This window comes from Mixophyes fleayi, chromosome 3, assembly GCF_038048845.1.
Source record: "Mixophyes fleayi isolate aMixFle1 chromosome 3, aMixFle1.hap1, whole genome shotgun sequence".
NCBI lineage: Eukaryota > Metazoa > Chordata > Amphibia > Anura > Limnodynastidae > Mixophyes > Mixophyes fleayi.
Window position 1 is genome coordinate 347,748,737 of NC_134404.1, and position 64,215 is coordinate 347,812,951.

A 64,215-nucleotide genomic window follows, 5' to 3' on the forward strand; every position below is an offset into this window, starting at 1 on the left:
GGGTACTGTCAAATCTCCAGACCAACCTTTAATCAATAACCTGAAGTGAGTTCTTTCTTACTAACAGACCAGCTGTTTATACCCCTCTACATCTGAAGCTGTTATTATTTCTATTCTTCACAACCTACTATGCTCCTTTAAATTAGACCTACTTATGAAGCATGAAATTGACTAGATATGAGATTCGGGTCCCCCCCCAGAAAACGATGAGACTGAGCCCTTGGTCAGTTCTATCTCCAGCCTTAGTAAAGAGCCAATGAAGTGACAATACATTCCGAAAGCATGATGGCTGCATTCTGGAAGCATCTCCCACTCAACATTCCTATATTAATATTGTTTTGGGAATACGCAAGGTTACCACTTAAGTCCATTATATATGAATGAAATTTCATAGTTTGTTTCTGATTTCTATTTGTCTTACTAGGAGTTAGTTACCTCAGCAGATCACTTATCACCCCTTCCCTAACTAACCCCCTAATATCCTGTTTAACCCCTTTGTGAGAGAACGGCGTCTACCAAGGCTGAACAGCCTACGGAGTTCCCCTGTATGTGGGTAAATACTTACACCCAGACAGATATCCAACTTAATCAATGGTAGCTTTTATTAATGGAACAAGCACAAACATAATCTATGTACAGGAGTACTAATTACATGTATGCACAGTGGACACAAGGGTAGTACATACAATACGATACCGGTCCTATTATGGCCACCTTGGGAAATCCGACTATAGGCTTCCGCTTTGTTACCAGCTCCTTAGCACCCTTCCTGGGAGAGCAAGCCCCAGTGACTGACAGCAGGGCAGTGGTCCGGCTGCACTGTCTCCTCGCTTTTGGCGAGCACACGGATTCACAAGACCTGGGGTAATGTATCTAAAGGAAGAGGAACAAAGGTCCTCAGTCCTTCACCCCATCTCCGTTCTCCGTCAGCTGGCAGGAACCATTACCTCCTACACCAGCCTGATCTTTGTTCATCCGTGCTTAACACGAAGCTGCTCCTTCTTATACCCACAGAATAGCCTCAGGCTGTAGGGGTGTGTTGGGCTGTCTGCAGTGTCTTAGGATATTAAGACATAGGAATACAACACACATTTCCTAATGAAGGTGATTAAATCAGACACAGAGAGCCACCCTGTCTGGCTTGTGAATACACTACTAAACATTATCTAATTTGCCTACAGATGTAGCTAAAAGCACAATCTTACAATTCCTCCATTTGCCAATAACATGCGTTTAAATAGCAATGTAAATAGCAGGACAATTACAATCTATATAAATGGTTACATCATAATGTAATTGTGACTATTCACTCCAATGTGTTTTAAACATAACACTTGCCTGGCTAGATTTGGGACAGAGGTGGGGACACTACCCCTAGCTAGATCTTCTGTTTAGGTACACAAAGATAGCTTCTGTTAAACAATAGTCTGGACTACCTGGTAATATAATTATTGATGTACTGTTTCTGCAGACCTAGAATACACATAGACTTACTCTGTTGGTAGAAGTAACATTAGGAAGCCCTAGGAATAGCATGAATACCTCACCTACAGTGTAATAGATAATATGACACAGTCTCATATATTAAGGCTGATATCCAGACAGTATGGGGTGAGCACAGACATGCTATGGGGAATAAAGACATAATGTGTGCCAGGGCAGACACTAGGGGGACATGAGGATATAAAGTACATGTTCAACAGTATGGGGTGAGCACAGACATACTATGGGGAATACAGACATAATGTGTGCTAGGGCAGACACTAGGGGGACATGAGGATATCAAGTACATGTTCAACAGTATCGTTACACCCTTCACCAGATTTTTCCTTTTAAATTCTAAAGAACTTAATCCAACAAACAACACTGGGGACGATTGAATATTGAAACTTGTAAATCTGTTTATATTGTTGTATTCAGTTTACACATGGACACACTGGTCATGTCTCTATTTTCATATCTTGGAAAAAAAAATATTGTTTAAAAAGAAAGAGGTGGGTATGTAATCAATTAGTGTCCATTTCATTTGTACTTAAGAAAAAGATTTAGACATTTGTGTTTGACATTGGAGTACATGGTACTGATCAGAGAATGACTGAATCAATTCATTTTGATTCCATGATGTAAGAAATTAAAGTTAGAGGGGGATGAATACTTAATGCCGATGTAGAACTTATGGCAACTGGAGTCAACATCAGTTTCTGTGCAAAAAAAAAATCTCTCAGAGAATGAGCAGAGATTCTGAGCATCATGTAAGGTTAGGAGAAAATCCAGCTGACCTAAAGAACAGGAGTGGTGAATGGAAGGATTCTCTACTGTAAGGGCGGTCACACATTCCTAACCAGGAGGATGATGGCAGATTCACTAACACAATGATTGGGGTCTTCCATACCAGAAATGTTATATGTAGATGTAATTAGTAGAGGACATTATGGATCTGACTGATATTTTCAGGGTCAGGAAGGAATGTCCCCCGTCACACTGGGGGTTTTATTTGGTCTCTCTCTGGCACAAGACATTTACTAATTATTAAAGGTTCAATTTGATGGTATTTGTTTTCCCACCTATAATATGTGACATATAATAAACAGGGCTCTGACGTCCACTCACTCCCATGATTAATTCAAAACATAATGAGGCTGGAAATAGCAGTTTTCTGTGGCAAAACCACACAAAATTAGCTTCATCTAATCATATGTGATGTCCTAAGGTACCAGCGGGCATTGAGGGGACCTTTATCTCTTTCCTCCCTGACTTGGGTACAGCCCCAATATCCAGATGCAATGCCCAAGTGCAGTGTGTAGGTATCCACCTTCCCCTGGCGGACGTGTCACTACTGAAAGCTGCGGCCCTGGTGATGGACACTAACACTGTCCTTATTCCTCTATGCCCTGTGCACCTGTTCTCAGCAGTCTGTATGTAACTGCACTGCCCTGTAGGCCGTGTTCTCTTCTGTGGTTCCACGCTCTATGTACGGCGCTGCGGAGCCCTTGTGGCACATTATAAATAAAAGATAATGATCTCGGGAGTATATATTATTATGTCCTCTGTGTCCTTATATTAGGCATTGTATCAATATACAATATATCTTACAGGCTGCAGTGATATATACAATATTTACTGTCTTGGTCGGTAACTTTGTGAACCAAACAATGTATATTTCATTAAAATTAAAAAAAAGAATAAGAAAAGAAACAAATCTTTAATGTGCATGGAATCATCCTGTTTTACAATAGTCACATGCGTATTAACTTGTAAAATCAAGTATTACATTGTTATATATCCACCTTTGTGTGCAGAATCTGCTGGATATAACCAAGCTCAGCCGCGGTCCGCGCTCTCCAGTCCTGGACACAAGGTCTCAGCAGGACCCAGCTACAAAGCGTAAGACGCTGTCTCTATCCGCAGAGTCCTTCTGCTCCAACCCCCTGGAGACGTTCTCATTGTGTGCTCAGAGCCTCAGTCCATCTGAGCTGCATCCAGTTCATCCAGGAAACGGCGACATTTCCCCATCAGGACCTTGATGGCCTCTTTGAGTAGAGTGTCCGGGGCCAGAATACCGGTGGATTCTATGGAAACTGAAAACATTTGTTTATTTGACAGGAGACCATTAAATATCATGAGTCGTCCATTCTAGAAGTTCCAGATCAAGCAGACCCATGATAACCTCTCAGTTCTCTGCCTGGGCTGACAATCATCATGGTCTGTAATAAATGTACTTTACAGGGCCCCCAACATGGTGGTCTGACCAATCAACAGCCAAGTAATCAACTTTGTGGCAACAGAGCTGGGCCTGTCAGTGGGATGGCCAAATGACCAGGACATTATACAACAGGGAACCTACCCAGAGTACTTTCCCCAGAGCTATAAATCTACAATATACAGAATGAGACCACATTGCCACATTCAGTGTGAAACGTGTTATCTGAGCGCGAGAGCATATACGGCTCGTTCCATAAATACTTACAGATAAAGTGATCTCGCACCCGTGCCATTTTGACCAAGTTCTTTAGCTCCTCATGTCGGAATATCTCTCGGCTGCATGTGTCTATTCGAGAGTTCTCCACCCGTGCCACCTTTATACCTGGGGACGACGTATGTGAGAAGACAGCACAAGAAACAAAATGAAACATTGGTGCCCCATATTCCAATCACAGGGCAACCTACCCGCTGCCAGCACACCGCTATACTCATTCCCAGGTACTTCTGTATGTAACGTATCTCAGTGACAGTAACTTCCAGTATAGAAGACTGGAGAGCAAGCAGCCGGCGTTATTGTACGACACAAGGACCCACTCACCGTTCCGTACGTCCACCGCAATAACTCCCGGAGAGAAACATTTCTGCAGCTTCTCTGCCAGATCTCCCTCTACGGGGTGTAAGAGCGTGATCTCTGGAAGCAGCCGGTAACTGGCTGTGGCCACAGGAGAGAACTTGGCATGGTCCTTTCCTGGTGAGTGAGAGAACAGAGTCCTACATTACCCATAGATCAGTACAAGTGTCCTGTAATATACAACGTTCTTCTCCTCACTCACCGACACCTTTGACACAATGCATAATGACGTGGATCTCCTGGCCGGGACGAAGCTGAGCGATCAGGATGTCATCGTGAACAGAACGAGGAGGGTCCGTCTCAGGGAACAGGTCGGATTGGTTACCTTGTGGGAGCCACTTCATGTGTCTTGTGTACACTGAGATGGTTATAAACAAAGAAACAACATTAGATATAGCTCAGGCGTATAATGCGGGTGAAACTCCCCTGAGAAACCCCCACTCACCTTTATGATCCAGGTAAAGCTCATTGGGGTCTGAGGACTCCTTAGATGCACGGGGGTTTCTTGTGCATTTCACGTTCAGCTCAAACTGGAGAGTGTCTATCTCTGTGCCCTCTGCGTCTTCTGCAAGACAGAGAGGAGACACGGAGTGAGCACGGTTACAGATGCTGTGATATAGGGATGTGCCCCCTGCTTATAATATAATGTGAGGTACAGACGGCACAGCGTCTGAGATATAGAGGGGTACAGACAGCCCAGTCCCCTGTATTATATAATGGGTCCAGGGGGTAAGTTTGCAGTGAAAATTAAAGGCGGCAATGGCTTTAAAGGAAAAACAATGCCTGTCCGTACCAGCTTTATATCTCAGACGCTGTGACGTCTGTATATTTACCCTCAGGTGTTCCTCCCCCGTGCAATATAAAGTGCGGTACAAACGTCCCAGCCACTAACAAAAGATGGTATATGGTTGAGACAAATACTTCCTTATAATGTAAAGATGATGTCGGTGTGGTGTAAAGAGGGGTATAAGTGTGTCCCCTGTATTATAAAGTGGGTGCGCACACAAGCTATTACAAAGTTGAGTACACAGAGATCTCTGCCATTACTTACCAGTGCTGCGATATTCGAAGAGTCGGGGATCAGCCCGAATGGGGATGAGGCCCAGGCGATGGGCGAGGATCTCGTCCTGTATGATGGAAGTGTTTTTATATACAAAGACTTTTTCTGTGGCCATCGTTGGGACCTGTGGAGGAAGCAGTTGTGTGTTCCTAGATTATCGCTGACCATGAGATAATACAGAGACTATCTCACTTGTCTGCACAAAGTATAAACACTGTTTTCATGATCTGCAGACGAGACGAGAGGCGCTCCCCCAGCAAGGTCCTATCCCAGCATAGTGAGGGGCTTCCGAGTTACAGAACATTACCAACATGTGGAGATGTGTGGGGTGAGAAGGGAGTTTTGCTCTTTTCAATAATATATCTCAAATTTTTTAAAAAGTGAGTACTCCCATCATGTGCAAACCTCAGCCAGCAGGATGCGCCTGAATGCGTTGGCAAAAGAAGCATCGATTCCAATCATGTCAAACTCCAGGAGGTCATCTTCCATCTTAATAACATCCAATCGGAAATTCTGCCCAAAGAGACAATAAGAAAATATTATGAAGACACGCAGAATATGGATATAAACCATACTTGCCAACTCTCCCGGAATGTCCGGGAGACTCCCGCATTTTGCGAGTCTCCCAGACTCCCGGGTGAGTGTGGCAATCTCCCGAATTCTGCCCACTTCACTAGGAAGTGCCACGGTGAATCGTGGCGTTTGGCCCCGCCCCCGCTGTCAAATGACGCTATTTGCGTCATGCCATCACAGGGGGCGGAGCCGAAATGACGCGATTTCGGGCGCCCTGCCCCCTCACGCCCACCTCCACTGACTGGCTCCCGGAAGGGACCTGAAGAAAGTAGGTAAGTATGATATAAACACACACACACACACACACACAGTGTATATAGATATATATCTATATACACACACCAATCAGCCACAACATTAAAACCACCTGCCTAATATTGTGTAGGTCCCCTCGTGCCACCAAAACAGCTCTGACCCCTCGAGGCCTGGACTCCATGTCCTCTGAAGGTGTCCTGTGGTATCTGGCACCAAGACGTTAGCAGCAGATCCTTTAAGTCCTGTAAGTTGTGAGGTGGGACCTCCATGGCTCGGACTTGTTTTTCCAGCACATCCCCCACAGATGCTGATCAAATTGAGATCTGGGAAATTTGGAGGTTACCTTGAACTCTGCGTCATGTTCCTCAGACCATTCCTGAACAATTTTTATAGTGTGGCAGGACGCATTATCCTGCTGAAAGGGGCAACTGCAAATCAGGGAATACGGTTACCCTGAAGGGGTGTACTTGGTTTGTAACAATGTTAGGTAGGGGGTACCTATCAAAGTAACATCCACCTGAATGCCAGGACCCAAGGTTTTCCAGCAGAACATTGCCCAGAGCATCACATTGCCTCCGCCAGCTGCCTTCTTCCCATAGTGCATCCTGGTGACATCTCTTCCCCAGGAAAACCACGCACCCGGCCGTCCACATGATGTAAAAGAAACGTGACTCATCAGACCAGGCCACCAACTTCCATTGCTCCATGGTCCAGTTCTGGCGCTCATGTGCCCATTGTAGGCTCTTTTGGTAGTGGACAGGAGTCAGCATGGGCACTCTGACCTGTCTGCGTCTACGCAGTAAACTGTGCACTGTGTGTTCTGACACCTTTCTTTTGGTATGTCCCTGTGTCCTGTGCTCATTCCACCTGTCATCTCTCTCTCTACTGGTATTTTTCCATCACTATTCAAGCACGCAGCGATTACTCCTATTTTGAAAAAACAAAATTATGACCCAAACTCTTTCAAATTACCGCCCCATCTCTCAGGTCCCGCGCCCCTCCAAGCTTCTAGAGAGAATTGCCTACACTTGCATCACACGCTTCCTTTCTACAAACAACCTATTGGATCCTCTTCAGTCAGGCTTTCGCTCTCAACACTCCACAGAGACTGCGCTGACCAAGGTTGCCAATGATCTGATCACTGCTAAAACTAAAAGGTGATTACTCTTCTAATTCTCCTGGATCTCTCTGCTGCATATGACACTGTTGACCACTCTCTCCTCATACAAACGCTACAATCCCTAGGTCTTGAAGGCACTGTCCTATCCTGGTTCTCATCCTACCTATCTAATCACTCTTTCAGTGTTAATTTCTCTGGATCCACCTCTGCTCCGCTTCCTTTATCAGTTGGAGACCACAAGGCTCAGTCCTAGGTACTCTGCTGTTCTCTATCTACACCACTTCTCTTGGAAAACTAATAAGCTCCTTTGGATTTTAGTATAATCTCTATGCGGATGATACACAAATTTATCTATCCTCTCCTGATCTCTCGACCTCTGTGTTGTCTCACGTTACTGACTGTCTTTCTGCCATTTCATCTTGGATGTCTTCTCGCCAACTCAAACTCAATCTTTCAAAAACTGAATTAATAATGTTTCCACCCAAAAACAGAAGCTTCCTGCCTGACATTTTTATTTCTGGCGATAACATGACCATAAATCCCACCCCGCAAGCTCGCTGCCTAGGTGTAATCCTTGATTCACAACTGTCGTTTATTTCCCACATCAACTCTATATCTAAATCATGTTACATACACCTAAAGAACATTTCCAGAATACACACATATCTCACACAAGACACAGCAAAAACATTAATTCATGCACTCATCATCTCCCACATCAACTATTGCAATTCCCTCCTTATTGGTCTTCCCAAAGTCAGACTTGAACCCCTACAATCTATTTTGTACGCAGCGGCTAGATTGCTTTTCCTTGCAAATCGTTTTACATCTGCCGAGTAACTCTGTCAGTCTCTACATTGGCTGCCTGTATTTCAACGAATCCAATATAAAATTCTACTAACATACAAGGCGTCAACAAACTTGCACCGACATACATCTCCTCACTTGTCTCAAAATATCTCCCAACTCAACACCTCCGTTCTGCACAAGATCTGCGTCTCTCATCCACTCCCATCACATCCCCCCATTCTCGGTTACAGGACTTTTTTCGGCTGCACCCACTTTATGGAATTCCCTCCCTCGCACAATAAGACTTTCCTCTGGTCTTCAAACGTTCTCTGAAAACCCACCTCTTCAGACAAGCTTATAATATTCCTCAACCACCATCTTAATCTCCCTATGTTACCCTATTACCACCCTCTACACCGCTAACACAAGACAACAACCCCCTGGTCAACATTGCTGTGTGATTGATCACACAGCCCACTCAATACGTTTTACCTTTGCATTCTAGCTGGTCCAATGTGCAATATGATGTAGCACATGCCCTTGTGTATCAAACTTCCATTGTCCTATAGACTGTAAGCTTGCGAGCAGGGTTCTCTTACCTCTCGTCTCTATTACCCAGTATTGTTTTATTAATGTTTGTTCCCAATTGTAAAGCGCTACGGAATTTGCTGGTGCTACATAAATGTTGTTGTCGATGATGATTACTGTTGCTCATGTGCCCATTGTAGGCGCTTTCGTCGGTGGACAGGGGTCAGCATGGGCACTGTGGCTGTAGGGCCCCATACACAGCAAGATGCAATACACTGTGTGATCTGACACCTTTCTATCATACCCAGCATTAACTATTTCACACAATTTGTGCTACAGTAGCTGTTCTGTGGGATTGGACCAGACGGACTAGCCTACACTCCCCACATACATCAGTGAGACTTGAGCACCCTTGACCCTGTCGCTGGTTCACCGGGTTGTCCGTCACCCCACAAAACCGGCTATTTTACCGATGCTCTGACCCAGATCCTTATGTTGCCCCTTTTCCTGCTTCCAACACATCAACTTCAAGAACTGACTGATCACTTACTGCCTAATATATCCCATCAGGTGTCATTGTAACCAGATAATCAGTGTTATTCCCTCCACCTGTCAGTGGTTACTGCTGTGGCTGATCAGTGTATATGTCTATAGATGTCAGCAGTCATGGAGCGCTCCCTCACATACAGTATAACAGACACAGCCCTCACCTGTCAGTGGTTACTGCTGGGGCTGATCGGTGTATATGTCCATAGATGTCAGCAGTCATGGAGCGCTCCCTCACATACAGTATAACAGGCACAGCCCTCACCTGTCAGTGGTTACTGCTGGGGCTGATCAGTGTATATGTCTATAGATGTCAGCAGTCATGGAGCGCTCCCTCACATACAGTATAACAGACATAGCCCTCACCTGTCAGTGGTTACTGCTGGGGCTGATCGGTGTATATGTCTATAGATGTCAGCAGTCATGGAGCGCTCCCCCACATACAGTATAACAGACACAGCCCTCACCTGTCAGTGGTTACTGCTGTGACTGATCGGTGTATATGTCTATAGATGTCAGCAGTCATGGAGCGCTCCCTCACATACAGTATAACAGACACAGCCCTCACCTGTCAGTGGTTACTGCTGTGGCTGATCGGTGTATATGTCTATAGATGTCAGCAGTCATGGAGCGCTCCCTCACATACAGTATAACAGACACAGCCCTCACCTGTCAGTGGTTACTGCTGGGGCTGATCGGTGTATATGTCTATAGATGTCAGCAGTCATGGAGCGCTCCCTCACATACAGTATAACAGACACAGCCCTCACCTGTCAGTGGTTACTGCTGTGGCTGATCGGTGTATATGTCTATAGATGTCAGCAGTCATGGAGCGCTCCCTCACATACAGTATAACAGACACAGCCCTCACCTGTCAGTGGTTACTGCTGGGGCTGATCGGTGTATATGTCTATAGATGTCAGCAGTCATGGAGCGCTCCCTCACATACAGTATAACAGACACAGCCCTCACCTGTCAGTGGTTACTGCTGGGGCTGATCGGTGTATATGTCTATAGATGTCAGCAGTCATGGAGCGCTCCCTCACATACAGTATAACAGACACAGCCCTCACCTGTCAGTGGTTACTGCTGGGGCTGATCGGTGTATATGTCTATAGATGTCAGCAGTCATGGAGCGCTCCCTCACATACAGTATAACAGACACAGCCCTCACCTGTCAGTGGTTACTGCTGGGGCTGATCGGTGTATATGTCTATAGATGTCAGCAGTCATGGAGCGCTCCCTCACATACAGTATAACAGACACAGCCCTCACCTGTCAGTGGTTACTGCTGGGGCTGATCGGTGTATATGTCTATAGATGTCAGCAGTCATGGAGCGCTCCCTCACATACAGTATAACAGACACAGCCCTCACCTGTCAGTGGTTACTGCTGGGGCTGATCGGTGTATATGTCTATAGATGTCAGCAGTCATGGAGCGCTCCCTCACATACAGTATAACAGACACAGCCCTCACCTGTCAGTGGTTACTGCTGTGGCTGATCGGTGTATATGTCTATAGATGTCAGCAGTCATGGAGCGCTCCCTCACATACAGTATAACATACACAGCCCTCACCTGTCAGTGGTTACTGCTGGGGCTGATCGGTGTATATGTCTATAGATGTCAGCAGTCATGGAGCGCTCCCCCACATACAGTATAACATACACAGCCCTCACCTGTCAGTGGTTACTGCTGGGGCTGATCGGTGTATATGTCTATAGATGTCAGCAGTCATGGAGCGCTCCCTCACATACAGTATAACAGACACAGCCCTCACCTGTCAGTGGTTACTGCTGGGGCTGATCAGTGTATATGTCTATAGATGTCAGCAGTCATGGAGCGCTCCCTCACATACAGTATAACAGACACAGCCCTCACCTGTCAGTGGTTACTGCTGTGACTGATCGGTGTATATGTCTATAGATGTCAGCAGTCATGGAGCGCTCCCTCACATACAGTATAACAGACACAGCCCTCACCTGTCAGTGGTTACTGCTGTGACTGATCAGTGTATATGTCTATAGATGTCAGCAGTCATGGAGCGCTCCCTCACATACAGTATAACAGACACAGCCCTCACCTGTCAGTGGTTACTGCTGTGGCTGATCAGTGTATATGTCTATAGATGTCAGCAGTCATGGAGCGCTCCCTCACATACAGTATAACAGGCACAGCCCTCACCTGTCAGTGGTTACTGCTGGGGCTGATCGGTGTATATGTCTATAGATGTCAGCAGTCATGGAGCGCTCCCTCACATACAGTATAACAGACACAGCCCTCACCTGTCAGTGGTTACTGCTGGGGCTGATCGGTGTATATGTCTATAGATGTCAGCAGTCATGGAGCGCTCCCTCACATACAGTATAACAGACACAGCCCTCACCTGTCAGTGGTTACTGCTGGGGCTGATCGGTGTATATGTCTATAGATGTCAGCAGTCATGGAGCGCTCCCTCACATACAGTATAACAGACACAGCTCTCACCTGCTCAAACTTCTCCTGATCCCAGGTGTCATCATAGTCGGGGTAATTCCCAGGGAAATCCGTGCTGCACACCTGTCAGAGGAGAGCACCAGATCACACACATTATATATATATTATGCTGACAGTGAGGGTGGTGTGAGTATGAGTGACAGAGATGCTGAGTGTGAGTGCAGGTGACAGATGCTGAGTGTGAGTGCAGGAGACAGGGATACAGATGGTGAGTGTGGTGTGTAGGAGTGACAGAGATACTGAGTGTGAGTGCAGGAGACTGGGATACAGATGGTGAGTGTGGTGTGTAGGAGTGACAGATACCGAGTGTGAGTGACTGAGATACTGAGTGTGAGTGCAGGAGACAGGGATACAGATGGTGAGTGTGGTGTGTAGGAGTGACAGATACCGAGTGTGAGTGACTGAGATGCTGAGTGTGAGTGTCAGAGATGCTGAGTGTGAGTGCAGGAGACAAGGATACAGAGGGTGAGTGTGGTGTGTAGGAGTGACAGAGATACTGAGTGTGAGTGACTGAGATACTGAGTGTGAGTGCAGGAGACAAGGATACAGATGGTGAGTGTGGTGTGTAGGAGTGACAGAGATACTGAGTGTGAGTGCAGGAGACTGGGATACAGATGGTGAGTGTGGTGTGTAGGAGTGACAGATACCGAGTGTGAGTGACTGAGATACTGAGTGTGAGTGCAGGAGACAGGGATACAGATGGTGAGTGTGGTGTGTAGGAGTGACAGATACCGAGTGTGAGTGACTGAGATACTGAGTGTGAGTGCAGGAGACAGGGATACAGATGGTGAGTGTGGTGTGTAGGAGTGACAGATACCGAGTGTGAGTGACTGAGATGCTGAGTGTGAGTGTCAGAGATGCTGAGTGTGAGTGCAGGAGACAAGGATACAGAGGGTGAGTGTGGTGTGTAGGAGTGACAGAGATACTGAGTGTGAGTGACTGAGATACTGAGTGTGAGTGCAGGAGACAAGGATACAGATGGTGAGTGTGGTGTGTAGGAGTGACAGAGATACTGAGTGTGAGTGCAAGAGACAAGGATACAGATGGTGAGTGTGGTGTGTAGGAGTGACAGAGATACTGAGTGTGAGTGCGCCCTCACGTTGCGGAGCCCGAACTCCCCCAGCACCACGCGGGTCCTCATCTCGCGCACGGTGTCCGCCATGTCTGAGGCTGCAGGTCAGGCGCATGCGCGGTCTGGCTCTTCAGGCCGGTGTTACCATGGAGACGTCCGCCATGTTGCTGGTGGAGTGAGAGATCTGCCACCAGTAACACGGCGGCTCCCGTTCTCGCGATATCTCCGCCTCTCCACGTCACCAGCCCGTGTTTACTTCCGGGTGTCTGCAGGGAACAGGGAGCCCCCACCTGGAGGAGTCTGGGGGAGACTGGAGCCGCCAGCGAGCTGCAGGGACAGGATACAGGGGGCAGTAGATAAAGCAGAGACAACATACAGGGGGCAGTAAATAAAGCAGGGACAACATACAGGGGGCAGTAAATAAAGCAGGGACAGGATACAGGGGGCAGTAAATAAAGCAGGGACAACATACAGGGGGCAGTAAATAAAGCAGGGACAACATACAGGGGGCAGTAAATAAAGCAGGGACAACATACAGGGGGCAGTAAATAAAGCAGGGACAACATACAGGGGGCAGTAAATAAAGCAGGGACAGGATACAGGGGGCAGTAGATAAAGCAGGGACAACATACAGGGGGCAGTAGATAAAGCAGGGACAACATACAGGGGGCAGTAGATAAAGCAGGGACAACATACAGGGGGCAGTAGATAAAGCAGGGACAACATACAAGGGGCAGTAGATAAAGCAGGGACAACATACAGGGGGCAGTAGATAAAGCAGGGACAACATACAGGGGCAGGATGGCCAGCTCAGGCGCAGGCAGCAGGAACCTGACAGCAGCAGATTGGGGCGGATTTGAAGACAACATTCAGGTAATTGGTGACCCGTCCTGCCACCCATGTCTCACCCTCATCTCACCCTCTTCCTGGACTCCTGATTGATGCATCTCTGTCTCGTAGACCGGGAGCGGAGCTGCTGTCATTGACATGGAGAATATGGACGACACCTCGGGGTCCAGCTTCGAGGATATGGGGGAGATTCACCAGAGAATGAAGGAAGATGAAGAGGAAGGAGAAGCCGACGCTGTCCCTGAGGAGGGGGAAGAGGATGGAACCTTTCTCGGCATGAAAGCGTTCAAGGGACAGTTAGGACGACAAGTAGCCGATGAGGTGAGACCGCGGTTACGCTGTGGACTCTCTGTCACTTCTCAGGTCACCTGGTGTCTATCTCTGTTATGTCATCTACCTTCCTTTTTAGATGTGGCAAGCAGGGAAGAGACAGGCTTCAAAGGCGTTCAACCTTTACGCCAACATAGACATCCTACGCCCGTACTTTGATGTGGAGCCTATACAGGTCCGGAATCGGTGAGTCCACAGTCTCCGACTCTCAAATACAAAGTTATAAACAAGAATTGCCCCATATATCAGTTATTGTGACATCTGTCCCGTTAACCTTATTTAGTAGAGTTTATTTTATTTTATATGTTTGGTTTTTAATGTCGAATAAGGGTAATACCTCAGAGCAGCTCTGGGTGGTTCCAATGTGCTGAGAAAGGAAGATTATTGTAATGCATGAAGGTTATCCGGGAAGCAGTGGTGCAAGCAAGAGACATACAGCAGCAATATCTCTTACTATATTCATGTCTGTGTTATAGGCTGCTGGAGTCCATGATCCCAGTGAAGATGATTAACTTCCCCCAGGTGTGTACATTACACAGGGTCTGCTCCGGTGCTATGCATCCATCTTGGTGAGACTGGAAATGTTATTACCTGGAGAGCGATGGACCAGACATTTCAAGGTTCCTTCTGCTTTTGTCTCTGCAGAAAATTGCGGGGGAGCTGTATGGACCTCTCATGTTGGTGTTCACCATGGTGGCTATTCTTCTGCATGGAATGAAATCATCAGGAACAGTGATTGTAAGAGGGGTATCACAGGTTATCGGGGAGTTGGAGGAAGATGTAGGCTGGCTGGAATCATGCTTTAAGTTGTGGTGGAACATGATGGAGCAAGTTAGACAAATAGTGGGAAGGCTGATGGGATAGGGAAGAATATGTGGAAGAATAGGAGAGAAAGGAAGAAAACCGATTTGGGAGAAGAGATAAAGTTAGTCCAATAAGACAGTAAGTAACGGGGAGTCCAGAGAGCAGGACACTCATAATTTGATGTTTCTTTGACAGATAGAGGGCACCCTAATGGGCACTGCCATCGGTACATGCTTCGGGTATTGGCTGGGAGTCTCCTCCTTCGTTTACTTTGTTGCCTATTTGTGCAACGCTCAGATCACCATGCTGCAGACCCTGTCGCTGTTGGTGAGTATACGCACTCCTGAACACTTACCTCCTCATCAAGCTGTGTTGTCCATTTGTGCTGAGAAGTGGTACTGCATGGCGGGATCCATGAGAAGGGACAGGGACAATGATCACCTGTAGCAGGCTCAGGGAGGCATCTCTAATACCCAGTGTACGGATACCACCCTTAGCTGGGATGGCAGTTACCCTCTGTGGGAATCAACTCACTCGGGTAGACCAGAATATATCCAAAATAAGACTTAATAAGACAGTACAACACCACAAGACGTTTACAAGATACAGGGTAAATGGTAGCATGTATCCTCCAGCAGCCTCTAGCAGTCAGCACTCCAAAGTAATAATCTCAGTCTCTTTCAGAGTTTTATCCTCCCGCAATATCACCACTACCGATTAGCTAGACAATTACGGTGTCGCCCAGCCTGGGTTACTGGCTCACACAGACCCTGTCCTGGTAGGGTTCCCTCCAGCGGCACCACGATGCTTGGCCCAGAGTCCTTTTCGCTGATGTCTTGTACACCAGGATCCTCCAAGCTAGAATAGCTCTCTTTGCATTCTGCTCTCCTTATATTCTTGGCTGTATACACAGGGAGTAGGGTCAAATGTCTCAATCCTCCCCCTTTCAGTAGGCCTCTATCAGTGGATACTTTAACTGTTAGACATACAGTCTCTGTTACCTTGATTATACAATGGAATGACTTGACTCAATTAGCTGTTTAGCTGGATACACTGAACAAGGGGTTACAATATTACATCAGGGAATGACACTTCACGTTTATATGAAACAATAAGACTTTTGACACATTGTATCAGCAGTATTACACAATCTAAGTCTGATACATTTTGATACAATAACATTTATATTGATACATATTAATATATTTCCCAATGCTATTTCACCCAGTATATTACTGTGGAGGCACATTGCATATCATCTAGAAGTTCTAACCTAATTACCTCTCAGATTACCTGTTGACCTAGATAATTATCATGGGCTGCCAGCTAGTTATCTCAGACATTGTTCTGATTACAAACCAAATTTAAAGTGCACCTCATAACAATGGACATTTGAGACAAATGGTAATTACTTTAGTTAACACAAGCAAAATGACTTCTGCTGTCCTGTTATTTTCACACAGTATGGCAATATTCTGTATATATCTAATACATACAATATTGCAGGTAATAGCAAGGGCAAAATGTACCTAATAACATGAAATAATAATACACTGATGCTCTGGTGTATATACTTAGACTGGGCCAAGGATTAAAAAGCTTATTGAAGCGGATGATGAATACAAAGTTCTCAGTCCAGTAGCACCCCGCTTTGTGACACCCAGGTCCCCCATTTCCCCTCTATAATCATTATACCACATAACATCCTCTTGTCACTGGGTGAGCATGGCTGGCTGACTCTGGGAACACACTGACACCTAAATGACTTAACAAGTAATAATTGAAGTAACAAATGGCTGCTGAAACATTAAGCTCATCTTCTTGGCCCACTGGTGGGATATGGTGGGGTAAGTCGTTTGGGGGTGCACCTGCAGAATTTCGGGGGTTACACCTGTGAGATGTAGTGGGGGTAAGCTGTTTGGAGATACACCAGAAGACTATGTGGGGCAGACCTGTGGATTGTGGTTGTGTTAGGTTGTTTCGGGGTACACCTGAAGGATGTGTGAGGTACAACTGGATTGTGGTCGGGTTAGGTTGTTTCGGGGTACACCTGCAGGATATGTGGGGTCCACCTGTGGATTGTGGTCAGGGTAGGTTGTTTCGGGGTACACCTGCAGGATGTCTGGGCTTGATGCTGTCTCTTGGTAATTATTGTCCGCTCTGTTTCAGGGTTATGGCCTTTTTGGACATTGCGTCGTTCTCTTCATCACCTATAACATCCATTTTCATTCGCTCTTCTACATCTTCTGGATGTGCATTGGGGGCCTGTCCACACTGCGCATGGTGAGGATTATTGTCACTGTTCTGCCTCCTTCTCCCAGGTCAGACTGACCTCTGAATGACTGTTCTGTATCACACTGTAGGTGGCGGTGTTGCTGTCTCGCACTGTAGGACACACACAGCGACTGATCCTTTGTGGCTCTATTACTGCTCTGCACATGTTGTTCCTGCTCTACCTGCATTTTGCATATCACAAGGTTGTAGAAGGTAAGAACATATTCAGACGGCTTGTGCACACATATGACCTGTGATTGGGACGCTTGTGCACACGTATGACCTGTGATTGGGACGCTTGTGCACATGTATGACCTGTGATTGGGACGCTTGTGCACACGTATGACCTGTGATTGGGACGCTTGTGCACATGTATGACCTGTGATTGGGAAGCTTGTGCACACGTATGACCTGTGATTGGGACGCTTGTGCACACGTATAACCTGTGATTGGGAAGCTTGGGCACACGTATGACCTGTGATTGGGACGCTTGTGCACACGTATGACCTGTGATTGGGACGCTTGTGCACACGTATGACCTGTGATTGGGACGCTTGTGCACACGTATGACCTGTGATTGGGACGCTTGTGCACACGTATGACCTGTGATTGGGACGCTTGTGCACACGTATGACCTGTGATTGGGACGCTTGTGCACACGTATGACCTGTGATTGGGACGCTTGTGCACACGTATGACCTGTGATTGGGATGCTTGTGCACACGTATGACCTGTGATTGGGACGCTTGTGCACACGTATGACCTCTGATTGGGACGCTTGTGCACACGTATGACCTGTGATTGGGACGCTTGTGCACACGTATGACCTGTGATTGGGACGCTTGTGCACACGTATGACCTGTGATTGGGACGCTTGTGCACACGTATGACCTGTGATTGGGACGCTTGTGCACACGTATGACCTGTGATTGGGACGCTTGTGCACACGTATGACCTGTGATTGGGACGCTTGTGCACACGTATGACCTCTGATTGGGACGCTTGTGCACACGTATGACCTGTGATTGGGACGCTTGTGCACACGTATGACCTGTGATTGGGACGCTTGTGCACACGTATGACCTGTGATTGGGACGCTTGTGCACACGTATGACCTGTGATTGGGACGCTTGTGCACACGTATGACCTGTGATTGGGACGCTTGTGCACACGTATGACCTCTGATTGGGACGCTTGTGCACACGTATGACCTGTGATTAGGACGCTTGTCTCCTCAGGAAGGATAATTATGTATTTTTTCCTGGAACCCATTATATAGAACGTTCTGAAAACCAGAAAGGAAAATGTAAATAATTGAAGCTATGTGATAATGATGCGCACACGCACACATACACCCACCACTGAACGCTTCCCCCTCCAGTTACTGTGAGGAGCACTGCTATATAGCACGAGGAAGGGAGTGTCACATACACTGACCAGATCCTCTCTCAGTTACTGTGAGGAGCACTGCTATATAGCACGAGGAAGGGAGTGTCACATACACATACACTGACCAGATCCTCTCTCAGTTACTGTGAGGAGCACTGCTATATAATGTTATGTAAAACACATTGATCGTGGGTGAGCAGAGACAGTGCAACCATTATAATTCTATCAGATGTCCCATGTGCATCAGGATATATGACACACATGTAGAGTGAATGTGATGCGCTCCACACCGTATAACCCACAGAGGGTTCATCTGCATCCAGAAAACCATGTTGCTGACTTTTGTTGAATTGGAACAAGTTCCTGCTTCCATGATGTTCATCTGTCGGTGTAGATTGATGGGGCCTCTGGACCTGCTCTCGGAGCGCTGGGAAGGAGACAAGTAGGTCCAGATAAGACAGGTAGCCAGGGCATGTTTTCCCTGGGAATAGAATATGTGGGAAGGAGATCTAGTTCTCTTATGCATCAGGACAATCCTGGGAAGGAGAAGACTCGCCCGGCCAATGTGACAGCCCAGCGTAGCCCAACAGGACGATCCTATGCAACTCTAGACCATACATGTTATAAGTGAAACTGTTAACATTGTGGGAAGCTCAAATCTGCTGTCAACCCTGGAGGTCCAGGAGTCTACCGATGTCTTAGTAGAGATTTCCCAGCAGGGAATGGTGGTCACTGAATAGCTTAAACTATGACACAGAACACAACTGGAAGGATTGCTGCAGGATGCACCAGGTGGACATAGGAACCGCCCTCCTGATTTAGGAATATCGGCAATATCGGGTAGAGAATCCTAGATGAGTAAAGACATTAAGGAAGCCTTAGAGCCTTCCTGCCCCTTACAGTGTGTACCTCAGTCAGAACTGATAGGTGATGGAATCTGGGAATAAACTCTGCAGCTTCTACAGTCTATATTATCACATAGATAGCCCTAATAGTTTATAATAATCCTTTATTTAGATTCCGCTTTTCACCCAATAGGACTCAATGCGCTTTACATTGTTGCAGAGGGTGAGGCAGAAATCTTGGTGCGCTCAGCTGCTATTCTGTGGACTCACTCACATCAGTCCCTGAACCATTGGAGCTTACACTCTAAATTCCCTACCACACACACAAACTAGGGTCCACGATCAAGTTCCTAATTCTTTCCCAATAAAATTTAATATTGTGGTATTTTCACCAAATATAGAGAAATGTACCATGTTGGCCGCAGTTTCTCCAACAGAAAGGAGGTGAGGTGGGAACATTTTGGTTGGTGCCTGCTGGCCACTAAATATTTCCTGAAATATAAAAATGAATCCATACCAGGGAGAGGGCCAAGATCTCTCTCCCAGTCTGGTTCCTGCTTGGGTTGGAGGTCATGTGCATATTATAGATGATTGATATAAAGCCGTCACATGACGGAGTGTATAAACAAAGAGGAGGGCGATCATTGGATTGTTTTTTAAGAATCTAGTAGAGATAACTGGAAGCGTTTTAGTTGAAGGAATTCATGTTATTGACAAACCACCTGCTAAAGGTGCTTGTGGACCAGTATAAATAACTGGGTTTGTTCCCACGTACTAATAATAGCCCTCTCGCAGTCCACGCCTCATGTAATTGATGATATCCTGAGCCTGGGAGAGTCTCGGTCAATCTGAGTCCAGCTCTTGGGGTCAGAACCATGGTATTGTAGAGCGTGAATGAGTTGCCATGTAGCATGCTGTGTTTGGAGGTCTCTTAGACCCTCAGTGGGCGTCTATTTGTATTAAGAGTGAAGAGATAGTAAGCCGAGTATAGATAATCATCCCTGTAATGTACACGCCCAAGTACTTCATTTTCTTCTTTTACCATCTTGAATAAGTTTGTCATGTCTCGGAATATGGATGGTAAATCTCCAGTTCTGGACAGATTAATATTAGATCCTGAAATTAGACCATAAACCTACAGTATTTTAAAGAGATTGAAAGGGGTGTCTGTGGCAGGTTAAGGTGAGGAGGATGTCATCTACAAATAGCCAAAGTTTATATTCTTTCGCAGCTATTGTTATGCCCTTAATATCAGATGAGGTCCTTGTCCTGGGAGTGAGGGCTTCTATCACGAGGACATAACTGGCGTTGTCCCATTATATATCAGAAAAGTTGATATGTGACCGTTAGTTAGTACCCTAGCTAAACTAGAGCTACTTCTAGTGATCAGACCTTACAATGTCTAATATTATACTATCATACTATTGAAGGTTAATATACAGAAAACCAAGCACCCTAACCATGGGCAATTGTCTAATAAAGCATTATAAGTTTATGGTCCTGTCTTCTAGTTTCTCTCACACTTGGATCATTTCCTCTTAGCTCGACTCTTACAATCAGGCGAGACAAAGAACGTTGACACAAATTAGGTGTAAGATACAGCTTTGTGTCCCTGCGTTTATATGGAATCTGCTAGGGACTTACAATTTGCAGCATCAGATGCGAATAATCATTATATATAATTGCACAAAAGAAGGGCAGAATCCATGATACCGAGACCCACCTCCCTTCCCTATCAAATGAGGTTTATCAGTCCATCAGTAATCTGGGGCTAATCATTTTATTAAAGATTATAATGTGATTGATTGTTCATGAGTACCATAGTATTAGGTCAGGAATATCACAGGTGCGTATTCTGCACCCTGTGTCTAAAATTCTGAGGGATCCTGCAGGGTTTCTAGTCGTGGCAAGTGAGTGAGGTCTCTGTCTTTGGACCATTGTGAAATCATATCTCAGGAGGTGGCAGCGGAGTGGAGGCATTGATGGCTAGGTATAGCAGTTCCAAGCTTGCGGAGTATGGCCGCTGCTTAGCCCATCAGCTTGCGGAGTGTGGCCGCTGCTTCGCCCATCAGCTTGCGGAGTGTGGCCGCCGCTTCGCCCATCAGCTTGCGGAGTGTGGCCGCCGCTTCGCCCATCAGCTTGCGGAGTGTGGCCGCCGCTTCGCCCATCAGCTTGCGGAGTGTGGCCGCTGCTTCGCCCATCAGCTTGCGGAGTGTGGCCGCCGCTTCGCCCATCAGCTTGCGGAGTGTGGCCGCCGCTTCGCCCATCAGCTTGCGGAGTGTGGCCGCCGCTTCGCCCATCAGCTTGCGGAGTGTGGCCGCTGCTTCGCCCATCAGCTTGCGGAGTGTGGCCGCTGCTTCGCCCATCAGCTTGCGGAGTTTGGCCGCTGCTTCGCCCATCAGCTTGCGGAGTGTGGCCGCTGCTTCGCCCATCAGCTTGCGGAGTGTGGCCGCTGCTTCGCCCATCAGCTTGCGGAGTGTGGCCGCTGCTTCGCCAATCAGCTTGCGGAGTGTGGCCGCTGCTTCGCCCATCAGCTTGCGGAGTATGGCTGCTGCTTCGCCCATCAGCTTGCGGAGTGTGGCCGCTGCTTCGCCCATCAGCTCGCGGAGTGTGGCCGCTGCTTCGCCCATCAGCTCGCGGAGTGTGGCCGCTGCTTCGCCCATCAGCTCGCGGAGTGTGGCCGCTGCTTCGCCCATCAGCTCGCGGAGTGTGGCCGCTGCTTCGCCCATCAGCTCGCGGAGTGTGGCCGCTGCTTCGCCCATCAGCTCGCGGAGTGTGGCCGCTGCTTCGCCCATCAGCTCGCGGAGTGTGGCCGCTGCTTCGCTCATCAGCTCGCGGAGTGTGGCCGCTGCTTCGCCCATCAGCTCGCGGAGTGTGGCCGCTGCTTCGCCCATCAGCTCGCGGAGTGTGGCCGCTGCTTCGCCCATCAGCTCGCGGAGTGTGGCCGCTGCTTCGCCCATCAGCTCGCGGAGTGTGGCCGATGCTTCGCCCATCAGCTCGCGGAGTGTGGCCGCTGCTTCGCCCATCAGCTCGCGGAGTGTGGCCGCTGCTTCGCCCATCAGCTCGCGGAGTGTGGCCGCTGCTTTGTCCATCAGCTTGCGGCGTATGGCCGCTGCTTCGCCCATCAGCTTGCGGAGTACGGCCGCTGCTTAGCCCATCAGCTCGCGGCGTACGGCCGCTGCTTTGTCCATCAGCTTGCGGCGTATGGCCGCTGCTTCGCCCATCAGTTTGTCTTGTGTTTGGATTAGTACAGTCCCCAACACTAAGCACGTTGTGATTGTGTGATATCCGTAATCTCTCTTCTGAGGGCTGCGGTCACTAGGGAGATATCCTGAAAAACAGTATATATGTCTGCTACCTCCAATTCAATAGATGTAAGTGTCTGCTTCTCACCGTAATCTTTTCTGGACCGAAAAAAGTATAGCCAAGTAGTATCTGTAGTTTCAGATTTCGGCTTAAAGGCCCTGGAGCCATATTCATAGCTTACCATCCTGGCTCCATTCCTGTCACTATGTGCTGAAATAAGTGGGAGATATTGAGACAAACATCTTTGGGCTCAATAACTTTTGAAATACCTTGTAATTTGAATTTTTTCCTCCAACTACAATTTTTAAAATCCTCCTGTTGTTCTCGGGGAACTCGAAAATCACCTTGAAGTTGGTGCACATTCTGGTCTGTCATCTGCTGGTAAGGCGTGAGCTCTTCCCTTATATTTTCCAACATGTTTCTGCGACATCCTTGACCGCCCAGTTCAGACTTTAACTGCCGGATTGCACTACTTCTTCTTGATGAATGGATGCCTGCAGCGGGTTCATTTAATAGTGTGGCAGTATCTTGCTTTGTGGTTGGGAAGTCCTTCTCCGAAACGACATCCGAAGTCTTTCTCAGGGCTCCACTTCGGATCAAGTCGAAACGCGTTGGGTTCACATCACTGGTGTCCATCACTGGTGTCCATCACTGGTGTCCATCACTGGTGCCCATCACTGGTGCCCAGCTGTTTTGGAACTTTGTGTGGTGATGGAAGATCGTTGCTGCAGCAGGACTGTCTCTTCTTTCCTACATGCTGTACATTGTACAAACTGGGTACGAGTCCAACCATGTGATCATTTTATTGAGTGTTTTAATGAATTTTGTACTTTTTTATTACATTTTAATAAACAAGATTTTTCCCTCCATGTGTTTGTTTACATTTCCCATGATCCACTGTTTGGTCGGTGAGTTGGAGAATGCAGATGTTAGAAAAGAATATAACAGAAGTCATTGAGCCTTTATACTCTTCAGTATTTGTAAGCCTATACCCTCAGGGGTTGGATGCCTGGGAAGCCCTGTGGAACGGTGGAATACATCCTTATCATGGTGGAGATATTAAGGACCGTTGCTTGGATTGGTTGTGGTCTTGTTTTAAATTTCAAATCAAAGTGACGTACTACACTATGTATATTTTTTGTGAGTTTCAATTGTAGGACATTTGATCCTGAATAGTGGTCAAATAGAAGATTAATCCAGGATTGGTCACTTCATCTGCTATTAACCCTATGTGCAGGAAGGGGAGCACAAGTGTATGTATTACATTTTGTTTGTGTCGTAGTATTTTAGAATATACAGTGTACAGCGCTGTACAGAGAACTCACATCAGTCCCTGACTCATTGGAGCTTACAAACTAAATCCCCTAACACACACACAGACCGAGAGACACTAAGGGCAATTTAATAGCAGCCAATTAACCTACCAGTATGTTTTTGGCGTGTGGGAGGAAACCGGAGCACCCAGAGGAAACCCATACAAACACTATATATATATATATATATATATAATTATATATATAATATATATATATAATTATATATATAATATATATATATATATATATATATTATACACAAACACGTTCTCATATATAAAGAAACCTGTGATGTATGTGCTTGTTTAGATCAAGGTAGCTAAGGGGACTTGGAGCTGCCTAATGAGGGCTTGAATCTCAAAGTCTGTGTTTTGTCCCTGTGGTGTAAGTGTTTTAAGGTGGTATATCCATTTTGCTTCTGCCGTATTGGTTTTCTTGATATAATTCCCTCCTCTCCAGTTTTTGTGGACTTTCTGAATCACCATAAATTTGCTTCCAGTTGGGTTGCAGTTATGGGTTTGTTTGTAGTGAGGAGACAAAAGGTGTAATGTTTCTGCTGTGTTCACTTATCCGTACTTTAAGGAGTCTTTTTGTTCTGCCCACGTATTGCTTATGACATGGGCTTTCCATGAAGTAGATCACATGAAATCGCATTTTCTTCGGTACAATAGATGAACATTGTAAGTTGGTTTGAATAATTACACTTAATGCGCAGTAAGACGCTGTCTGTACGCGTTTCTTTTATGCGGGTTCTCAGGACAGTCATGTTTGAGGCTCCAGCAGTCATCTGCCATGATGTGTCTATCCCATGTGACTTTATACCTGGCTACCAGCTACTTCTCCTGGCCACCAGCAAGGCAGAGGTCCTGAGTCGCTGTCACTCCGCTTTCGGCAGACACACAGCTCTCCAAGATCTGGAGAGGTAGATCAGGACAAAGGCAGTACTCCAGGGACCGATTGTCCCTTTCCTGTCAGGGCAGAGGCCGAGGCCTCAACACCAGCCTGACCTCAGCTATCACTCGGTAGTGAATTCCTCCTTGCTGTTCTCTGAAGCTCTTTTAAAGCCATAAATGACCTTCTCAGGAGTTTCAGGACCTGCCTGATTTGGTCCTTTCTGTGTTTACCTTTTCACAGGTCAATATACAGATAAAGGGATAGGAGATGAGACCATACAGTTGTCCTAATTTTGTAATTGTTAATCCCACATCCAAAATAATGCAAAATATTATGCACCTAATAGGCAATCTAGTGGTCTATCACCCGTCACATAGAACATATATTCCTCACCAAGGTATACACTGTTTGCTCTTCACAAAGTGCTAGAATAATTAAGAAAGAAATGTGAAAACAGATGGATTTCCCAATGCATACACTGCTTGTCCTGAGTAAGGCAGAACTCACCATCTGTTCACGTAGAAAATTAAAGAGATAAAGGAAAAAGAATTTTAGACACTTGTTCTGAGGAAGCTTTTATCTCCATAGAGCTCGCGACCAGTGACAGATGCCAGTCACCTTATAGGCCAGTTCACACAGGTAGAAAGATAAAGCATCTTCCATGGGTCACAGGGTAAAACAGGGACAAGCTCATATGTAGTCCAATACTCAGTCCCCACAGGGACTCCTTGATTCATACTATATACATTCATCATGGTTCATTCTTCAGCATAAATTACTATTAACTTCCTACCAATTCTGCATCCAGCTCAATGTGTTCTACGTTGCTGACTTCATATTTCAAAACGTCTTATACAACCTGAATAGAAGTTCCCATCTTGTTCAATAAATTACCACACTATATCATAGACCCACAAAATGGGTCTGTGGTTCCCGTCCCAAAGAAGGATGGCAGCACCTGGTTTTGTGTGGATTACTGCAGCCAAAATGAGTTTAGTATCTTGGACCTAGATGAGCTGCTGGACTGACTGGGGCATGTCATGTACATTACTAACGGGAATGTAGCTCCTGAAGACCCTGTATGGATTAAACCATGAGTGGCAAGACCTGGATGGTACCTGAAAATATTCTTAACCGGGTGGTTCCAGAGGATACAAAGGCGTGAAGATTGCGACCGCCATTTAATGATTGCTTTTGTTTCATTTAAGCATTAATAGTACAAGAATTATGGATAAGAGCTCCCATAACTGCAAAAGGGTCATCTGTCGACTAATAGGAATATTCATTTACTTACAAGAAAAATATGACCGACATTGTCATGGAATACATCATCCATAGAGTGATCCATATAAATGGAGGATGATTGGTTATCCCGATACCATGTTTCATGGTGCTTTGCATTAGACTGTACTACCCATATATGTAAATATTTGGCATGTGAGACTATTATTACACCTGTAAGGTATTTATCTATGTCGAGTTTTAGTTCTGCTGGTGTAACTTCCCCTGGTACACACTCACCCTCTCTTCTTTTTCCCTTGGGCAGGTATCTTGGACACGTTGGATGGACAGAACATAGCGCCACCTTTCCAGAGGGTACCTCGCGACTTGTCACTGGGTACAAATTCTGTCCTCAATACCACAGTGCAGATCCTCTCTGCCCAGTCACTCTGATGATGGGAAACGGGGAGTCACCAAGGTCCACGCAGGTTCGGGAAGGGGATACAAGGGTCGTATGGACACTTTACCCTGGATGGAACCCATCATGCTCGGCACATTCTGGATTGAGGACCCTCTGCGCACTAAAGGAAATGAGAAGAGTGTATTATCGTCCCAAGTGATTTGACTTTAATATATGCTGTAAATGAGTCTAGTTGGTCTGCTGTCAGCCACAGGCACCCCCTCCCGTTTCACCCCCTCTCTTCATAGTAGCCTGGAGTCTTTCATCTTTATAGGAGCCTGGTGTTTCTGGGACTGGATATTAATATTATACACGTCACTGCTGTGCATTTAGTATATAGTCTGATTCCATCTCATGCAGACCACAATTCTTCTTACACTTCATAATAAAGCCAGAAGCGTACAATCTGAGTCTGAGTCTTCCTTCGCCCGTCCTGGGTGTGCTGGTTGCCCAACAGAAGAGCTGTGCCACTTGGGCACAAGATTCACATTGTTTGATAAAGATTTTAGTAATATCGTGGTGCTGAAGAATCCTGATTTCTCTAAATTTACTGCAACAACATTGTTACTTTTAGGAGATGAAATTAAGGCCCATTATTCTTCATTAGAATATAAGTTATCAAGCAGAATCTTGTGTAACCACTGGATGTAGATTCCTGCTCTCTCTCTGTACGCTCCGTACTCCGGCTGTAATCTCATAGGAATAGAACTATAATCTACGTCTGTCGTCTGCATATGAAAGCCATAAAATCAGCTGACCGGGACTTTATCCAATATAATTTATACAGCCCAGCTATATATAATCAGGTTCCAAAAGCCAGGAGGTATAATGAGGTGTCAATCAACCAGGTAATAGTAATAATGTTTTACTTATATATAATTATATTCTGTCACAATTCATTATGTTATCTTCAATGCAATTATATTAATCTCACCAGGAATGAGGGCATTTAATATAACTTCACAAAACGCTTACTGTTGTCTCAGAATCAGTTCAGCATTCACTGATCCATATTATAATCTCAAATTAATGAGTTAATGTGGACATGATCCAAAATAGATCTGAAAAACCAAACAAATCATCTGCATTAAAGTATTACAACCAAAACACATGATTCTTCAAATCTATTCAACAGTAAGAAGTGTTACACAAATACTCCATCCAATACTCCTACATCACCATCATCATCAGCTATTTATATAGCGCCACTGATTCCGCAGCGCTGTACAGAGAACTCACATCAGTCCCTGCCCCATTGGAGCTTACAGTCTAAATTCCCTAACACACACATACAGATAGAGATAGAGAGAGAGAGAGAGAGAGAGACTAGGGTTAATTTGAAAGCAGCCAATTGACCTACTAGTATGTTTTTTGGATTATTTTTTTTGGAGTGCGAAGAAACCCACAAAAACAGGGGGGAAACATACAAAACTCCACACAGATAAGGCCATGGTTGGGAATTGAACTCATGACCCCAGCGCTGTGAGGCAGAAGTGCTGATCACTGAGCCACCACACTAACCACAACACACCTGTCCCTGTATTATACCCCAGCATCAGATTTGTCCCTGTATTATACCCCAGCATCAGATTTGCCCCTGTATCATACCCCAGCATCAGATTTGCCCCTGTATTATACCCCAGCATCAGATTTGCCCCTGTATTATACCCCAGCATCAGATTTGCCCCTGTATTATACCCCAGCATCAGATTTGCCCCTGTATCATACCCCAGCATCAGATTTGCCCCTGTATCATACCCCAGCATCAGATTTGCCCCTGTATCATACCCCAGCATCAGATTTGCCCCTGTATCATACCCTCTAGTTATTGTCAGGGGATTAAGTGTCGGCGGACAGATACGCGGCAGCACCTTTAATCCAGCTGCTCTGCGTGATTAAAGGAGATGTGATGGGCGGGGCCTACGTGTGACGCGCAGGTTGCTATAGTAACAGGACGGCATCACCGGGGAGAGCGGAAGACTAAGAGCCGCCACTGTTACCCCGGGCTGGGGCAGTTACCCGTCTCCCAGAGATACCCCCGGGCTGGGGCAGTTACCCGTCCCTTAGATACCCCCGGGCTGGGGTAATTACCCGTCTCCCAGAGATACCCCCGGGCTGGGGCAGTTACCCGTCTCCTAGATACCCCCGGGCTGGGGCAGTTACCCGTCTCCTAGATACCCCCGGGCTGGGGTAATTACCCGTCTCCCAGAGATACCCCCGGGCTGGGGCAGTTACCCGTCTCCCTTAGATACCCCCTGGGCTGGGGTAATTACCCGTCTCCCAGATACCCCGTTGTGGGGTAATAACCATCCCTTTCATTATCTCTCTGTCGACCATTAGATAGATACCCTCTGGGGTAACTATGTGAGGTAATTGCCCACCTGCCCGGGGTTATTATGTGACATATGGTCCAGAGGGTCAGACAGGTGTAGGGTTACATGATGCCCCCCATTCTCCCCCAGGGGGTGGCAGATAGGGCAGTCTGAGTGTCCATACAAGATGTTACCAGGCTCCATCCAGATGTCAGGGGAGACCCTCTCTGGGGCAGAGGTAAAGGGGGTATGTGAGGGGCTGGCAGAGGGCACCGTCCGCCTCCTGTCCCTGCGTGGATGCCATCTCTCAGACAGGGACTTTGCCCGGCTCTGTCAGGGGGTGTCACAGTCTCCCTCCCTGGTGCAGCTGAACCTGAACTTAGGAGTGGTGTCCAGTGCCACGCGTGTCCAGCAGCTGGCCCAGGGCCTGCACAGTAACCGCTCCCTGCAGTCCCTCTTGTGAGTATTATGCTGCAGGTCAGTATGGTGGAGTAACTCAGCATTATAATAAATGTCTGTCTCTCCTTCCTCCAGCCTTCACGGTAATCCACTGACAGACACAGGACTGACCCTTCTTACCCCTGCCCTGGCCGTGCACCCCTCCCTAGTGTCGCTGGATCTTGGGGACTGCTTGCTGGGTGATGAGGGGATACGACTGATCTGCGGCCTCCTCCCCCCTGATGGGGCTAAACCAGGTGAGAAGCTCCGTATGTCCAGAATGTGCAAGTTTTAGATGGGGTCAGTTTGCATATGGCTCTACTTTCTCTCTACTGCAAGATAAAGCCTCTGTCTGTCTGTACATAGCTGTGGGAGCCGGATGTCTGTCTGTACTGGGCTGTGGGAGCCGGATGTCTGTCTGTACTGGCCTGTGGGAGCCGGATGTCTGTCTGTACTGGGCTGTGGGAGCCGGATGTCTGTCTGTACTGGGCTGTGGGAGCCGGATGCCTGTCTGTACTGGGCTGTGGGAGCCGGATGCCTGTCTGTACAGGGCTCTGGGAGCCGGATGCCTGTCTGTACAGGGCTGTGGGAGCCGGATGCCTGTCTGTACTGGGCTGTGGGAGCCGGATGCCTGTCTGTACTGGGCTGTGGGAGCCGGATGTCTGTCTGTACAGGGCTGTGGCAGCCGGATGTCTGTCTGTACAGGGCTGTGGGAGCCGGATGTCTGTCTGTACTGGGCTGTGGGAGCCGGATGTCTGTCTGTACTGGGCTGTGGGAGCCGGATGTCTGTCTGTACTGGGCTGTGGGAGCCGGATGTCTGTCTGTACAGGGCTGTGGGAGCCGGATGTCTGTCTGTACAGGGCTGTGGGAGCCGGATGTCTGTCTGTACTGGGCTGTGGGAGCCGGATGTCTGTCTGTACTGGGCTGTGGGAGCCGGATGTCTGTCTGTACTGGGCTGTGGGAGCCGGATGTCTGTCTGTACTGGGCTGTGGGAGCCGGATGTCTGTCTGTACTGGGCTGTGGGAGCCGGATGGCTGTCTGTACTGGGCTGTGGGAGCCGGATGCCTGTCTGTACTGGGCTGTGGGAGCCGGATGCCTGTCTGTACTGGGCTGTGGGAGCCGGATGGCTGTCTGTACTGGGCTGTGGGAGCCGGATGCCTGTCTGTACTGGGCTGTGGGAGCCGGATGCCTGTCTGTACTGGGCTGTGGGAGCCGGATGTCTGTCTGTACTGGGCTGTGGGAGCCATCTCTCTGTAGTCTGTCGGCTGGGCAGGGTTTGGGATCTTACTGTGTTTGTGTTTTGCTGATACAGGTCTGCGGGATCTTACTCTCTCAGCTAATCCCGCTATTTCATGCACTGGGTGGGCCCGTCTGGCTATTGCTGTAGCTCACAGCTCTCAACTGCGGACCCTAAATCTGGACTACAACCCACTTGGTGAGTAGAGATCTTTGTGTGTTTGTTGGCTCCACTTATATCAGTGTTGACCACACCCAGTATGATTATACAGTTTATGTATGAAGCAGAGACTGTGTTACTGTCACACCCCCCTGTTCTCAGAAATAAGGTTCTCCTACTGCTCGTCGTCCATCACTTAGCTGCTACATAGATAATAAAGAGTTTCAAAGCTGCTTCCAATGTAAGTTTCATCATTTTCCATTACAAATTAAAAAAACAATGGTTGTTCTGCACATAATATGTATAAATAAATTAATATGTAGAATATAATGTACTGTTGGGGAGATTAGCTGGTAATGTCACCTATGAGGCTGTTTTTACTCCGGACCCTTTTCATGACTATACGTCTACAAACGTCTGGGACATTGTGTGGAATCCCCCCCGGAGACAGACAGTTGGTTCCTTCTTTATCTCTGTCCTCACGACCTCAGCTACCTGGTGGGTGATACTAGATATAGGGGAGCTCGCCCAAGCAGCACACCTTCAGGGCTGATAAACACAGCTAGTGACCGTCCTGATTCAGTCCATTGGGTCAGACCTGGGTTGGTCCACTTAGACTATTTTGGTCAATGTCTCTATGTCCTCTCCCAGAAGGTTGGGCAATGGAGGATTATCCTGTTCTCTTGTCAGCATGCTGCAGCTGGCTGATTCTGATTCTTCCCTCTCATATAAAGTTTATATGTCCAGTGTTATGTTGGTCATAGTCTGTGTGGTGTCACCACGTAAGGTCTGTCCCAGGCTCTTGTCGCTAGTTTCGGCAAGTACCAGTTAGCAGCGGGACCTTATTGCCTAGTTGGAACGAGCTGCCAGGCCACCTGTTGTAGATAGCTTTCTTGTTTCCATACCCACCAGTACAATTTCACTCAAATTCTCAAGTCCTCTCCAAATTCTTAGTACATAAGTGTGACAGGATGGGCTTCTCTTGCCAGCCGTCATTCACCATGTTGGTGTTTCCTTATATTTCAGTAACTTGTCACTGTCCACTCCTAGTGACACCACTTGGCCAAACCAGAGTGAATGCAAGTGATAGTGACCAATGTGGTGCCCCCCGTTGTAGGAGAGTATCACTGGGCGCCACCATGGAGGGTTCATTCCTCTGTGTAAGTGCCATTGTAGGCACAGATCTTCATGGATGTGTAAGTGCCATTGTAGGCACAGATCTTCATGGATGTGTAAGTGCCATTGTAGGCACAGATCTTGATGGATGTGTAAGTGCCATTGTAGGCACAGATCTTCATGGATGTGTAAGTGCCATTGTAGGCACAGATCTTCATGGATGTGTAAGTGCCATTGTAGGCACAGATCTTGATGGATGTGTAAGTGCCATTGTAGGCACAGATCTTCATGGATGTGTAAGTGCCATTGTAGGCACAGATCTTGATGGATGTTCTCACCCATTTTTATCCTCAATACTGTTTTGCTACTAAAGTTAATAATATAATCTGCCACAATATAAGGAGACTAACAGCAGCTTCCCTTATTTGGCGTGCGGAAAAACAACCTCTTTGGAAAGTCTCGGCATGTTTTAGTAATCCTTAGAAGACCAGCTAAGGGAATTTCATGTACCATCTGGATGTACAGCTGTTTCTGTGCTTCCTAGAGCTCTTTGTTGGGAAGTATTATCACGTAGTGCACTACTTACCTATCTGCTACCTGGGCCCTCAGCTTTGTTAGGCTGCACCCGTTACCTTCACTTCCTTAAAAGATCTATGGTGAAGCATAGTGGGCAAGTTACATCTGTCTGCACCCGTCTAAGCTCCCTGGTACCAGAGGGTGGACTGGGCGCTGTGACAACACCCACACACAGTGTTTATTCCTCTATCTAGGAATGCTTTACCCACCTTCGTGGCAGAAACCAAACAAGCGAAATGGCTTTGGGGCTCCAACAAGTGGTTTATGTGGTTACAGTGTTGCTAGTTATCAGTGACACGCAGGCTGCCCCTCGGGAGCCCAAACCCCTCTGCTGGACCAAGTTCTTCACTTTGAACGCTGTTTCCTACGGGGCAGCCTGAGGTCCACTACATGGAGAACATCCCGTGTCTGCTTTCTCATTCCAGAGGTAGATATTAGCACATCAGTTATCCAGCTTTTGACCCACTACTTCTACATAGGCTCCTCACCGTTCCTGCTGTAGTTACATCTCCACCTTGTGCTAGGGATCCCACAGCTATATCTGGTACATTTCTCCATAGACACAGAGCACCTCTCACCAGCTTACTGGGCTACTGGCAATTTTATTCCTTTACGGTGAACACAACAGACTAAGAAACAGCCACAGTATATTCCTGCTTAACAAGCCTCTCCTATCATTATCAATTTAGGAGGTCCCAGCACAACGTAGGCCCAGCCATCCACTACAGACTGCAGCTGGGTCAACGAGGCCCACACGGCCCATCAGTTGGCACCATTATCCACGCTGCGGTGCCCATTTGTAATACAACTCTATATATTCCATGGGGGGGCTCAGTGGCTCTCTCCAGGTGGTCCGGGTATGCCATCCACAATCAGCATTTCTGTCACCTGTCAGAAGCTCTCGCTGTAGCGGAGAATGACACCGACTCACAGCTCATACAATATTATAAGTACCCATCCAGCGTGCATGAGCGGCAGCCGGGGAGAATCACCTGCGTGACTTCTGACAGCTGGGGTGTTGTTCTTGTATTGATGACCCGTCTCCTGCCACATCCACATCCAGACATGTAGTGTAGGGGATGTGTATGATGATGTTATTGTCTCTGTTCAGGGGATCATATCGCCTCCATGTTGGCTGTGTGTGTAGCATCGAGTCGCACTCTGGAAGTCCTGGATTTGGAAGGCACCGGTCTCAGCAATCAGTCTGCTCAGGTACGTCCTCTTTCTGTCTGATGCTCCTACATGGTGAAGGTGACTCATGCTGGCCCATTACAGAGCGGGTACATCCATCGTTACGTAGTAACCTGTCCATTCATTTCTACCTTTCATGGATATTCTTTGTGAAAGAGAAAACTTAAGGTCAGCAGAGGAATCGGGACCAAACCACTAATTTTAATTTACAAATGCAAAGATATAAACAGCATTGTCTTAGACTATCTTACAATTAGTTATTGGAGAAACAACAGATCAAGTATAACAGTATTGGCTCTTACTTTACTACATTCTCTCCACACTTCACAAGTAGGGAAAGCAAATGGACAGTATATAAAGCTAAGACAATATGGTGACTAATCTACAAAGCTGAGCGCAATCTATTGGTTATTGTACTAAGCTCTGCCCAATCTGGTGACTAGTAGACAAAGCTGTGCCCAATCTGGTGACTAGTCTGTTAGTCACCAGATTGGGAACAGCTTTGTCTATTAGTCACCTAATTGTCCTCAGCTTTGTCTACTAGTCACCAGATTGGTCACAGCTTTGTCTATTAGTCACCAGATTGGGCACAGCTTTGTCTACTAGTCACCCTATTGTCCTCAGCTTTGTCTACTAGTCACCAGATTGGGCACAGCTTTGTCTACTAGTCACCCTATTGTCCTCAGCTTTGTCTACTAGTCACCCTATTGTCCTCAGCTTTGTCTACTAGTCACCAGATTGGGCACAGCTTTGTCTACTAGTCACCAGATTGGGCACAGCTTTGTTTACTAGTGACCAGATTGGTCACAGCTTTGTTTACTAGTGACCAGATTGGGCACAGCTTTGTCTACTAGTCACCCTATTGTCCTCAGCTTTCTCTACTAGTCACCATATTGTCCTCGGCTTTGTCTACTAGTCACCAGATTGGGCACAGCTTTGTCTACTAGTCACCCTATTGTCCTCAGCTTTGTCTACTAGTCACCCTATTGTCCTCAGATTTGTCTACTAGTCACCAGATTGGGCACAGCTTTGTCTACTAGTCACCAGATTGGGCACAGCTTTGTCTACTAGTCACCCTATTGTCCTCAGCTTTGTCTACTAGTGACCAGATTGGTCACAGCTTTGTCTACTAGTGACCAGATTGGGCACAGCTTTGTCTACTAGTCACCCTATTGTCCTCAGCTTTCTCTACTAGTCACCCTATTGTCCTCAGCTTTCTCTACTAGTCACCCTATTGTCCTCAGCTTTCTCTACTAGTCACCCTATTGTCCTCAGCTTTCTCTACTAGTCACCCTATTGTCCTCAGCTTTCTCTACTAGTCACCCTATTGTCCTCAGCTTTGTCTACTAGTCATCAGATTGGGCACAGCTTTGTCTACTAGTCACCCTATTGTCCTCAGCTTTCTCTACTAGTCACCCTATTGTCCTCAGCTTTCTCTACTAGTCACCCTATTGTCCTCAGCTTTCTCTACTAGTCACCCTATTGTCCTCAGCTTTCTCTACTAGTCACCCTATTGTCCTCAGCTTTGTCTACTAGTCATCAGATTGGGCACAGCTTTGTCTATTAGTCACCTAATTGTCCTCAGCTTTGTCTACTAGTCACCCTATTGTCCTCAGCTTTCTCTACTAGTCACCCTATTGTCCTCAGCTTTGTCTACTAGTCATCAGATTGGGCACAGCTTTGTCTATTAGTCACCTAATTGTCCTCAGCTTTGTCTACTAGTGACCAGATTGTCCTCAGCTTTGTCTACTAGTCACCCTATTGTCCTCAGCTTTGTCTACTAGTCACCAGATTGGGCACAGCTTTGTCTACTAGTCACCAGATTGGGCACAGCTTTGTCTACTAGTCACCAGATTGGGCACAGCTTTGTCTACTAGTCACCCTATTGTCCTCAGCTTTGTCTACTAGTGACCAGATTGGTCACAGCTTTGTCTACTAGTCACCAGATTGTCCTCAGCTTTGTCTACTAGTCACCCTATTGTCCTCAGCTTTGTCTACTAGTGACCAGATTGGTCACAGCTTTGTCTACTAGTGACCAGATTGGGCACAGCTTTGTCTACTAGTCACCCTATTGTCCTCAGCTTTCTCTACTAGTCACCCTATTGTCCTCAGCTTTCTCTACTAGTCACCCTATTGTCCTCAGCTTTCTCTACTAGTCACCCTATTGTCCTCAGCTTTGTCTATTAGTCACCTAATTGTCCTCAGCTTTGTCTACTAGTCACCAGATTGGGAACAGCTTTGTCTATTAGTCAGCTTTGTCTACTAGTCACCAGATTGGGCACAGCTTTGTCTACTAGTCACCAGATTGGGCACAGCTTTGTCTACTAGTCACCAGATTGGGCACAGCTTTGTCTACTAGTCACCTGATTGTCCTCAGCTTTGTCTACTAGTGACCAGATTGGTCACAGCTTTGTCTACTAGTCACCAGATTGGGCACAGCTTTGTCTACTAGTCACCAGATTGGTCACAGCTTTGTCTATTAGTCACCATATTGGGCACAGCTTTGTCTACTAGTGACCAGATTGGGCACAGCTTTGTCTATTAGTCACCTAATTGTCCTCAGCTTTGTCTACTAGTCACCAGATTGGGAACAGCTTTGTCTATTAGACAGCTTTGTCTACTAGTCACCAGATTGGGCACAGCTTTGTCTACTAGTCACCAGATTGGGCACAGCTTTGTCTACTAGTCACCAGATTGGGCACAGCTTTGTCTACTAGTCACCTGATTGTCCTCAGCTTTGTCTACTAGTGACCAGATTGGTCACAGCTTTGTCTACTAGTCACCAGATTGGGCACAGCTTTGTCTACTAGTCACCAGATTGGTCACAGCTTTGTCTATTAGTCACCATATTGGGCACAGCTTTGTCTACTAGTGACCAGATTGGGCACAGCTTTGTCTACTAGTCACCAGATTGGGCACAGCTTTATCTACTAGTCACCCTATTGTCCTCAGCTTTGTCTACTAGTGACCAGATTGGTCACAGCTTTGTCTACTAGTCACCAGATTGGTCACAGCTTTGTCTACTAGTCACCAGATTGGGCACAGCTTTGTCTACTAGTCACCAGATTGGGCACAGCTTTGTCTACTAGTCACCAGATTGGGTACAGCTTTATCTACTAGTGACCAGATTGGGCACAGCTTTGTCTACTAGTCACCCTATTGTCCTCAGCTTTGTCAACTAGTCACCAGATTGGGCACAGCTTTGTCTACTAGTCACCAGATTGGGCACAGCTTTGTCTACTAGTCACCCTATTGTCCTCAGCTTTGTCTACTAGTGACCAGATTGGTCACAGCTTTGTCTACTAGTCACCAGATTGTCCTCAGCTTTGTCTACTAGTCACCCTATTGTCCTCAGCTTTGTCTACTAGTGACCAGATTGGTCACAGCTTTGTCTACTAGTGACCAGATTGGGCACAGCTTTGTCTACTAGTCACCCTATTGTCCTCAGCTTTCTCTACTAGTCACCCTATTGTCCTCAGCTTTCTCTACTAGTCACCCTATTGTCCTCAGCTTTCTCTACTAGTCACCCTATTGTCCTCAGCTTTGTCTATTAGTCACCTAATTGTCCTCAGCTTTGTCTACTAGTCACCAGATTGGGAACAGCTTTGTCTATTAGTCAGCTTTGTCTACTAGTCACCAGATTGGGCACAGCTTTGTCTACTAGTTACCAGATTGGGCACAGCTTTGTCTACTAGTCACCAGATTGGGCACAGCTTTGTCTACTAGTCACCTGATTGTCCTCAGCTTTGTCTACTAGTGACCAGATTGGTCACAGCTTTGTCTACTAGTCACCAGATTGGGCACAGCTTTGTCGACTAGTCACCAGATTGGTCACAGCTTTGTCTATTAGTCACCAGATTGGGCACAGCTTTGTCTACTAGTGACCAGATTGGGCACAGCTTTGTCTACTAGTCACCAGATTGGGCACAGCTTTATCTACTAGTCACCCTATTGTCCTCAGCTTTGTCTACTAGTGACCAGATTGGTCACAGCTTTGTCTACTAGTCACCAGATTGGTCACAGCTTTGTCTACTAGTCACCAGATTGGGCACAGCTTTGTCTACTAGTCACCAGATTGGGCACAGCTTTGTCTACTAGTCACCAGATTGGGTACAGCTTTATCTACTAGTGACCAGATTGGGCACAGCTTTGTCTACTAGTCACCCTATTGTCCTCAGCTTTGTCAACTAGTCACCAGATTGGGCACAGCTTTGTCTACTAGTCACCAGATTGGGCACAGCTTTGTCTACTAGTCACCCTATTGTCCTCAGCTTTCTCTACTAGTCACCCTATTGTCCCAAGCTTTGTCTACTAGTCATCAGATTGGGCACAGCTTTGTCTATTAGTCACCTAATTGTCCTCAGCTTTGTCTACTAGTGACCAGATTGTCCTCAGCTTTGTCTACTAGTCACCCTATTGTCCTCAGCTTTGTCTACTAGTCACCAGATTGGGCACAGCTTTGTCTACTAGTCACCAGATTGGGCACAGCTTTGTCTACTAGTCACCAGATTGGGCACAGCTTTGTCTACTAGTCACCCTATTGTCCTCAGCTTTGTCTACTAGTGACCAGATTGGTCACAGCTTTGTCTACTAGTCACCAGATTGTCCTCAGCTTTGTCTACTAGTCACCCTATTGTCCTCAGCTTTGTCTACTAGTGACCAGATTATTCACAGCTTTGTCTACTAGTGACCAGATTATTCACAGCTTTGTCTACTAGTGACCAGATTGGGCACAGCTTTGTCTACTAGTCACCCTATTGTCCTCAGCTTTCTCTACTAGTCACCCTATTGTCCTCAGCTTTCTCTACTAGTCACCCTATTGTCCTCAGCTTTCTCTACTAGTCACCCTATTGTCCTCAGCTTTGTCTATTAGTCACCTAATTGTCCTCAGCTTTGTCTACTAGTCACCAGATTGGGAACAGCTTTGTCTATTAGTCAGCTTTGTCTACTAGTCACCAGATTGGGCACAGCTTTGTCTACTAGTCACCAGATTGGGCACAGCTTTGTCTACTAGTCACCAGATTGGGCACAGCTTTGTCTACTAGTCACCTGATTGTCCTCAGCTTTGTCTACTAGTCACCTGATTGGTCACAGCTTTGTCTACTAGTCACCAGATTGGGCACAGCTTTGTCTACTAGTCACCAGATTGGTCACAGCTTTGTCTATTAGTCACCAGATTGGGCACAGCTTTGTCTATTAGTCACCAGATTGGGCACAGCTTTGTCTACTAGTGACCAGATTGGGCACAGCTTTGTCTACTAGTCACCCTATTGTCCTCAGCTTTGTCTATTAGTCACCTAATTGTCCTCAGCTTTGTCTACTAGTCACCAGATTGGGAACAGCTTTGTCTATTAGACAGCTTTGTCTACTAGTCACCAGATTGGGCACAGCTTTGTCTACTAGTCACCAGATTGGGCACAGCTTTGTCTACTAGTCACCAGATTGGGCACAGCTTTGTCTACTAGTCACCTGATTGTCCTCAGCTTTGTCTACTAGTGACCAGATTGGTCACAGCTTTGTCTACTAGTGACCAGATTGGTCACAGCTTTGTCTACTAGTCACCAGATTGGGCACAGCTTTGTCTACTAGTCACCAGATTGGTCACAGCTTTGTCTATTAGTCACCATATTGGGCACAGCTTTGTCTACTAGTGACCAGATTGGGCACAGCTTTGTCTACTAGTCACCAGATTGGGCACAGCTTTATCTACTAGTCACCCTATTGTCCTCAGCTTTGTCTACTAGTGACCAGATTGGTCACAGCTTTGTCTACTAGTCACCAGATTGGTCACAGCTTTGTCTACTAGTCACCAGATTGGGCACAGCTTTGTCTACTAGTCACCAGATTGGGCACAGCTTTGTCTACTAGTCACCAGATTGGGTACAGCTTTATCTACTAGTGACCAGATTGGGCACAGCTTTGTCTACTAGTCACCCTATTGTCCTCAGCTTTGTCAACTAGTCACCAGATTGGGCACAGCTTTGTCTACTAGTCACCAGATTGGGCACAGCTTTGTCTACTAGTCACCCTATTGTCCTCAGCTTTGTCTACTAGTGACCAGATTGGTCACAGCTTTGTCTACTAGTCACCAGATTGTCCTCAGCTTTGTCTACTAGTCACCCTATTGTCCTCAGCTTTGTCTACTAGTGACCAGATTGGTCACAGCTTTGTCTACTAGTGACCAGATTGGGCACAGCTTTGTCTACTAGTCACCCTATTGTCCTCAGCTTTCTCTACTAGTCACCCTATTGTCCTCAGCTTTCTCTACTAGTCACCCTATTGTCCTCAGCTTTCTCTACTAGTCACCCTATTGTCCTCAGCTTTGTCTATTAGTCACCTAATTGTCCTCAGCTTTGTCTACTAGTCACCAGATTGGGAACAGCTTTGTCTATTAGTCAGCTTTGTCTACTAGTCACCAGATTGGGCACAGCTTTGTCTACTAGTCACCAGATTGGGCACAGCTTTGTCTACTAGTCACCAGATTGGGCACAGCTTTGTCTACTAGTCACCTGATTGTCCTCAGCTTTGTCTACTAGTCACCAGATTGGTCACAGCTTTGTCTACTAGTCACCAGATTGGGCACAGCTTTGTCTACTAGTCACCAGATTGGTCACAGCTTTGTCTATTAGTCACCATATTGGGCACAGCTTTGTCTACTAGTGACCAGATTGGGCACAGCTTTGTCTACTAGTCACCCTATTGTCCTCAGCTTTGTCTATTAGTCACCTAATTGTCCTCAGCTTTGTCTACTAGTCACCAGATTGGGAACAGCTTTGTCTATTAGACAGCTTTGTCTACTAGTCACCAGATTGGGCACAGCTTTGTCTACTAGTCACCAGATTGGGCACAGCTTTGTCTACTAGTCACCAGATTGGGCACAGCTTTGTCTACTAGTCACCTGATTGTCCTCAGCTTTGTCTACTAGTGACCAGATTGGTCACAGCTTTGTCTACTAGTCACCAGATTGGGCACAGCTTTGTCTACTAGTCACCAGATTGGTCACAGCTTTGTCTATTAGTCACCATATTGGGCACAGCTTTGTCTACTAGTGACCAGATTGGGCACAGCTGTGTCTACTAGTCACCAGATTGGGCACAGCTTTGTCTACTAGTCACCAGATTGGGCACAGCTTTGTCTACTAGTCACCAGATTGGGCACAGCTTTGTCTACTAGTCACCAGATTGGGTACAGCTTTATCTACTAGTGACCAGATTGGGCACAGCTTTGTCTACTAGTCACCCTATTGTCCTCAGCTTTGTCAACTAGTCACCAGATTGGGCACAGCTTTGTCTACTAGTCACCAGATTGGGCACAGCTTTGTCTACTAGTCACCCTATTGTCCTCAGCTTTGTCTACTAGTGACCAGATTGGTCACAGCTTTGTCTACTAGTCACCAGATTGTCCTCAGCTTTGTCTACTAGTCACCCTATTGTCCTCAGCTTTGTCTACTAGTGACCAGATTGGTCACAGCTTTGTCTACTAGTGACCAGATTGGGCACAGCTTTGTCTACTAGTCACCCTATTGTCCTCAGCTTTCTCTACTAGTCACCCTATTGTCCTCAGCTTTCTCTACTAGTCACCCTATTGTCCTCAGCTTTCTCTACTAGTCACCCTATTGTCCTCAGCTTTGTCTATTAGTCACCTAATTGTCCTCAGCTTTGTCTACTAGTCACCAGATTGGGAACAGCTTTGTCTATTAGTCAGCTTTGTCTACTAGTCACCAGATTGGGCACAGCTTTGTCTACTAGTCACCAGATTGGGCACAGCTTTGTCTACTAGTCACCAGATTGTCCTCAGCTTTGTCAACTAGTCACCAGATTGGGCACAGCTTTGTCTACTAGTCACCAGATTGGGCACAGCTTTGTCTACTAGTCACCCTATTGTCCTCAGCTTTGTCTACTAGTCACCCTATTGTCCTCAGCTTTCTCTACTAGTCACCCTATTGTCCTCAGCTTTCTCTACTAGTCACCCTATTGTCCTCAGCTTTCTCTACTAGTCATCAGATTGGGCACAGCTTTGTATTTTGATTTTGCACTACACATACCCAGAAACCGAACGTGCGCAGTTGCACAGAATTCTCATGGCATTACCTCTCTGAATACCAGGTTACCCGCACACCTTACCAGTGGTTATATTCATTTCTGATTGTAAAGAAGGTAGATTTCACTAAGATTGTAATTAATGAGACGTATTTGATAGTAGAGATTGTGATAAAGGGGTAATAGTTAGCATTGATAGTGCAGGTGAAATCGGTAAAGCAGTGAAAGGGTTAATATTAGATAATTGTCAGTGGGCAGCAGTGTTTTTGGATTAATGAGGGTACTTTAATCCCTGTAAGTGCGTTCTGATGTGAATACGCATGTAATACAGATGGGTGCCCTGTTCATAGAGCGTCCAACCTTCTTCACATCGTAATGTATCTTAAAAAAACACTTGGATTTGAATACAGCCAAAAATAGGGAAATGTCGCTCACTCTGTGTTTACTATGGTGGGTGGAGCCTAATTACACATCGTGACCCCGTCCCATTCATCCTCAGTGTTATTACTGTACATCCCTCTAGGACAGGTGTTTGTGAAACTACAAATCCCAGCATGCTTTGCCAGTAGACAACCAGCAGATAGGTGGCAAGGCATGCTGGGATTTGTAGTTTCACAAACACCTGGAGAGCCGCAGGTTGGCTAGGGTTAGCCAACCTGCAGGGTTGCTCTAGGAAAATGTATCATTCAGTAGATGGAATACAGAAATGTAATAAACATGTTGCACAAAGATCGCTCCGTCCACTTCTGTATCGCTGCGATTGGGGACAGAATGATGCGGTGTCTCCTGCTCTCTGCAGATCCTCTTAGACATGGTCCAGAATTATCCCACACCCCTGAAATCACTGGTACTCTCTGAGAACAAGATCAGCATGGACCTGCAGCAGCAGATAGCAGACCTCCTCTCAGAAGGTGAGGATGAGGACGACAGTGAGGGCCTGAAGCCGCCTATGAGGGAGAGAGGACTGAAGAACCATCTAGGTAGGGGCAGTGGATCCTTAGTATTATAGTCATGGCCAAAGGTTTTGAGAATGACACAAGGATTGGTTTTCACAACGTTTGCTGCTTCGGTGTTTTTACACCTTTTTACCAGATGTTGCTATGTTATACTGTCACCATGCCAGGGCGAACTGCAGAGGTCTTCAAAAAGAAGGATCAACACTGCAAATATTGACTTTTTACATAAACTTAATGTAATTGTCAATAAAAGCCTTTGACACTTATGAAATGCTTGTAATGTCACTTCCGTATACCATAGCAACATAAAAAGGGAAAAGGGACTAAAAACACTGAAGCAGCAAACTCTGTGAAAACCAATACTTGTGTCATTCTCAGAACGTACGGCCATGACTGTAGGCTGAAGGTTAGGGGAGGGGGCTGCATGATGAATGTGATGGTCACAAGCATTGATCTTCGTCTCTCTCTGTTTCCTCAGGTCCTGGACCTCACAGAGTTCTCCTGACATCCGGTCTTGGTGACAGCCTCCTTGCCGAGACAGAGATGTGACCTTTTACCCTCTACAGTCATGGCCGTACGTTCTGAGAATGACACAAGTGTTGGTTTTCACAGAGTTTGCTGCTTCAGTGTTTTTAGTCCCTTTTACCAGATGTTGCTATGGTATACGGAAGTAACATTACAAGCATTTCATAAGTGTCAAAGGCTTTTATTGACAATTACATTAAGTTTATGCAGAGTCAATATCTGCAGTGTTGACCCTTCTTTTTGAAGACCTCTGCAATTCGCCCTGGCAGCTGTCAATCAACTTCTGGGCCACATACTGACTGATGGCCGCCCATTCTTGTCTAATCACTACCTGGAGTTTGTCAGAATTTGTGGTTTTTTGTTTGTCCACCCGCCTCTTGTGGATTGACCATAAATTCTCAATGGGATTAAGGTCTGGGGAGTTTCAATGTTTTGATCCCTGAGCCACTTAGTTATCACTTGTGCCTTATGGCAAGGTGCTCCATCATGTAGGAAAAGGCATTGTTCATCACCAAACTGTTCTTGGATGGTTGGGAGAAGTTGCTCTTGGAGGATGTTTTGGTACCATTCTTTATTCATGGCTGTGTTCTTGGGCAGAATTGTGAGTGAGCCCACTCCCTTGGCTGAGAAGCAGCCCCACACATGAATGGTCTCAGGATGCTTTACTGTTGGCATGACACAGGACTGATGGTAGCGCTCACCTTTCCTTCTCCGGACAAGCGTTTTTCCAGATGCCCTAAACAATCTGAAAGGGGATTCATCAGAGAAAATGACTTTACCCCAGTCCTCAGCAGTCCAATCCCTGTACCTTTTGCAGAATATCGGTCTGTCCCTGATGTTTTTCCTGGAGAAAAGTGGCTTCTTCGCTGGCCTTCTTGACACCAGGCCATTCCAAAAGTCTTCGCCTCACTGTGCATGCAGATGTACTCGCATCTGCCTGCTGCCATTCCTGAGCAAGCTCTGTACTGCTGGTACCCCAATCCCGCAGCTGAATCAACTTTCGGAGACGGTCCTGGCGCTTGCTGGACGTTCTTGGGCGCCCTGAAGCCTTCTTCACAACTATTGAACTTCTCTCCTTGAAGTTCTTGATGATCCAATAAATGGTTGAATTTGGTGCAATCTTACGAGAAGCAATATCCTTGCCTGTGATGCCCTTTTTGTGCAAAGCAATGATGACTGCACATGTTTCCTTGCAGATAACCATGGTTAACAGAGGAAGAACAATGATTTCAAGCACTACCTTCCTTTTAAAGCTTCCAGTCTGTTATTCTAACTCAATCAGCATGACAGAGTGATCTCCAGCCTTGTCCTCGTCAGCACTCTCACCTGTGTTAATGAGAGAATCACTGACCTGATGTCAGCTGGTCCTTTTGTGGCAGGGCTGAAATGCAGTGGAAATGTTTTTGGGATAAAGTTCATTGTCATGGCAAAGAGGGACTTTGAAATTAATTGCAATTCATCTGATGACTCTTCATGACATTCTGGAGTATATGCAAATTGCCATCATAAAAACTGAGGCAGCAGACTTTGTAAAAAAAAAATATGTGTCACTCAAACCTTTTGGCCATGAATGTAGGTCACACCGTCACATCACCCAAAACGTCCCTTTATCGGTAACATGAAGAGTAATGTGGGGCCACTGAGATATTGCACAATAAGGAGAACAGGGAAGTCTATTTATTGAGTGTTTGTGTTACAATTTATCACATCTGCAACCAGGGTCTTCTTTGGGTAAATTGCAGGTTGTTGTATTATGAAGGAGTAAATTATTTTATGTGTAAATACACACACACACACACACACGTATAGATGAAGCTGCACGTGGGGTTAAATCCCAGCACCTTAACATTGGCACAAAGTCCAGATCTAGATGGACACCCTCCGCTTCATTACCTCTTTCTAGCAGCAGGGGGCAGTGATATACACATAAGACATCCACACGATAAGCACAAGAAACAAAGCGCTGTCACAGAGTGGTGCCCCCAGTCCCGAGGAGCGGAGGTCCTGCATGGCACAGTTACAGATCTACTCTGCTGTATAAGCAAATCATTAAAGTTTCTTGCAAACAACTGGATCCAGCAGTGTGTGGTGTAATTACACGTGATGACTAGTTGGGATTAATATTACTCAATATATAAATGTTTAGTATACAACAAGAAAATAATGTTATGAGTAGATGTGCACTGTTCATTGATTACTTTTAACCATGAAACTAGAACATGTTTATAACAATTTGGGTGTATGACGTTTGTTTCATATTGAGGCTTAACCCCACAATGTGTCTGCCTCACGTCACCACTATGTGCTGCTGGGGCCCAGCTCCTTCCACTATATAACTCTGTCTGTGGCTTCTGCTGCCTCCATTCCCCTCCTCACATCATGTCACTGCCCCTGTCACATGCAGCCCTGTCCTCATTAACACATCACTCATCTCCTGATATACTCTGTGCTGCTGGGGGACCCTGCTCCTTCCACTATATAACTCTGTCTGTGGCTTCCTGCTGCCTCCATTCCCCTCCTCACATCATGTCACTGTCCCTGTCACATGCAGCCCTGTCCTCACTAACACATAACTAATCTCCTGATATACTCTGTGCTGCTGGGGGACCCTGCTCCTTCCACTATATAACTCTCAGTCTGTGGCTTCTGCTGCCTCCATTCCCCTCCTCACATCATGTCACTGCCCCTGTCACATGCAGCCCTGTCCTCACTAACACATCACTCATCTCCTGATATACTCTGTGCTGCTGGGGACCCTGCTCCTTCCACTATATAACTCTCATTCTGTGACTTCCTGCTGCCTCCATTCCCCTCCTCACATCATGTCACTGTCCCTGTCACATGCAGCCCTGTCCTCACTAACACATCACTCATCTCCTGATATACTCTGTGCTGCTGGGGGACCCTGATCCTCCCACTATATAACTCTGTCTGTGGCTTCCTGCTGCCTCCATTCCCCTCCTCACATCATGTCACTGTCCCTGTCACATGCAGCCCTGTCCTCACTAACACATAACTAATCTCCTGATATACTCTGTGCTGCTGGGGGACCCTGCTCCTTCCACTATATAACTCTCAGTCTGTGACTTCCTGCTGCCTCCATCCCCTCCTCACATCATGTCACTGCCCCTGTCACATGCAGCTCTGTCCTCAATAACACATCACTCATCCTGATATACTCTGTGCTGCTGGGGACCCTGCTCCTTCCACTATATAACTCTCAGTCTGTGACTTCCTGCTGCCTCCATTCCCCTCCTCACATCATGTCACTGCCCCTGTCACATGCAGCCCTGTCCTCACTAACACATCACTCATCTCCTGATATACTCTGTGCTGCTGGGGACCCTGCTCCTTCCACTATATAACTCTGTCTGTGGCTTCCTGCTGCCTCCATTCCCCTCCTCACATCATGTATCTGTCCCTGTTACATGCAGCCCTGTCCTCACTAACACATCACTCATCTCCTGATATACTCTGTGCTGCTGGGGACCCTGCTCCTTCCACTATATAACTCTGTCTGTGGCTTTCTGCTGCCTCCATTCCCCTCCTCACATCATGTCACTGCCTCTGTCACATTCAGCCCTGTCCTCACTAACACATCACTCATCTCCTGATATACTCTGTGCTGCTGGAGACCCTGCTCCTTCTACTATATAACTCTCAGTCTGTGGCTTCCTGCTGCCTCCATGCCCCTCCTCACATCATGTCACTGTCACATGCAGCCCTGTCCTCACTAACACATCACTCATCTCCTGATATACTCTGTGCTGCTGGGAGAGCCTGGGCTCCAGCACATCAATATGGCGTCCAATATAGGCTTAATGACACAAGATAGTAATATTGGGGAGAAGCTGAAAGCGGTGACCCTCAGTCCCTCGCTCAGGCTACATGCAGACGTGGGACGAGATGAAGCTACATTTATAAAATGACAACTGCAGGAGTTACGGGGAAGGTTTAGACGTCAGGACTGCTGTCCTCGTACCACAGTGTCATGTTGGTACAATGTCAGTTCGGGAGGATACAATCTCCAGTCTGGTCACATAGTTGGACGATGAACTGGCCTCTGTGTATTGCAGACCTGTAGACGCCTCATCTCAGTGCGAGTAAGATTTGAGCGCTCAGACATTGTTTATATTCAGGAATCAAGCAGACTAAGCAGATTACTTTTAAAATAGTTTATTTCTCATTGGAAAATAGACATCAGCTCTGAAAAAATGTCAGAAAATAAATCTAAGTGGGATTAACAGTCTGAAATCAGGAGGATTGGGGGGTGTGAGACATGAGAGCGGGTAATACTGTGCTGGGTACAAAAATATATATATATAGATTAATGGTGAGAAATACTCAGTATGAGCAGATACCAGCCGTCATATAGAGGTGATCCAATGTGACAGAGGTGAGTGGGCATGAGAGAAAGGAGTGTGAGTGACGGGTGAGTGGGCATGAGAGAAAGGAATGTGAGTGACGGGTGAGTGGGCATGAGAGAAAGGAGTGTGAGTGACGGGTGAGTGGGCATGAGAGAAAGGAGTGTGAGTGACGGGTGAGTGGGCATGAGAGAAAGGAGTGTGAGTGACGGGTGAGTGGGCATGAGAGAAAGGAGTGTGAGTGACGGGTGAGTGGGCATGAGAAGAGTGACAGAGGTGAATGGGCATGAGAGAATAGAGTGAGGTGAGTGGGCATGAGAAGAGTGTGAGTGACAAGGGTGAGTGGGCATGAGAGAATAGAGTGACAGGTGAGTGGGCATGAGAGAAAGGAATGTGAGTGATAGAGGTGAGTGGGCATGAGAGAATAGAGTGTGAGTGATAGAGGTGAGTGGGCATGAGAGAATAGAGTGTGAGTGACGGGTGAGTGGGCATGAGAGAATAGAGTGTGAGTGACAGGTGAGTGGGCATGAGAGAAAGGAATGTGAGTGATAGAGGTGAGTGGGCATGAGAGAAAGGAATGTGAGTGATAGAGGTGAGTGGGCATGAGAGAATAGAGTGTGAGTGACAGGTGAGTGGGCGCTGGGTACCATCGCAGCAGACAGAACACAAACCAGAACAGAGGACTACGTGGTACCCTGCGTAGGCCTTAGGGGGCGTCACTGAAATGTTATTGGCAGGAATTTTCCACCAAAGAGACAAAAATATATATAAACATATCACAAAAAACACAAGCGCCCGGCGCGGCGCTGACAGCTCCAGGGAGAGGTTTTATTTCATCTCTGCATCAATAAACTCATTACAAATTCCCAGGCTCCGTGCTGAGGACAGGCTGGAAGGGGCGAAGCCGCAGCCACAAGGACCTCCCTCTGTCTCATACTGCACCCGCCCCCCCTTTCTCAGCTCCTCCCTCTGCCTCAGTGCACCCCCCTATTCTCAGCTCCTCCCTCTGCCTCAGTGCACCCCCCCATCATTCTGAGCTCCTCTCTCTGCCTCAGTACACCCCCCATTCTCAGCTCCTCCCTCTGCCTCAGTACACCCCCCATTCTAAGCTCCTCCCTCTGCCTCAGTGCACCCCCCATTCTCAGCTCCTCCCTCTGCCTCAGTACACCCCCCCATCATTCTCAGCTCCTCCCTCTGCCTCAGTACACCCCCCCATCATTCTCAGCTCCTCCCTCTGCCTCAGTACACCCCCCATTCTCAGCTCCTCCCTCTGCCTCAGTACACCCCCCATTCTAAGCTCCTCCCTCTGCCTCAGTGCACCCCCCCATTCTCAGCTCCTCCCTCTGCCTCAGTACACCCCCCATTCTAAGCTCCTCCCTCTGCCTCAGTACACCCCCCATTCTCAGCTCCTCCCTCTGCCTCAGTGCACCCCCCCATTCTCAGCTCCTCCCTCTGCCACAGTACACCCCCCATTCTCAGCTCCTCCCTCTGCCTCAGTACACCCCCCATTCTCAGCTCCTCCCTCTGCCTCAGTACACCCCCCCATCATTCTCAACTCCACTGTCTCATACTGCACCCGCCCCCTTTCACAGCTCCACCCTCTGCCTCATAGTCCACCCGCTCCCTTTCACAGCTCCTCCTGGCTGATAGTATACACTCCCCTATTACTCAGCTCCTCCCACTGCCTAACCAAACACAGCCCTATTCCCAACCACCTAACCTACAACACCCCACTAATTAATCCAACAATCCCCCGATTCTATACATCTCCCTCTACCTGATTCAACATCCAATAATCTCCTTAAACTGCCACCAATTTCTCCATCATTGGGCTGATCTCACGCCCCTGATTAAGTAGTCCTTTCCCAAATCTGTGTCCTTACATCTCTTCCATGTACGACCTCACTAATTCCTCCCACTGCCTGATACACCCCCCCCCCATCCTGGCCGCCCTCAGCTTATTCAACCTGTTTCCAGCTGCTTCCGATCATCAGACGCCGGACCAAGAGGTCTGTGGGAAATATTATTTAGCATCAGAGACAGAACTGGTCCCTCCACAGCAGGAAGGGGGTCCAGTGTCAGATGTACTTCCTGGGACTGTCTGTAACCCACCTCCTGTAGTGCATAGCTGCAGACATGAAAGGGAACTGAGCAGACCAGGAAGCCAGTGAAGACTCAGACATGGTTATCTGCATATACTGTAAGGTCCGGTCACAGCCATAATCCTGAACCCAAAGTATATGGACCGCACAATATCCCTCCTCTAGTTTAATAAGTTACCCTGCTCCTGTGCTCGGGTCAGGCTATCCTTCCGGTGCAGATGATGTACACCCATTCTTTTTGGGCTACGGTGTGGACGGCCACTTGGAGGTTTCTCCCTAAAAGTCTCTACCTCCTGATCTATGGGAGTCTGGTGAATATGATCTTCCAGTTCCTGCTCTTCTATGTCCTCAGATAGAACCTGCTGCTCTTCTGTGTCCTCCTCTTCCTCCACAGTTCCAGACAGGAGGTCCTCAGCCTCCTCCTTGGAGAACTCCTTTCCATACTCATTGGGTAGGTGACCTCTCTTTGTCCCAGTGCTCTCTGCATCTAAGCTGGAATCTCGGCTGCTTATCCAGCTGTTCCTAGAGGTTTCCTGTTCAGAGAAAGCTTGAGCTACACGGCTCAGCTCTTGCATGGAGCGACTGAACCTCTGTTGTAGTTCCAGTGCAGTGTCCCGACTGAAGGAAGTACGGTATGCCAAAGTTCCCTCCGTACTGGGTGCCGCTTTCTCTACAAACATCCTCTGCCAGTTTGCCAACATGTCTTCTTCTGAGCTAGCGGAGCTGGGCGCTGCACTACTTAATGGTGACCGTGCGGGATTGTCAGCGCTTCGTGCTCGCTGTGGGTAGCTGCCTGTGGATGCTGGGCTGTTTGGTACGGTGCGATGTCTGTTTGGGCTTCCGTCTTCACCCTGCACTAGGCTGAGGGAAATAGCTTGCCTTGTGGCATAGGTGCAGTTGGGCAGTGGACTGTTTTTGGGGATCTGCACCTTCTCATCGGAGAACTCTATAACCTTGCGGCCTGGGAACATTGTGTGGGGAGGCGGAGGAGTAGGGTAGGGACTCAGTTTTTCAAAGGTTGGAGGTTCTTCAGTGGTACTGTCCAAGCTGCCCTGCTGTTGGAGGACACCATTGTGCTGCTGACCAGGGCAGCTCATGTCTACATGCACAAAGAAATCTTCTGCAGTTGGGCCACTACCACTGCTGGATGTGGCTGAATTAAGAATAAGTGATTCTGGCTTCTCCAGAACACGGGCAATGACAGATGTGGGTACCACGTCCGAATGTGATAGACCAGATGGTGGAGTGTCTTGGCCGGAACCTGGAGAAGAGGCTGAACTATGTAGATGCTTACTGACCATGTCCTGCAGCTTATATGGTAACTGTAGTAAGGAGAACAAACATATTAATAACGTCACTCTGCAACTATGCTTCATTATGTGACAAATGGTAGGTCCCCCATATAATGTATACTGTACATGCGGATAGAGTTTTGACATGTGCACACTGCAGGAGAACCTACAGCCCTCCACCCAAGTCCCACTGCAGGAGAACCTACAGCCCTCCACCCAAGTCCCACTGCAGGAGAACCTACAGCCCTCCACCCAAGTCCCACTGCAGGAGAACCTACAGCCCTCCACCCAAGTCCCACTGCAGGAGAACCTACAGCCCTCCACCCAAGTCCCACTGCAGGAGAACCTACAGCCCTCCACCCAAGTCCCACTGCAGGAGAACCTACAGCCCTCCACCCAAGTCCCACTGCAGGAGAACCTACAGCCCTCCACCCAAGTCCCACTGCAGGAGAACCTACAGCCCTCCACCCAAGTCCCACTGCAGGAGAACCTACAGACCTCCACCCAAGTCCCACTGCAGGAGAACCTACAGACCTCCACCCAAGTCCCACTGCAGGAGAACCTACAGACCTCCACACAACTCACACGGTAAGGGAATCTACAGAGCTCTACAGTGGTCAGTTACCACAGGAAACTTAGTGACTACGCTGATAGTTACATGACATGGAGCCCGCACATGTCTCCTCACTGAACACAGTACACTGCGAGGAACACTGGATAACTAAACTACTTACTGCAAGGTCAGAACACAACCCACAAATACTCACATCTGCAAATTTGTGGTTCCTGAAATGGGACTTGTTGCATTTCAGCAGCTGTACAGCCAGATTACAGTCTTGCCGATATCGCTCCTGTAAGAGAGTGGAAATGACAGTCAGGGACCTTCCGGCACTGATAATAACCAGTATGTGAAGGTTTCCATCTAACTACTGCCTCTGAGGTATTAATTGTGTTTATTTCCCAACAGTTCTGTAACATACAACACAATACAGAAGATACCACCTTTATCTCACATTACTCCCACTGCCTCACGATAACACGCTAAGGTCATGTTACATGTTTCCGCTCAAGTCACTGTACCATGAATATCACACAATTTACATTTAACTCTTCCAGTTTGTTAATCGTGGTTTTTGCATCCAGAAGTTTGTTGGTGAGTTCAACAATTTCCCAGTCCAAGGTCTTTCGGTCCATCTCAGCTTTCTTAATCTGCAAGTGAACAGCGAAGAGTGAGTGGCTGTGGGTAGGTGAGAGGACACATGTGCACCCATACACGCAACACACAGAAGATGGACAGTGCCAACCACACAAGAGGGATAGAAAACAGCTGAGCTATGGTAATCCCAAAGCTGCCAGAGGGTCTGTTTTCTGGAAGGTGAATGACAAGAGGCTAAGAGTAGGTGAGGTTGTGGACGAGACAGGGAGCGGAAGCGATCACCATCCCACCCCCAAATCTACCAAACGCAACTGAATAGATCCAGCTTTGGCTGAACGATGCCTGCAAAACAGACAGCGCAAGGCAGAGAGAAAGAGAGAGTTAGATGTAAGATTGGTACATGAAGAGGGAAATTACATGAAGACTTTAATCACTTTATAAATCTCTGACCCTTTTCTAGACCTCACACAGTCATCTCCCACAGCGATACAATCACCAGGAAACCTGCACCATCACTGCACAACCAACAGTCATCTCCCACAGCGATACAATCACCAGGAAACCTGCACCATCACTGTACAACCAACAGTCATCTCCCACAGCGATACAATCACCAGGAAACCTGCACCATTACTGTACAACCAACAGTCATCCAGTACAGCGATACAATCACCAGGAAACCTGCACCATCACTGTACAACCAACAGTCATCCAGTACAGTGATACAATCACCAGGAAACCTGCACCATCACTGTACAACCAACATTCATCCAGTAAAGCGATACAATCACCAGGAAACCTGCACCATCACTGTACAACCAACAGTCATCTCCCACAGCGATACAATCACCAGGAAACCTGCACCATCACTGTACAACCAACAGTCATCCAGTACAGTGATACAATCACCAGGAAACCTGCACCATCACTGTACAACCAACATTCATCCAGTAAAGCGATACAATCACCAGGAAACCTGCACCATCACTGTACAACCAACAGTCATCTCCCACAGTGATACAATCACCAGGAAATCTGCACCATCACTGTACAACCAACAGTCATCTCCCACAGCGATACAATCACCAGGAAACCTGCACCATCACTGTACAACCAACAGTCATCCAGTACAGCGATACAATCACCAGGAAACCTGCACCATCACTGTACAACCAACAGTCATCCAGTACAGCGATACAATCACCAGGAAACCTGCACCATCACTGTACAACCAACAGTCATCCAGTACAGCGATACAATCACCAGGAAACCTGCACCATCACTGTACAACCAACAGTCATCTCCCACAGCGATACAATCACCAGGAAACCTGCACCATCACTGTACAACCAACAGTCATCCAGTACAGCGATACAATCACCAGGAAACCTGCACCATCACTGTACAACCAACAGTCATCCAGTACAGTGATACAATCACCAGGAAACCTGCACCATCACTGTACAACCAACAGTCATCCAGTACAGTGATACAATCACCAGGAAACCTGCACCATCACTGTACAACCAACAGTCATCCAGTACAGCGATACAATCACCAGGAAACCTGCACCATCACTGTACAACAATCTACTACAAAATCGTCGGCAGACACCTGTCCACCGCAGAATCACCACCGACCACAACCATTAAAGCAAGATATGAAGTATACTAATGTAATACAGTAAGTGACAGCTGGTGGAGGAATGGGAGATGGTTCTTCTCACCTATTATGTCATACGATTACAGTGCCTACTCCCCAGCTACCCCCTGTCCTGGTTACAGGGTGCAACTAACTTACCAGTGTGTGCAGCTTCTCCTCCAGGTCCTGATTGGTCCTCTGTGAGCCCGTGTAGCTATTCTGTAACCTGTAAAACAGATAATGTGAGGAACCAAGGACAGAGAACGAGCGGAGGCCGTCTGTCCGTCTCTTACCTGCGGAACTTGTCTTTCAGTTTCTCCAACTCCTCCCGACTACGACTCAGCTCTATCTCCAGATAATGACGACTTGCATCCACTTCATGCTCCATGGCTTCCATTTTTGTAGTGGCGTATGCCAGACTCCGGCGCAGTTCATCATTCTGGTGCTGCAGAAAGCTAGGCCAGAGAAAGAGATAATAAACACTTTATAGAAAGGTCATGTTCTCAGTACTGTACTTAAGTCACCAACGAGTCCTTCAATGAAGTTGAACATTGCAGCGCGGTTACTGCTGTCTCACACCGCTGGGCTCATGGGAGGGATAGTAGCCAGGTCTATATATCACCCAGGCAGCACTGTAGCACAGTGGTTAGCATTGCTGCCTCGCACCGCTGGGGAAAGAAACAGCTCTGCCTGGGCCGAAAGAAAAAGTAATCTGTCTCGTAAAAGTTACAAAAATGCACACAAGAGTCAACGTCATTAAACCTAATTGTAGGTCTGCAGCGATAGAATAGTCGGCGCGTTATTTATACAACACAATGTGCGAGGAGAGGGCTCCCCGGAGAATGGGAGTAATGTTACATGGCATCGAGGCACAGCTACTGTTACACTAAATCATTCATACATTGTTACATGTATGCAGCCATCGTACACACACAGCTGTGACCTGGGGACAGTAATACTGCTTCTCATTCAGTACAATACGCTCGGCGACCTCTCTGGGTTGGGGGACATTCCCACCAATGATAACGCTATCACTGATTAGGAAATCATCGGGTCAGTGGCGCTGTCACTGTGTGGAGAACGTCTGCTCACATTGAAGTCTAATAATCAGTTTATAGCCACAAAACACAGCAAGATACAGAGATGCTGAAGAGGATGATACAATACAGAGGATGATACAATACAGAGGATGATACAATACAGAGGATGCAGCAATACAGAGGATGATACAATACAGAGGATGATACAATACAGAGGATGATACAATACAGAGGATGCAGCAATACATACGGGGATTACAGACCACAATTATCCATCTAGCAATCTCCCCAAACCTAGTCTGATTTACCCAATGGTGACACGGCAGGACACCCCGCTTCCTGCGGAACATACATTATATATATTACCTAGAATGAAGAGGGGGGTATACGGCACAAATATGGGAGACAGTACAATGGAATAGGGCGAGACCACAGGAACTTACTGAATTCTGTCGGCTTCTGTGACGGGTTCCTGGGGAGAGAGAAGGAACGTCAGTCACTGCTATCACCACAGACCATACATCATTCACCAAGTACCCGACACTATTAACCCTGGTGGCACCAATGTTCCAGAGAGAGAGGAGACATAATGAAATAATTTCATCTATTAACAGTTCCTCCATAAATGGGGCGTTATAGGCTTGGCAATCGGCTGCGGCGAATCTACTCACTTCCAGCCCAACAGAACCACGGCTGAGCATTGTCCACTGCTAAGAATGCAGAGCCGGACATAACAGGGTTAAAAACAAGCAATTCAATGGTAAATACACAATCAGCAACAATGAACATAATGAAGTTGTGTTTATTTTACAGACAGATCGTCAGATCTACCTGAGTACAGGTAAATATACCGCAGCGTATGTTCCAGCAGCTCAGAAAATAAAAGGATGTCACAAGTTTCTTAAAAACATCCAAACAACTTACTTCCATTTACAAATAAAATTTCCTTCATCTCTCGGTTTGTTAATAGAAGAGATTGCTCCAATTCATAAAACCTGTTGGATTAGCGTTAACAGCCTCTAAAGACATTTAATATGAGTTCGGAAATTTCCTGTCGTTTATGTCTGTTAGAAACACAATTCCTGCTAACACTTGTGAGCTCAGTTTCAGTGATGGACAGAATGGGGGGCTATATATAACTGGGGGCGTAATGGTAGAAAGTAGTGGATGCCTGGAGGAATATATCAAATATAGAAGACTACACAGGACCAGTCAGGGTTGTGATGGACAAGTGCTACCATGAAATCTGAGAGCCCTCGTGGAATCCGGGGTTGGGGAGTGAGGATGAAAGATGAAAACTAGAGGATGAAATGGAAGACCACAGAGTTGATCTAGGAGTACATAGAATAACACACTGCACAGAGACAATGAATAGCCATGTGTGTTGGGTAGAATTTGGGAAGGGTGGGAGAACACTCAGTAGAGGTGTCTGACATCACAGAAGCAGAGGGGGTCTGCAGCAGACGACACTAACCTTGCTTCCAGTAACAGTGAGTGAGGGTGATGTCCTGGGAGAGGGACTCTTCCCCTCGGGGCTCCAGTGAGAAGCAGAAGAAAGAGACTCTGTGTCCAGAAAGCCTAGGTCGGAAGGGGTCTGACACCTCTCCTTATTGTGTTCGGTTGTCAGTTTTATTCTATTAACCTCCCTAGCGCCTGACCCCTGCAGAATCTGGTCTAACAGAGCTGACCTCGGATGGTCAGATGCCTCCTGCCTTGTCCTCGCTGTCCTGTCTGCTGACATTCTGCCCCTGTGATGACCTGGAGACACCGTCCTTCGATGTCCTACCCTTTCTGAGCTGTTCACATGCTTCATGTCCATCCTGCAGCCAGAGATGGGGGATTCCTCATTGGTATTGGTTCCCCTCTGCCGCTCCGTCTGGAGGTTGGTTGGGCTCAGCACCCTAGAAGTGATCTCATCAAGAAACTTCGAGAAGTTTGCTTTGTCCTGCTGGATCTTCCGATCTGGAGAAGGAGACCCATCTCTGCCTACGTCTAATTTAGATGGCGAGAGAGCTAGTGGAGACCTTGGTTTCTTAGACCTCGCTTGTTCTGGATTTAACTTTGATGCAGGATTTATGTTCAAATGTCCCGGGGGCTTCAGGATACTTTTAAGCGGCCGAGAGCTGGATGAGTATTTTTTTTTCCCCTTGGGTGCCAGAACTTCTGCCGGCTCTTTGAAGACCAGGCTGCGTTCCAGGCTCCGACTTTTGCTCTCCTGCTCTCCCTCCTTTGACACAGCAATGTTCTCCTCACTGCGGCTCAGGAACCGCCCCAGGCCCATAAACCGTGGGGGCTTGTTTTGCTTTACCTTACCTCTGAGTGATTTCACCCTTCGAAGCAATGTCTGGGATCTGCAACTATGTGTGCCCTCCCATTTCCCTTCTTTATCATTGCTGGATGCTATAGACCAGGAGGAGGAACAGCTAAAATTACTAACATCTGAACCGCCTGCCTCTTTCAACTCCACAGCCTCCGCTTTGCTGAAACAGGTGCGCTGGTACAGAGATCCTCGTCTTAAGGTTACCTGACTCTGCTGCTCCGACACATCCTCCCGCGGCTCCGGTGGCTCGTGCCGAACCTCACGGTGCTGTGGTGGAGCTTTCCGGTACGGCTTTTTGGTAGGGGCGGTGCTGGTCATCCCGAGATCCCAGTGTACCTGTGGGAAAGTAGAGGGTGTCAGAGGATTCCCATACTGAGGGCACAGCACCGAATTTGGGGCACGAGTGATCTCTTCATGACAGAGACATACTCGTCAGGCACACAGTACAGAGGGCTGCAGGCAAGTATTGATCTCTCCGAGGGGTGGAGATATCTCGCTAGGGAAATATCAATTGACCTGACATACAGAGCAACATGTACGAGGGGGGAGCAGCTTCACACAGAACTAGATAACCCAACGTCATACACTGTCCGAGTGAACCAGGAGCTTACAATCTAAACTAAACACCATCAAGCAGATCTCAATACATGGAGAATGTTCCGATGCTGGGGGTGAAATGCCCAACACATAGGGCAACGTGTGCGTGTGTGATCACTGCTGTGTAATGTGTCTCCACTATGTGCTGTGTGAGGATGGTCTGTAGCTACTTGTGTTACATGGGTACAGATATAGGTATGGGAGTTGTGGCTGGATCACTTATAAATAACTTATGGTATAAATCTATACCATATTTATATCATTGCAATGTACTGATTTTACCATCTCGTATGGCACTTTTCATTGGAAATGCATTAATTTCTGAGCTTTTTATTTCTGACGGAATAAGCATTTGTTGAGGAAGTCTTGTGTTGCTTCGCGGGGAAGTCCTCATTAAGGCTAATTAAGTCTATTCATGTGAGTAACCAACATGTCCTTTTTAGTTTAAATGCACCAGAGGTTGTTACTGGTGTTCCTGAGTGGCCTTTTGTACAGAGTGTTAGAACCTGTCTGAACAATGTAAACAGCACATGATGTAGGATATCACAGATAAGTAAATCTCGTTAAGTATAAATTGCATTTAAATCCACGTGTTGGGGAACATATTACATCCCGATACTAAAAATAACTCGGACTTCTTGGGGTCAGCAAAGTTCAGGGGGCTGGCTTACCCCCTGCTAGGCTGTGTCCCAAACTTTATAAAACAGCACTGGTTTGTACTGAAATATATCATTTTTGTTCCATCTGACCTTCTGATCACTGGTACCTTAAACCAGTGTGAACTGTCCTTGTCAGGACACTTGAGCTAAATAAACATCACTTGCTTCAAGATCTGCTTGACAACTTCTTCCATGCTGAAATTTCCTGTGACCTACAGATTAGACCCAAATCTAATCCGTTTCTGGCTGTTCTGAGGTTTGGACCCAGCTTTCCGGTACCACTGCTCTGGCTGCTACCCAGCAGCTCTGGCTAGTGTGATAGGTCAACCTGATCTATAGGAAGAGGTCAGGGGTACCAGCCCAGGTACACCAGTAACGGGGTACACTAGCAACGACAGTTACCCAGAACGACACGGTTCTGGATGCCACAAAGGAGTCCAGTGGTGGCAGCATTTGTAAGCCCCTCCTACTGCGGCAAGAGGGCGCAATTGTAATAACAAAAGGGAACGGTGGCAAAGTAAGCCCAGCCGGTTCCCAGCAACAACAGACAGGGTGGCATAGGCGGTCCATCCTGTCACAGGAGGGGTGACCCAGAATGAAATTAGCTGCATATTGAAATATTCATAATTATATCTGCATATCATGACAGAAAACTGACAGCCATTGTCTTGTGTATGTTACACATAGATAGGATCATATCTGTTGTACATGAAACTTCCCAGAACACACAAGAGGATGCAACATGTAACCATGTGACATTTGTGTATAGAAATAACCAGACATTGGTCTGTGGCCCCCGAAGTGATGGGCACCTGTGCTCTACTCACCAAAACAGGGCTTAGGACTGAGTCAGCCAGAAGGTTCCCTCCCAATCAGGTGTCCTAAGGGGAAAGAAACACAGGCATGGTAGATGTCAGCGAAAAGATAAGAACTGGTGTGCGAGATTTGCTGGAAGATACAGCGTGGAGCAGAGGGCCGCGGGACGGGCAGGGGGGTGTTTGGGGCAGGGGGCCGCGGGACGGGCAGGGGGGTGTTTGGGGCAGAGGGCCGTAGAGTGGCACAGAAATAAGAGGAGAGGTATAGGGCTCACTCACAACAGTAGGGGAAGAAATAATAAGCAGTTACAAAGGGACTGCACACTGGGGAGAGGCTGCAGAGGAACATTCCAAGATCCAGGAATGCTCCAAAATGGAATAAAGCACCCATTGCCCCAGTGCCCAGAGTACGCCCCACCACACACAATCCCAAATCTAAAGACAAGAGAGTATCAGCATCATCATTCAGAAGGTGAACATCACATAACAGAATGACAGGGGACAGAGCAATGATCACAATATTCTCACCTGATGCTCCATCGCTGCCAGCTGTAGAGAAACTGCCCGAACCTGACAATTATCTGTCCAGTCTCCCTGGCAGCTCTGTGTAATCTAAGCTGCTGGAACCAGCATCCTGCCTGGGAAACATGAGAACATGCACCTCTCAGTAGATCAGGTATTATACAGCCCCTTCATCAACACTCCCCCGTCCTCACTGGCTGAGTGCCACCCTCTCCGCTACCAGTCGCCTGTCTGCACCCCCCCCCCACCCTCTCCGCTACCAGTCGCCTGTCTGCACCCCCCCCCCCACCCTCTCCGCTACCAGTCGCCTGTCTGCACCCCCACCCCACCCTCTCCGCTACCAGTCGCCTGTCTGCACCCCCCCACCCTCTCCGCTACCAGTCGCCTGTCTGCACCCCGCCACCCTCTCCGCTACCAGTCGCCTGTCTGCACCCCCCCCACCCACCCTCTCCGCTACCAGTCGCCTGTCTGCACCCCGCCACCCTCTCCGCTACCAGTCGCCTGTCTGCACCCCCCCACCCACCCTCTCCGCTACCAGTCGCCTGTCTGCACCCCGCCACCCACCCTCTCCGCTACCAGTCGCCTGTCTGCACCCCGCCACCCTCTCCGCTACCAGTCGCCTGTCTGCACCCCGCCACCCTCTCCGCTACCAGTCGCCTGTCTGCACCTCCCCCCCACCCTCTCCGCTACCAGTCGCCTGTGTGCACCCCCCCCACCCTCTCCGCTACCAGTCGCCTGTCTGCACCCCCCCCACCCACCCTCTCCGCTACCAGTCGCCTGTCTGCACCCCCCCCACCCACCCTCTCCGCTACCAGTCGCCTGTCTGCACCCCCCCCACCCACCCTCTCCGCTACCAGTCGCCTGTCTGCACCCCCCCACCCTCTCCGCTACCAGTCGCCTGTCTGCACCCCCCCACTCTCTCCGCTACCAGTCGCCTGTCTGCCCCCCCCCCACCCTCTCCGCTACCAGTCGCCTATCTGCACCCCCACCCTCCCTGTCCGCTACCAGTCGCCTGTCTGCCCCCCCCCCACCCTCTCCGCTACCAGTCACCTATCTGCACCCCGCCACCCTCTCCGCTACCAGTCGCCTGTCTGCACCCCCACCCTCCCTGTCCGCTACCAGTCGCCTGTCTGCCCCCCCCACCCTCTCCGCTACCAGTCGCCTGTCTGCACCCCCACCCTCCCTGTCCGCTACCAGTCGCCTGTCTGCACCCCCCCACCCTCCCTCTCCGCTACCAGTCACCTATCTGCACCCCGCCACCCTCTCCGCTACCAGTCGCCTGTCTGCACCCCCACCCTCCCTGTCCGCTACCAGTCACCTATCTGCACCCCCCCCCCCCCTCCCCGCCACCATCCTCTCTACCACTCATCTATATTGAGTACCTGCAGATAACCAGCAGAGGGAGCTGTGTAGGGAATGTGTCGTTCCCTGGGGATAATGTATTTGTGGTAGTTGGAGACAGAGACATGTATCACAGTGACAGAGGTAATAACATGTAAGAATGGGTAGAAGTGGCAGTGTAATTGCCGCCCCTCCTCCACCTATTGAGGGACGCCTGTAGGGCTCCAGGTGTAACCAGATAAAGACACGCGCAGCCTCTCCCTTCTCATGCCCCGGGGGTAGAAACAGCGTGCCTCTGACTCCTAGCTGGAGGAATGCAGAGAGGAATCGTAAGCCAGGAAAACACGAACAAGACAAAACACTCCATCAGCCTCCCACGTCCAGACAAGACCTGGCTGGTAACCCGAGCGGTGTGTGGAATGAGGGAGCCCCATACCCTAGTATTAGGAGTGTGCCACCATTAGAAGAATATTATACCTTACTTATATAGTGCTGCCATATGATTCAGCGCAGTACAGAGGATATTTATTGGAGTTTACAATCTATTTTCTACCACACATAGACATCACAGTCTGAGGGAGGAAACACGGGGAGAACACACTACAACATGTCATCAATAGACCCTCACTACATAGAAATAGCTCCGTCTCCTGTCTTCCACCTCTCTCAGTGCCTCACTAGTAATGTAGTGCCTCAGGCCTCGTTGGTCATAGTAAAATCATAGGCTGCATTCTCAGGAATATTGCTGTACTGTGTGTGTGAGCAACGTAATTGTATCATGTGTGTAATCCACATGACAGGTCTGGTGTTCAGTGATTTTCTAGAAGGGTTCAGTGAAAGCAGAAAGTGGAGAAAATAAATAGGTCCTGACTGTTAAACAAAATAAAGTAATAAACAGCTGAAAAAGGACGGACTATGGAAGACAAACTGCGCAGGACGGTGGAGAGAGATTCGCCAGAGACAGATTCTACTGTCTGCTCGTCACGCCTTACAACAGCGCCACATTAAACACTAAGACATCACCCCCACGCACAAGACAGTGGGTAAAAGGACTTACTTCTATGGACCACCGTACCCACATCACATGAAGCCTCAACCTTTTACAACCAGCAGCCTAACAAGCTATATATAAATATTAGGACTTTATACAGTTTCAGTATCCGACCAGTGAATGCAACCAAGCCCAGAGATGTACAACGTATCCGACCAGTGAATGCAACCGAGCCCAGAGATGTACAACGTATCCGACCACTGATTGCAACCGAGCCCAGAGATGTACAACGTATCCGAACAGTGAATGCAACCGAGCCCAGAGATGTACAACATATTTGACCAGTGAATGCAACCGAGCCCAGAGATGTACAACGTATCCGACCAGTAAATGTTACCGAGCCGAGATGTACAACGTATCCGACCAGTGAATGTTACCAAGCCCAGAGATGTACAACGTATCCGACCAGTGAATGTTACCGAGCCGAGATGTACAACATATCCGACCAGTGAATGCTACCGAGCCCAGAGATGTACAACGTATCCGACCAGTAAATGTTACCGAGCCGAGATGTACAACGTATCCGACCAGTGAATGTTACCAAGCCCAGAGATGTACAACGTATCCGACCAGTGAATGTTACCGAGCCGAGATGTACAACATATCCGACAAGTGAATGTTACCGAGCCCAGAAATGTACAACGTATCCGACCAGTGAATGTTACCGAGCCGAGATGTACAACGTATCCGACCAGTGAATGTTACCGAGCCCAGAGATATACAACGTATTTGACCACTGACTCACTGTATGTTTATAGATCTGATATAGGCTCTTGTGCTTCAGGGGGTACATCATAGAACATGAACCCTAAAACACATGCCAGACACCCGTGGGTGCGTACCCGAAGACCAATATAAGAAGTTCTGCAGTTTCACCTGTTTAATATTATCACTGATATGATTAAAAGGCCGACGCCTACAGGTTATAAACTAGCAGCTTGTATTAGTGTCACACAGTCACCCATCATGCATTGTGCCATGTGTACTTCTGTTATATTGTATCTATTATTCCCCTTTCTAATACTTCCATGTACATTCCTGCCCCCACCGCCTCATATCAGACCCCCCAGCTCTGGTTTCCAGAGAACAGGAGCTCTCCATAATAACAAGAGAGGAGAGTAATATAATCAGCCATTGCAGCCAGGCCACAGATAGTATTACACACGGTGCACACAGGCAGGGGGTCTGTGGGGGGGGAGCACACAGACATAAACATGACCCCCATTGTATCCCTGTGCACCCCTCTGCCCACAATTACTGCCTCCTCCGCTGCTGTCTGCTTATAATCGGACAGAGAACCTCAGGGAGGAATCGTTGTGGTGTTACTTATACAGTTTCAAGGATTACTTTATTGATAAATAATAAAATAACTATGTAAAGAGGCTTGTGAAACCAGTTACTATTAAATACACTGTGCCAAGTAGATCCCATGAAAGGAGGACCCACCCACTGTCCACTGCACAGCCACCGAAGAGGGTCTGCTCCATAATACGCTGCACACACAGAGAGCAACTATCATCCATACACCCACCTCCATCGCACCTCCAGCCACCTCCTCTACCTACCGCCACCAGACCTCCATCCTCCAGGCCACCGCACCACCTGTCTCCAGCCCACCGCCACTGCTTCACCAGTCTACCGCCACCAGACCCTCATCCTCCAGCCCACTGTCACCGCAACCTCATCCTCCAGCCCACTGTCACCGCAACCTCATCCTCCAGCCCACTGTCACCGCAACCTCATCCTCCAGCCCACTGTCACCGCAACCTCATCCTCCAGCCCACTGTCACCACACCACCATCCTCCAGCCCACTGTCACCGCACCACCATCCTCCAGCCCACTGTCACCACACCACTATCCTCCAGCCCACTGTCACCGCACCACCATCCTCCAGCCCACTGTCACCACACCACCATCCTCCAGCCCACTGTCACCGCAACCTCATCCTCCAGCCCACTGTCACCGCACCACCATCCTCCTGCCCACCGCAACCTCATCCTCCAGCCCACTGTCACCACACCACCATCCTCCAGCCCACTGTCACCGCAACCTCATCCTCCAGCCCACTGTCACCACACCACCATCCTCCTGCCCACCGCAACCTCATCCTCCAGCCCACTGTCACCACACCACCATCCTCCAGCCCACTGTCACCACACCACCATCCTCCTGCCCACCGCAACCTCATCCTCCAGCCCACTGTCACCACACCACCATCCTCCAGCCCACTGTCACCGCACCACCATCCTCCAGCCCACTGTCACCGCACCACCATCCTCCTGCCCACCCTCACCGCACCACCATC

General features: G+C 47.7%; 4 protein-coding genes across 7 annotated transcripts; 2 read left to right on the forward strand and 2 right to left on the reverse strand.

The window, feature by feature from the left end:
• Positions 1–3,183: 3,183 nt before the first annotated feature.
• POLR1C (RNA polymerase I and III subunit C) lies at positions 3,184–12,973 on the reverse strand. The gene is made up of 9 exons (XM_075204496.1): positions 12,800–12,973; positions 11,692–11,763; positions 5,799–5,906; positions 5,385–5,517; positions 4,779–4,898; positions 4,536–4,691; positions 4,301–4,450; positions 3,968–4,084; positions 3,184–3,578 (listed from the first exon to the last, which is right to left on the reverse strand). The coding sequence occupies exons 1-9, from the start codon at positions 12,860–12,862 to the stop codon at positions 3,460–3,462; spliced, it is 1,038 nt and encodes a 345-aa protein (XP_075060597.1). The 5' UTR covers positions 12,863–12,973; the 3' UTR covers positions 3,184–3,459.
• Positions 12,974–12,998: 25 nt separating this feature from the next.
• Positions 12,999–26,865, forward strand: YIPF3 (Yip1 domain family member 3). 4 transcript variants are annotated; one of them, XM_075204497.1, is made up of 10 exons: positions 12,999–13,380; positions 13,542–13,645; positions 13,733–13,942; positions 14,031–14,137; positions 14,428–14,473; positions 14,597–14,689; positions 14,951–15,082; positions 16,925–17,038; positions 17,119–17,242; positions 26,326–26,865. In XM_075204497.1, the coding sequence occupies exons 2-10, from the start codon at positions 13,574–13,576 to the stop codon at positions 26,451–26,453; spliced, it is 1,026 nt and encodes a 341-aa protein (XP_075060598.1). In that variant the 5' UTR covers positions 12,999–13,380; positions 13,542–13,573; the 3' UTR covers positions 26,454–26,865. The 4 variants fall into 4 exon arrangements, with proteins under 4 accessions (XP_075060598.1, XP_075060601.1, XP_075060599.1 ...); XM_075204500.1 differs by having other exon boundaries at positions 12,999–13,348; XM_075204498.1 differs by having other exon boundaries at positions 12,999–13,316.
• Positions 26,866–28,408: 1,543 nt separating this feature from the next.
• LRRC73 (leucine rich repeat containing 73) lies at positions 28,409–45,083 on the forward strand. The gene is made up of 6 exons (XM_075204502.1): positions 28,409–29,231; positions 29,307–29,467; positions 30,523–30,645; positions 33,410–33,510; positions 42,328–42,508; positions 42,963–45,083. The coding sequence occupies exons 1-6, from the start codon at positions 28,960–28,962 to the stop codon at positions 43,031–43,033; spliced, it is 909 nt and encodes a 302-aa protein (XP_075060603.1). The 5' UTR covers positions 28,409–28,959; the 3' UTR covers positions 43,034–45,083.
• A 3,632-nt stretch (positions 45,084–48,715) lies between these two features.
• TJAP1 (tight junction associated protein 1) lies at positions 48,716–59,689 on the reverse strand. Its single transcript, XM_075204503.1, has 9 exons — positions 59,524–59,689; positions 59,008–59,061; positions 57,129–57,260; positions 55,048–55,076; positions 53,858–54,019; positions 53,724–53,790; positions 51,869–51,976; positions 51,535–51,618; positions 48,716–50,797 (listed from the first exon to the last, which is right to left on the reverse strand). Exons 3-9 carry the CDS (start codon positions 57,240–57,242, stop codon positions 49,637–49,639), a joined length of 1,725 nt encoding a protein of 574 aa, XP_075060604.1. The 5' UTR covers positions 57,243–57,260; positions 59,008–59,061; positions 59,524–59,689; the 3' UTR covers positions 48,716–49,636.
• Between the last annotated feature and the right edge of the window lie 4,526 nt (positions 59,690–64,215).

Coding starts and splice junctions, on each gene's coding strand:
- POLR1C (XM_075204496.1), bottom strand. CDS start 12,862: ATGGCGGACACCGTGCGCGAGATGAGGACCCGCGTGGTGCTGGGGGAG. Junction 4,451..4,535: donor GCATTGTGTCAAAGGTGTCG/GTGAGTGAGGAG, acceptor CTCACTCACCAG/GAAAGGACCATGCCAAGTTC. Junction 3,579..3,967: donor GGTGCGAGATCACTTTATCT/GTAAGTATTTAT, acceptor AAATGTTTTCAG/TTTCCATAGAATCCACCGGT.
- YIPF3 (XM_075204497.1), top strand. CDS start 13,574: ATGGCCAGCTCAGGCGCAGGCAGCAGGAACCTGACAGCAGCAGATTGG. Junction 14,474..14,596: donor AGATGATTAACTTCCCCCAG/GTGTGTACATTA, acceptor TTGTCTCTGCAG/AAAATTGCGGGGGAGCTGTA. Junction 17,039..17,118: donor GCCTGTCCACACTGCGCATG/GTGAGGATTATT, acceptor ATCACACTGTAG/GTGGCGGTGTTGCTGTCTCG.
- LRRC73 (XM_075204502.1), top strand. CDS start 28,960: ATGTTACCAGGCTCCATCCAGATGTCAGGGGAGACCCTCTCTGGGGCA. Junction 29,232..29,306: donor CGCTCCCTGCAGTCCCTCTT/GTGAGTATTATG, acceptor TCCTTCCTCCAG/CCTTCACGGTAATCCACTGA. Junction 33,511..42,327: donor TCAGCAATCAGTCTGCTCAG/GTACGTCCTCTT, acceptor TGCTCTCTGCAG/ATCCTCTTAGACATGGTCCA.
- TJAP1 (XM_075204503.1), bottom strand. CDS start 57,242: ATGACCAGCACCGCCCCTACCAAAAAGCCGTACCGGAAAGCTCCACCA. Junction 55,077..57,128: donor TGTCGGAGCAGCAGAGTCAG/GTAACCTTAAGA, acceptor CTCTCTCCCCAG/GAACCCGTCACAGAAGCCGA. Junction 53,791..53,857: donor CTGAAAGACAAGTTCCGCAG/GTAAGAGACGGA, acceptor TCTGTTTTACAG/GTTACAGAATAGCTACACGG.